We start from the raw sequence: 58327 nt of genomic DNA, 5'->3' as shown, positions 1-58327 counted from the left end.
CCCCCCCCCCCCCCCCCCCCAGCCTCAGGCAGGGCAGGCCTGGCATCACCCTCCCACAGCCAGGAGAAAGCTAATTATGAAGGCAAGAGACAGGGACCTTGGTGACGGTGCTTCAGCTTCTAGACCTTCGATTCTGTGATTCTGACTCAGCAGCTGCCTTTCCCTGAATCCTGCCATGAGCTAGCCCTGCTTTTCCTTAGCAGCTGACACAGGAGTTTGGAGATGGAGGTGCCAGGTGACATAATTTGCTGCAGGAGCCAGGCTCCCTGCACTCCAGTGTCCTGAGCGAAAGAAAACTGCTTCCACCTGGTTGGGAGCAGAGGATGTTAAGATGCAGGAAGAAATTAAAAGACTTTGCAGCCTTCCGTCTCTCTGGAGAAACAGAATTAGCGTTCAAGATACCTGTTTCTGGTAAGGGACAGTCCATTTATAGGCAATAAAACTAAAAAGTATCCCTCATCTTTAAAAGCTCTGAGAGGAACTGAGCAGGATGTTTTGAGTTTCTCAGAAAGAATCTCAGATTTACAGGCAAAGCTTTTTGTTAGTGTCATATAAATAGACTGCCCATAAATGAGTCTGAGGCAGTCAGCAAGGTGTAAGAGTTTATGTGGGTGCTGGCATGTGTCTTGAAGACAGCACAGGCTTCTGACTTCAGATAAGCCCAGTGAGGTCACAGCTGGCTAACAGCAGCTCATGGATCTTTCTTGGAGGCTGAGAAAAATACAACCAGTAATTAAAGTCATGTTTTCCATTAATAACAACAACAACAAAAAAACCCCACCAACAATGCAATTCCACATGCCTCATTTCATACAAAACTTTCCACATGAGAGGCAAATTTCATCACACAAAAAAAGATGCCTTTTCATATCTAACTCACGCTAAGGGAACGTCTGGGGTTTACGGATCATGTAAATATTGCCATAAGCTTGGCTCCTCTTTTCGAATTTCTACATCGGCCACCTGGAGCATTTGACAAACCACAGGCTGAGCTCAGAGTATGGAACATCTTAGCAAAATCAGCCTAAGAGCTGGTGAACTTCAAGATGACTATCAGCTGCGAAGGGGCTGGAGAAATAAACCGACCAACCGACCGACCGACCGACCAACCAACCAACCAGAATATTGGACTCTGTGGTGCCTCAGGGTTAAGCACAGTTAGTTAGCTACTTGTTTTTTAAGTCTGAACTTTATCCAGCTGGACATTTGGGGCACTAGGGCAATTGTGGCCCATCAGAAGGAGCACTGGATTCAGAGTCAAAAGAGGGGGGCTCCTGGTTCTGGCTCTGCAACCAGCCAGGCTGAATGAGGCTTAAGAGTGTGTCACTTAACTTTTCTTCCCCTCAGCCTCCCAGTGTGAGACAGTAGGGGAGTGAGGGTGATACTGGGTGTTCTTAGGCTATTGTGAGCAGAAAATGAGATAAAGTGGGTCAAAGTGCTTTGGGGCTTTTAAAACATTGCACACATGTAAGGGATTTGTGTCATGGGAGGGTTAGGGAATCCCCTTCCTTTTCTAGGATGGGAAGGGAAGATATGGAAAATCCATCCCTGTTTTATGTGTAAGAAAGGATTAGAATCCTATTTTATATTACTGAGGAGGCAAAATGGAGTCTTATGACAAGAATGTTGGATGTGTTGTCATCCTTATTAGAAAATTAGCACAAGGCTTAACCATCGAGTAATGTGACTGCTTTTTAAATAAACATACCTAAATGGGTGGTGTCCTACCCTGAGTGGTGAATAGTCACCTGGACAGGGGAATCACTTACTTAAATTGCATTTTCCGTCATTCAAAAAAAAAATTTTTTTAACTCCTCTTTTGGAATTGTTCCTAGAGCCTCTGGCATATTCTTTTGAATATGTCTGAGGGTGACAAATTCTTGTCCTTTTTGGATAATAGCATTTTATAAATAGCCTAAAGTTATTTGGCATGAAGTTTGGTAAATGAGCTAAATAATGCCATTTTTTTTTAATTGTAAAAAAGCTGCAACTATAAGATAGGAAGCCTATCTCTCAGCTTCAACAGAAGAGTGGCAAGTGGTTAGTTTCAAGAATTGACAGTATTGCTGGAAAGGGCTTGTATCCTTCCCGAAGTGACCACGTCAGAGAAGGAAAGCCACTGGGAAATGTGTTGTACATTTTTAGTCACACCTTCACTATTTATCTTGCAAGACTGTTTGCCACCAGACGTTGGGTTTCCAGAAAGAATAGAGCATAACACCTAATCAACCATTCAATCATTTTATCACAGCTCCTCAGGGCATTTGAATCCCTCATTTGCATGTGGATCAACTGGCTAGCAACAAGACAGATGTTTCCAAAAAATTAACATCTGGCTCTACTGGAAATAGAGCCTCCAGCAGATTCAGTTCTAACCAGCAGACTCTGTACTCCCTTAAAAAGTTTGGATTTTCTTTTTCAGTTATGAACAATCTATCTGGAAATTAAAATATCATTAATTTCATTACACTGTAACCTGAAGCAGCTGCTAGAGTAGATTTGCTTTTGGTGCAGATAACTTATGTTGTCATTTTAAAATAAACACAATCAGGGCGCCTGGGTGGCTCAGTCTAAGCGGCTGCCTTTGGCTCAGGTCATGATCCCAGGGTCCTGGGATCGAGTCCCGCTTCCTGCTGAGCAGGAAGCCTGCTTCTCCCTCTCCCTCTGCCTACCTCTCTGCCTACTTGTGCTATCTCTCTGCAAATAAATAAAGAAAATCTAAAAAAATAAACACAATCACATGTTCATTCATTGGTTATTGGACACTGTGGGTGCTTCACTGTTAAATGATTTATAGAAAATACTATTTTCCCCACCTCACTTTTTTTTTTTATTGTGGTAAAATTCACATAACATCAAATTCATCATTTGACCACTTTAAAGTGTACAATTCAGGGCATTTAGTACATTCACAATGTTCTGCAACCATCACAATGTCTAGTTCCTAAACATTTTCATCACCCCACAAGGAAACCTTGTGCCCATAAGCAGTCACTCCCTGTTCTTCCCTCCTTCTAGCTCCTGGCAGCTACTAATTTGCTGTTACTATGGGTTTGTCTGTTTTGGACATTTCCTATAAATGGAATCTTACAATATGTGGCCTTTTGTGACTGGCTTCTTCCACTTAGCATAACGTCTTCAGGTTTCGTCCATATTATAGCATCCGTCCATCAGTATTTCATTTCTTTTTGTGGCTGAATAATTCCATTGTATGGATATACTACATTTTGTTTATCCATTCATCCATTGATGGATATATGGGGTGTTTTCGTCTTCTTGCTATTCTGAATGGTACTGCCATGAACATGGGTATACAATTTTTGGTCTGAATACCTGTTTTCAACTATTTTTGATATATACCTAGGAGTAGAATTGCTGGCTCATATGGCAGTTCTATGTTTAACTTTCTGAGGAACCCCCAAACCTCTAACTCACTTTTATGCTTATAACTTCAAGGTGGCTTGATTAACAGACAGACGCAGTTGGACTGCTCTAGCCAAACCTCAGGCTGGGTCCAAAGGTGTCTATTTTTCAGAAACACCGACTAGAGCAGCTAGGCTTGATCTGAGCCAACCTTGTTCCAACACAGGGTTACAGGCAGGGCTCTGAAGAGTTTTCTCTGCTGCTCTGCGTGTCACAACATGAACCGGCTGGGCAGGAATACCTTCCTGCTTCCTAGGCACCCTTGGTTCTCCATTATGCTGCACTTTTGGAAAAAGGAAAAAAAAAATATGTTCACTACCTAACTTAAAGGCTTCCCTCCGGATCGTGCAGAAGAGTTCAGATCAGCATCTGGAGTCCATGTAGAAATGGCGCATGGCTGGGCCAAACCCGCTCCCCTGTTGAGGGCACAGGTTGGAGTACAGGGCCTCCTGAACACATCTGAGACTCTAAAGAGCCAGGGTCAGACTTTTACCATCCATTTTGTGTGAAGGCACCACCCCGTGATTCTGACCCTATCAATCCATAGATACTGGAGTTTTACCTACCCTACTTTGTGTATTGTAGATTGTCCACCCTCTGGGCTTGGCCAGGATAACAGGACATAATCCTACTCTAGCCATTGTTTATTGCAGCCTAGTTACTGAGTCATGAGGCTTCTCAGCCATTAAGCCAACCTGACAGTAGACTGGCACTGATTTTATTTTTTTTTTAAGATTTTATTTATTTGAGAGAGAGAATGAGAGAGAGAGAGAGAGCACATGTGAGGGGTTAGGGTCAGAGGGAGAAGCAGACTCCCTGCTGAGCAGGGAGCCGGATCCGGGACTTGATCCTGCGACTCCAGGATCATGACCTCAGCGGAAGGCAGTTGCTTAACCAACTGAGCTACCCAGGCGCCCGGCACTGATTTTTTTTAATTTAAACCTGCCATGGGCAACTCAGAGTGCTGACCTCTTACCTCAACTCCCCAACACATAGGTAGCTTCCAGCCACAGAGGCCCAGATCAAGCAGCGCTACCACTGCACTGCCCAGAAGAGAGACAAACCAAACCAGCTGTTTCCACTTACAACTAAATACTGAGAATAAAAAAGTTGGCTTCTGGGGCCCTTGCTACGTAGTTTACCAACGCAGCTGTCACTTGTCGCTTGTCCCCTAGCAGCCCTTTCAGGTATCCCGGCCTGAATCTGCTCTTAGGACAGAAAAAAGTCCCTTGGCTGTTCATATCCTCTGTAATCTGGCAGGAAACCGAAAATTTGCCTGCTCCGGTCCTCGGTCTGTTTGCTTATCTGCTTCCTTGTAGGGAAGAGTCAGCTTCACAGTGTCCGGTTGAGGGGGATTTTCACCATGACCTCACCCTCCACAGCCACCATCTATCCACTGACCTCAGTGCGACAACTCGGGTGGGAATCCACATTAATGAAACATTAACAACCCCTCCTAGCACGTCTCAGATTAACATCAACTCCAGTTTCCTCCCCTGAAAGGAGAGTCTTTTGCAGGGTCTGGGAATGCCAAAAAGAGTTGGGGGCGGAGGACTGATGATGTCTGTGTATCACTCCGGGCTTGGGAGAGCAGGATGTCAAAGAAACCACCTAAGAAAATGCACTAAAACTTTCCAGACTCGCGCCCGCGGTCTGAATAACGCTTGAGCCAAGGGCCTCGAAATTAGGCGCGCGAACGGTGACAGCAGGCGGCGGGCACGTCACCCACGAGTAAGAGCGTTGAGAGCGGCAGGAGAGCCCAAAGGGCAGTGTCTTGGATCTGTGGTCTCGGGCCTCCAGGGTTCCGGGAAGCAGTCTTCTGCCCGTCAGTGGTAGCAGCTAATTAAAGGGAAACAGAAAGTCCGGCTCCGCCGGCGCGCGCCCGGACCGGCCGGAGACCACGTGACCATTCCCAGCTGCGCTCCCCACCCCGCCCCCCCTCCGCCCCCCGCGCGCGCGCGCGCCGGGCGGCGGCCGCCGGCGCCCGGACTAGAGAGTGACTCGTGGAGGCGGGGGAGGCTGGAGAGCGGCCGCGGCGTGCGTGCGCGTTCCCGGGAAGCGGCGGGCGCGCGCACGCCCGGGGGCCACCGCCCCTCCTGGGCCCGCCCTCTCTCCCTCCCTCCGCGGCTCGCCCGGCCCGCCCTGCCCGGCCCGCCCTGCGAGTCACCTCTCTGGTTCCCTCCCTCCGCGGGCGCGCTCAGGCCGCCGCAGCGCTCCCCGCCCTCGAGCCTCGTTGCAGGAGCCGCCCGCCGCCCGAGGAGGAGGTGGAGGGAGCCGGAGGGGCCCGCCGAGGCGGCGGCGGCGGCGGCAAGATGGCGGACTTCCTGCCGTCGCGGTCCGTGCTGTCCGTGTGCTTCCCCGGCTGCGTGCTGACCAGCGGCGAGGCCGAACAGCAGCGCAAGTCCAAGGAGATCGACAAATGCCTGTCCCGGGAGAAGACCTACGTGAAGCGGCTCGTGAAGATCCTGCTGCTGGGCGCGGGCGAGAGCGGCAAGTCCACCTTCCTGAAGCAGATGCGGATCATCCACGGGCAGGACTTCGACCAGCGCGCGCGCGAGGAGTTCCGCCCCACCATCTACAGCAACGTGATTAAAGGTGCCGGGCGGGGGTCGCAGTGGAGATCGCGGGCCCGAGCCGGGGCGGGGGGGAGGGCGGAGGCGGCCGGCGCGGGGCCGGGCACCGCCCTCGTTCGCTCCTGTCCCTGGCAGAGGACCGGGCCCTGCGGGCGGGCGGACGCGAAGGGGGCGCGCCCCGGGCGGCGGTCCTGCTTGCGCGGGGTGCCCTCTCCCCCTAGGGGAAAGGATGCCCGGGGGCGCCCCACTTTTGCCCTTGCCGTTTGAGTGGGGGTCAGGGCTGGCCCCTCATAGCCCCCGTCGCCACTGGCCTCGTCCCCTCCGAGAGGGAAGTGAGGCGAGCCGGGCTTCTCGGGGTGCTAGGTGACCGCGCCTGCCTTCCTCCAGACGAGGCCAGAAGACCTGAGAGCCAATCCCGGACCCACACCCCCATCCGCCGCCCCGGCGCTGCCTTCCCAACCTCGCCGCCCCGGGTGGGTGACCCGAGTCACATGGGGTCGGGGCTGCTCCCAGCTCCCTGCTTCTTTGGCCGCCTCCTAAAGCCAGGGAGTTCTGGAACCGTCTCAGTAAGGAAACTTTTGCCTGAGACTTGTCAAGGGCGAAGGGTGACAGTTCCTGGGCCCTTTTGGGCAAAGATAGGCAACTTCAGGGAGTTCCGTGTACTGTGCTGGCATCAGGAAAGAGTAGACCCATACAGTTGGTCTGAAAAAATTAGCATCGGTGGTTTTTCGCCCCATTGTCACAGTTGGGCAGGATGTTTTGCCTATAGTCACTATGCAACACGTTCCTCTCTCCTTTTGGCTTAATAACTGGGGTTGGGGGGGGTACCACCACTTGCTCTACTATTGAAATCGTGTGTTGGTATGAAGAATCTTTGGCCTAAAAAGTGATGCGGAGCCTGTACAGGTTGAGTCAGTGAATCACTGTTGGCTTGGATCGTAGGCTCTGCTGCTACTTGACGGTGTTTTTAAAAATTAAACTGTTTGTAAGTAAAAAATACAAAAATAATTTTATTTCTGGGCTTTCAGAGAATTGGAGGAGATGGGACTTATTTCAGTGACAATTACGTTCATTTTTCTTAGTATCAAACATTTTCTAGTTTATAAAAGGCATTTTGGCAAATTTGAGATACAGAGCCTGGTACTTCAGGTGCATCAGGAAACCACCATCTGGGTAGCAGTTGTCCAGGGGTTTGCTACAGATTTCAGCAGATTTGCAAGCAGGGTTTCTTTAACGGGAATTTTTTGTCCAGGAAGTTCTTAAAGCAATTCCTTCTCATCACTTTTTTTTTGCTCCCAGGATTGAGTTGAGGAAAAGTACCCCGCCCCAGGGGTGGGGGTCCTGGGGTAATGAGGGGAGAAGAGCATTAAGCCAGGAGCTCACAGATCACAGCCAGCCAACTCTGAGCCCTGGCACTGCTGCAGTTAAGCTGTATAAAACAGTTGTATTTATCCCCTCTTACTGTTTAGCACAAAACTAATTAAGGTCTCTTTCAAGGCTTAGGGCTCCGCCTTGCCAGTCCTTAATTGAAGGTACCTTTGTATCCTGATGCAGCTGACCTTAACGAATTATGTCAATGAATAGAGTCAGCATGTTAACTGATTATGAGCCAGGTAAACACCTGGTCCTTATTGTGCACTGTGTCCTAAGTGTGACCTACTTTGAACACTGGTTATAAGATGAAATAAGTCACTAGACATCTATCTTTTTGCGTTGGCATGATCAGAAGATTGACAGCAAAACATCCAGACAATCACCTGAATAGCCATGTAACTGTTAATTAAGATGGACCAAAGGTAACAGTTTAGTGATTAGAGATCCTGGGTTTGAATTAATCTCTGTGAGGTGAATTCTCTGTTTCTATATACATTTTGCAGTTGCTCTTCCTCCCTGTTAGGGAAATCTAAGGCTTTCCTGTGACTTAAACTGATTTGAAGCTTGGTTTGGGAGTTTTTGAGTTTTGAATGTGTTCTTAGAAGACTTGGTGTTGGGGCGCCTGGGTGGCTTAGTCGGTTAAGTCTCTGACTCGTGATTTTCTCGGCTCAGGTCATGATCTCGGGGTTGTGAGATCCAGCCCTGAGTCAGGCTCCACATTCAGCTTGGCGTCTGCTTGGGATTCTCCCCCCGTCCTTGCCCCTCTACTGCCTTGTGTGATCTCTCTCAAATAAATAAAATCTTAAAAAAAAAAAAAGACCACTCGGTGTTGGGGTAAGGCCGGGTGCTCAGGGAACAAACAAACTCAGAGTGATAATGTTTGACTCTTGGCATTTCTTAAATGTCTCTTTGAGGGACTCAGAAAATCTTAGCTACAACTGTTTTTCCAGAGCCTGGACATTGGCCTGTGCAGCGTGATTTCTTTTTCCTTCACTGGTTTTGGTTCTCTTGTGACTACCTCTATTAAAAGTTTACAGAAAGTTATTTTATAAATTAGAACACGTTAAAATTCTTCAGAAAGAGCAATTGTGTTAATATTTGCTTTTCAAGGCTCTAATTTTATGACTGTGAACAAGTGTTAGTTTTTTTAAGCTCTGAGAAGTTATGGGTGTTTGTTTCTATGTTGGTCTCCAGTTTTGGTGGAGGTGGGCCTGGAGTAGTTCAGAAGCTTCAGAAAATAATTCGGGAATAGAATCAATGAGAATATCTAATGACTCCTAGCACACCTTTCTCTTTCTTTTTAAACAAAGGTATGAGGGTGCTGGTAGATGCTCGAGAGAAGCTTCATATTCCGTGGGGAGATAACTCAAACCAAGTCAACGGAGACAAGATGATGGCGTTCGACACCCGGTCCCCCATGGCGTCCCAAGGAATGGTGGAAACTCGAGTTTTTTTGCAGTATCTCCCTGTTATAAGAGCATTATGGGCAGACAGTGGTATACAGAATGCCTATGACCGGCGTCGAGAATTTCAACTGGTAAGAGATTTGTTCTTTTACATTGTTGTCATTTTATTTTAAGGACATTTTCCGGTAGCTGATTCTAACATACCTTTTTTCATTGACTTCCGCATTAAAATGTATCTATCCAACATTTTAGCCTCAGAAATTTGGATTATTATATAGATGAGCTTCTTACTGAAACAAGATAAAAAATAAGGGAAACCCCTTAGACTTGGTGAAAGAGTTTCGTTTAATTGGTCATTTTTCCTTTTTGTAAGTAAGATGATAGTGATTTTCTTAGGTACTTTCTCCTAATTTTATTCTACTTTTGAAAATAGTTTCCTCTCAGTTGCAGCAACGATATTCATCCTTCTAAAAAATTGCTCTTTTACTTTCAGGCCGAGAGCTCAGTAACTGCACCTAGTTCAGATGTGTCATTTATATAGTCTTTTGAGGTACTCATTTTATGATACAGATTAATTTATAAAGAGATTAAAGTCCTTGATAACATTTAAGTCATTCTTGCATTCTGTGTGTGTGTTTTTCTAAGGTTTCTAAGCCTATTTTAGAAAACGTTTCTTTAAAAACAAAATAATCTTAGACTAACAAAATTTGTAGCCATTACACAGCACTGTCGAGAAGGTGGGAAAAAAAGGCTCTGATCCAGGTTAAAGATACACAAAGAATGACTGAAATCGGTTTTTTTAAATCAAGTGTTTTGCGTGAATGCTTTGATTGTATTCTGGGTTTCTTTTTGCTGAAGACCGGAAAGATCCCAGGAATGATAACAATCTAGACTGTATGCAGTTTGGAGGTAGTTCAGTTTTGAAGTGTTTTACTGTAATATGATCCCAAAAAAGTGACAGTTGAAAGTAAAACTGCTTAGAAAGTTGTTTGATGTCACTGGCATTAAAGTGATCCACATTTATGGGTGTGGCTACAAAAAGGTACACAGCCAGCAGTCTTTGCTATTACAGTTTGTACTCAGAAACAGTCTTGGCTATTCAGAGTTGTAGAAACGTGTTCGTGACAGCTTTTTATAAAACTGATTTTGAATCTTTACTTTGAATTATGGCTCTGACGGGCACCATACAAACGTAGCACTTGATTACGTACTGTCTTGTATAGTTCTCCTCTTTGGTGTGTGTATCTTGTCAAGTAATTTGTCCATTAATGAAAGGCAAAGACTATCTCATGTTACTATTAAAATCAAGTTGCTGGGGCGCCTGGGTGGCTCAGTTGGTTAAGCGACTGCCTTCGGCTCAGGTCATGATCCTGGAGTCCCAGGATCAAGTCCCGCATCGGGCTCCCTGCTCAGCGAAGGGTCTGCTTCTCCCTCTGACCCTCCCCTGCCATGCTCTTTTCTCTCTCATTCTCTCTCTCTCAAATAAATACATAAAATCTTAAAAAAAAAAAAAAAGACTTTAAAATCGAGGTGTTGGCAGCATTATATATTGACAATCAGGAATTTAACTTGACAAGTGACCTCCATCCAATTCTCAGACTTCTGGTTGATTTTTGTCCTTTGGTCAGTATTTCTTATTTTATAGCTGATAGTTCTCCACACACCGCTTCTTGTCTCTCGTCACCCTCCCTCTTGTTTTTAAGTGCTGCTTATTCTCCTTTCTTAATTCATTTTCTTGACAAACCACACTTTCCACTCTAAGGTTTCTCAGGACGTTATTCATCCTTCCAGGTCAGGGGAGGAACATCCATCTGCAAAAGCATATGGTTCATATTGATTGGATGAATAAATAAACAGCTGAACTCTAAAGGTTTCTGTAGGAAAGTTCTATAAGTCCATTTAATTGAATTTGGGCCTCACCGACACTTGAATTTGGACATTTACATCCTAACAGTTTTGTATCAAGACTGTCATGTCATCGGAGTGAAGAAAGCATTCCTAAGTATTTGCCATTAAGAACAAATAGCCAAAACCAGAGTGAGGATTGGCATGTTGTTGACTTGACCCAGCTGATGCTTTAGGAGCAGAGGTTTTGAGCACAAGGAGTTCCAGAAATACTTTTCCTCATAAAAAGTAGGGGCAGAAAGAAAAAAAAAAAAGTAGGGGCAGAAAAAAAGAGGAACAGGGAGAGATGTAATTTTAAACTCCTGGAGGACAGGAATTTTTTTCCTGTGTGTATCCTTGGCATTGTTAATGGTGCCTGTCACGTATAGAAGGAGTTCAGGTGTTACAATGAATTAATGACTCCGTGCTTTTGGATGCTGTGTGGGCTTGGCACAGTGTTAGACACTGAGAAGGCACCCGGCTCATTTCAAATTTCCCTCGCGGTCCTCTTCAGTTCCTTTTCTTCTCTACACGCAGTGAATTCCCAAGTCCTGTCTTTCCCACCCTTGACAAATCTCTAGCATCCACTGCCTCCTTCCCCCCTTTCCATTAATGTCTTAGTAGCTCTTGCTTGGACTCCCAGGTAATCTTGTTCAAACACCACATGGATTTGTTCAGAAAGCTGTGCTTATTCTCCATTACCTCCAGAACAGAGTTCAACCTCTTTATTTGAGTCAAGACTACCTAGCTTACCTACAATTCCAATAATGTATTCATTAGACTACTTCACACACCCGATAGCCTCTCAGTTTCCACATACCCTGATTCTCTGCTTCTGTGGCTGTCTTTAGAGGGTCTTTCTGTCAGGGTTTTTCATTCCTGTATTAAGTAGGTCCTATCCTTACCTTAGAAGAACGGTAATCACATTTCAGTGTGACTAAATGTGGTCCATGGACCCCTTGCATCAGATTCACTGGAATGCTTGTTTAATACAAAACAAAACAAGCAGAGTTCCAGACTCTCATCACAAGAGGATCTGAATCAGGAATCTGGGACGGGGACCAGTGCTGTGTATTTGTACCAGATAGTCATCGCTGATTTGGATGAATTTGCTCCTCGGCCCCCAGAGGGACAGTGCCTTAGGGTCGAGCTTTCTCCAGCTCTCCTGGCTGGAATGTGGCTCCCTGCCTGTGCCCTCCTTGCTGGGCTTGCTTCTGGCCCTCCTTTGGTTGCCTGTACTCCACTTGTTTGCACTTGTGTTTGGTTCTCCCACTAAAGTAGAAGCTCGTTGGTATGCCTTGTTTGTCTTTTTCTTGCTCACTAGCATAAGCCTGACATTTTATTTCCTCATTTTTTAGACACTCTGAACTGTAAGGTTCTTCTAGAAAAAAAGAAACATCCCACATTAAGTGTCTTCTGGGAAATAGGAATCATTTCTGTATGCCAGTTTGTTAATTTTCTAGGAGATGGGAAGTCCTTGTATTACAGTCATAATTTTTCTTCTTATGTTTAATAGCATATATTCTTGAGTCTTGGATAGAAAAAGTAAAACCATCAGGGGGAAAGGGAAGAGTTAGCAGGGAAATAAAATTCGTCGTTTTTTGTTTCAACTAACGATTATTTATTAATGCAAGTTGAAATGCAAAAAAAAAAAACCCAAATGGGAACAGTTTTTAAGCCTTTTTATGGCTTTTTTTTTGCTTAAGATGAACAACCGTCTTATAATCAGTCCTTGGGGCAAAAGGGATAGGGTAGGTATCAATCATAGCTTAGGTTTTTAGCCAGCCATTCATTTGTTAGTAATAACTTCGCATACAAACATGAATGTTTTCTTTTCCAAGTTCCCAAAGGCAAACATTTCCTTTTCTGGTTAGTTTCATTATGGGTAAGCTAAATAGTTTATTGTGGAAAAAGAAAAATCTAAGATTTACATTGCTCTTCTAGCTTTTAAGGTGCCTTTCTAATTCTTATAAACGAGCTCACAGGATAATACATACTCAGAAGCGGTCTCTTTTAGTACTGGATTAAGTATTTGTGATGCTGAGCTTTAGCTGTACGTACGTTCACTATGGCCTGCCACTGCACAAATGAGACACCCTCTCTGGAAAAACTTGTGTGACTATGGTTGGGGAATTTGGTAACTTCGATGACTAGAGATGGGAGTCAGGGCTTGGCTGGAAAGTGATATAACTGCAGATACAGAGCAAAACGAACAAAATGGCCAGGAATCATTGTCAGTTAATTTTTTGGGATGTTTAATATACAGTTACTTATTCAGAAATAGAAGCAACGTTAACAGGACTGGTTAAATAGGATAGGAAAGTTTGTGACTGGGAGGGACACTCCAGAGCTTCCTAGTTTCTATAAACACTTTAACTTGTCAGCATTAATACAACTTCCTGTAATGACCAGTCTTTCTTTGCAATGCCTGAAACCAAAGTAATTTTCATTGTTACCGTGGTACCTTCAGTTAGATTTAATTTTTCTTATTCAAGTAGTACAGTTTGTGCTGGATAATCGCTACACTTCTCCAAGCTGATGAGATAGTTTATCCATTAAGACAGAGATGCTCTCAGTCTGGGCAACAGAGTAACTATTTAGCCTCATGCATTGACCTATAAAGAGCTGAGCACTAAGTAAAATAGGAACTTCGGTGTGGACTGAAATATTTATTTCTTTATTTGTCCTGCAAAATAGATTTGAAATGCTATAGAATTAAAGGCATTGGTTTATTCTTTAACTCTAATTTGGATTGGCTTTAAAAAACGAATCAGTTACTACTTTCAGTGGCAAAATATGATGTTTCTGTTGAAGAAGGAATTGGTCTATTTTCTCTGTGAATAAAACCAGCATAGGACTTTGACTTCATGTTGCAAAAAACCTATTGTCTCCTGATTCTAGGGTCATGGTAAAACATTTGAGCATATATAACAAAAAGATTCTAACAGCAGAGATTTTAAAATTTAGGTCTCTACAGATCGAATTGCCTTTTGGTGAATTTGATCAGATGAAAGTGGTTCCATTTTATCCAAATCTTAGAAACCCACAGCTATAGCAGTGTACATTAAACACAGAGAGGATGCTTTGGCATGTGCTTATGGTTTTAATACAACTTTGTGATATTGTGTGTGTGTGCATTTACATGGGTATGTATTTCTTGATGTATTACGTCGGTGTGTTTGTGTTTATATCTTCTTTATTTTATTTTTTTGGTGAAAGCTTAACTAGCTATGGGATGTCTGGGCTCTAGGTACTGAAGGGGTGTTGTAAACTACTGTGCTGCTTTATTTTTACTGCTAAATAAAGCTACTGGTATAGTAATTCATGCTGCTCTGAAAATGTTCATTAAACAACTAAGGGATGAAGCAAGGAAATGGTTTTGTTATGAAAACTAGATTTTTAGTTTCAGAATTCCTTACTAGAGTGGACCTAGCCTGGGAGAAGTGCTTGTGACCTCTAGTTTAAGAAAAGCATAATTGCCGAAGGCCTCCCTGGATTGAATATTTCCTGTTCATTGTTCACAGATGGCAGCAGCCCGACCAAACTGGGGCACCTAGTCATATTAGCCCAGAACAGGTGCCTTTTTCTTTCTCCAGAAAACTGATTCAGGGGCTCATAATTATATCACTTTTAAATACCTTATGTTTTATAAAAATCACTTTGTACTTTTCAGAGCCCTATCCACATGTTACCATATAATCCTTTAAAAACACTGCGAGAGGAATGAAATACATGCTATTGTCTCCATTTCACAGATTAAAAAATTCAGAGGCAGAGAGGTGTCTTGATGCTTCAGATCACAGCTAGTGAAGGGATAGACTAGACACTGGAACCCTGATCTGCTGACTCCTGGTCCGCAGTGCTGGTCAGTGAACCATTGTGGAGCACTCGAGCATTATAGCCGTGGAGCATTCTTTCCTTCCATGCCCAGCCTCTTCTGGCCAACACCCATGCACACAAATAATTAACACTCCCCTAGAAAGTTCTAGCACATTATTTTAAATATGTGTAATGTTTTATTAAGAGTACATGGCATTGCACTGGTGATTACATAGTTCTTCTGTTCTGAACTTTCATAATGTCCTTGTGCTGTTCCTTCTTTATTAATTTAGATTATAGTTATGATATAAATCTTAAATGACATTTGATGGTAGATTTACTTGCTTAGTGGCACAGTTCATCCTAACCGCCATTCATCATGATAAAGGTGGTTTGACCCTTGACCTCCTTGAAAACTATAGCAGTGCTCCTCACCTGATGTCCCATCAGTGAGCATGGTTTGTAGCGCGCGCCCTGAAAAATAAAATTGTAATGACAGCTGCCTATTGTCTGACAGGCAGCTATATATTTTTCTAGGCATGTGTCATTTGGAAATTGGCCTGTCTGGCATATAGTTGCCCAGCTTTGCACTTGGTGTGAAGAAGGGGCTATCAGAACCTTTGTATTCTGTTATTTTATGAGCTCTTTGCAGTGTTTCTCATGTAGCTGTCCCAGTTTTTATACTGCTTGTGAGCATTCCAGATTGCAGTTTGTCGTAAGTTTTTGTTCCAGTTAGAAACTGCCTATTTTTTTTTAAGTGCATATTTCTGGAAGTTGACAATTATTTTTATTTCCTTGTTTGAAAGTACTTTGTTTTTTTTCCAGCTGTATGATAGAGTTCACTTTTGTCATTGTGAACATATTTTTTTATAAGATGCTTTTTTTCAAGAGAATTTGTTATATCCACATTAGCAGAGCATTATTAGAATGGACTGATGGGGATCAAGGACTTTAGTGGCCTTTACCAATCTGTTGCAGTGATAGTAGTTGTTTATCTTAATCTTTCCAATTTAATCTCTTTCTTCTCTTGGCAAAATGAATAAAAAAGATTTTTAAATCAGTGCAGTGGGTGAACTGTTTCATCCCCAACTATTATACGAGAGATGCAGAAAACTAGTAGTAGAATCACTCTTCATTGATTTATTTAGGCTTTAGGTCTAAGTCATAAGACCTAGGTACTTGGTTTTGCTACATGAAATGTTGTACCTTCCAAGCAAATTAGAAAATAACCATATTCAAAGTCATTGATTTATTTTACCTGTTGTAAAACATTTTTACAAATGGTTTTAATTTGATGACGTTCCGCTTCGATGTGGTTATCTGCTGTGCAGTGGGATAACGTGGGACTAGATAACCAGCTAGAGCTTGTGTCCTTGCTCTGCCCTTCACTGTGTGAGCTTGAGTGAGTCCGTCAGCCTTTCTGTTCTGAAATTGTAAAAGGGGAACTATCTGAAGATCTATTATTATTAGGTTGTTGTAGAAATTGCATGAGATGATCCATAATAAAATAAGCCTGTGGCACAGTGCCTGACCCATATTAACCGTATTATTAACATTAGCCGTTAATATCCCTAATAAGCCATATGCGCATCAGCCATAAGTAGCTTTTTAACAGAATAAAGCCCTGTAAGCATTGATTTGATTCACTCTCTGAACTTGACTACCGATATAAAAATCTTGAATTCTAAAAAATGCAGAATATGACTCATATTCTCATTACACCATATGTTATCTCTATTGAAGGTAGAACATCCGGGAGAGAATTGAGCTCCTCTGCGTTGCGGTATTAGTTCTTGTTGCCTTCTCATACCACTTTGCTTGGTCTTTAATCTGATGTGTAGGCTGAATTAACCAAATCCTTATCTTTCTGCGGGCCGTACGGTAGGATGGCCTTCGGCAGAGGTGCAGGTGCTCTGCCCCTCCCACGGCATGGGCCTCCCTGCTCCATCTCTGTGGTGACCCTCCACCGCCACACGCATGTTCGCTCCCTCTCGAGGCTTTGCAGGTACGCAGGTCGAAGAGGGTATTTGGGCTGCTTTTCCAAGGTAAAAAAAAATTCCTTACAAAATACAGAGATTTTTTTTTTTTTTTTAAGATTTCATGTTACTTTTTGTGAGATTTTCTAACTTCTGATCATTTTGCATAAAAACCAAGTAAAAGCACTAGTCTAACAGAGAAATGCCTCCGTTTTTTTATGGAGCAAAATAAACACATTTCAAATTTGCTCCCCTAAAGGAAAAAAACATTTTACTGGTTTTGGCATTTAAAAACAATGTTAGCTAACAAAACTCTTCTATGGCTAAAATATAATAGTGTCTTTGGGTTTCTTGAGCTTGGAGCAGCCATATTTATTAAATTTTTTTTTTTAAGATTTTATTTATTTATTTGAGAGAGACAATGAGACAGAGAGAGAGAGAGCATGAGAGGGGGTTGGGTCAGAGGGAGAAGCAGACTCCCTGCTGAGCAGGGAGCGCGATGCGGGACTCGATCCCGGGACTCCAGGATCATGACCTGAGCCGAAGGCAGTCGCTTAACCAACTGAGCCACCCAGGCGCCCCTGGAGCAGCCACATTTAGCCTGTTAGTAGGACATTTTCTCTTCTCATCCTTCTAGAAAGGTTAAAAGAGCTGGACTAATGAATAATTGGTATGAGAGACTTTCACTTTCCTTTTCAGTATCCTGATTACTCTTATTCCCTGGATAATCTTTTTAAGAATTATTTTCTGTTAAACAAGACAAGCTGCTTAATAGGAGTGTCTGTCATCATACATCGTGCGATTTTCATTTAGGCCTCATGATGTGCAGTGCGGTTATATCCACTTATTGATACTAAGTAAAAGAAAAATGTAAGCTACTAGGTTTTCCTAGTTGCTAGAGAGTCACAAGTTATTGCCAGGCCAACTTCGAGTTACAGGAGGCCTCACAAATAGAAGATCATGCTTTAGATAAATGGCTGTTCCCGTGTAAGATGGTCCCTAAATTCCTATTTATTGATTTTTAAAAGCCTAAATAAGTGAATGCTGTATATTCACAAAGCTGCAAATACTATTTATCCTAGTTTAAATACTTAAAAAGAGAGTAACGTGATTTAGCCTATTGAGTTAAAATGCTGCCGTACTAACGATTTGCTCTTTTTAGCTGTTACTTGCTACATTTGCAGTAAAAGTATTCTTGTTTGTTAACTACAGCTTCAAAAATTATAGGGACTTTATACCATATAGATGTCACACTTTCAGTTCTTTAATAGGGCAAGGAGAATTATACGTACTTAATTTTTTCCTTGACCTTTTAAAATTATCTTATGATCAAATGTTGCAACCAGTTTTAAGGTTGGTGTTGCAACTTAGTAAGAAACCAAGATTTTTACCTATTAAACAGCATTTTGCACATTGGGCCATAATGTAAAATATCTTTGTTTTGAAAAAGAAGGCTCTTTGTTTTGTTTTGTTCTAAACTTTCATTCTGTAGAAATGCATTCTTTTGAAGGGAATATATATGTTCATCTTTTTTTTTTTTTTTTTACATTTTTATTTATTTAAGTGATCTCTACAGCCAGCATGGGGCTCGAACTCACGTCCCCGACGTCAAGAGGCATGTGCTCTTCTGATGAGCCAGCCAGGCGCCCTTCATCTTATATTTTTATATGTAATTATATTTTGTGCTAAATGCAAGTATTAAGGTTTAGAGCATTACTCTGAGTATCCATTTTCATTATGATAATTGAATTCTTTTCTCAAATAGGAAAAGTAAAGAGCAAACATGAAAGACAATGTGGGCAAGGAGGCCTTGAGTAGCAGATTTCAAGAGATCTGTTCTTTAACAAGTCTGATAACAGTTAACTGGCAGCTCTCAGCAGCCCTTCAGTAACATGTTATTCAACACCTCCTCATGAGCAGGCTGGATATTTGCTAGTGAATCAAATGAGAACAATCTCTGCTCTCATTGATCTTGCTAGTTGGAGGAAGCTACATTAATAGGTGAACAGATAACGAATTACACGTGGTAAATGTTCTGAAGGACAAGAAAAGAAAGCCGTGAGGGAACAGGAGGATGGTCTGAGGAGGTGACCTGTAGGTTGGGGCCCTGCGGGTGAGAAAGGGTCAGCCAGGTGAAGAGAAGTCAGGTTCGGCAGAAGGAGCACCGTGTGTGCAGGACGTAGGTGGGGAAAAGCTTGCTGGAGTGTGGAAATTGGGGCAAATGAGGAGAGCGGTGGTCAGCCAGCCAGTAGTTGTCGAGAACCCCTGGATGCTAAGCAGTTCCAGGGCTGGGAGACTATCGCAGAAGGAACAGCTTGTCGGGTGGTAGCTGGGAAGTCGGAGAGGAGACTGGTGGCTTCAGGGTGCCCTTTGTAGGGAGGGTCATGGGGATCTGAGAGAATGGAGATGAGAGTGAGGGGGAAGCGGACGTTAAGAGAGGCTTGGCTTCGGGTTTTAATGCCTAGGTGGGTGGTGGTGCTTTTTGCTGAAATGAAAAGACTGTGTGAGAGAGATTTGAGGGGGAAGATGAAGACTTTAGTTTGGGTGTACGAGGTTGAGATCTCTGTGAGACATGTAGATGGAGTCAGGTCGACAGTTAGATACGTGAGTCTGGACTCCAGAACGCTGGGCTGTAGGAAGAGCGTTGGGCTGTAGGTAGAAATTCAGGAGTTACTTGTATTCAGGTGACGTTTAAAGTCTGTAGAATGTGTACATTTACTCAGGGGGAGGTTGTAAAAGAGAATAGGGCTCAGGGTGGAGTCTTTAGGGACCTTCAGACCGAATAGGGCTCAGGGTGGAGTCTTTAGGGACCTTCAGACCGAATAGGGCTCAGGGTGGAGTCTTTAGGGACCTTCAGAGCACTTGAGAACATCCAGAGAAGGGGGTGCTGGCAGACGTGGCCACAGGGTAAGAGCATTTCAGGAACGTGTAGTACCATGGGGGCCGGAGAAGGGTTTTGGGGAAGAAACAAGTGGATGGTGGTGCCGCACGCCACTGAAGGTGTAGTAAGGCGAAGACCGACGTGTTCCTTGATTTTGGCAACAGGAAGGCTGCCGCTGCCTGCGCCAGGCGGCCTGCTAAGGGACAGGCCTGGCTGGCAGGGCTCAGAGAGGGAAGAGAGGTGAGGAAGCAGAGGAGACTCAGCTGAGACTAAGCTGACTGTTCTCGTTTCCCTTTTGCAGTACTTTCAACCACCTGGCTTGGTAGGTTGGGTTTTTTTTTCAAGCCTTTTCAGAGTTCAAGAGGACATTGTGTTTATATTAACCAATTTCTTTGAATCTCACTGTCTCAGAAGCAGAGTTCATACCAGGTAATGATGCTGTTAACGTTAGGCCAGGCAAACACAGAAGAGTTTTTCATTTTGTACTTGATTGTTTTACTTACGACCATTTCCTGTTTAGTGAGGGCAATAACTTGATCAGTTAAACACGTTCATTCCTTTGTTCCTTCAGCAGACGTATTCAGTACCTGCCCACACTATGTTCTGGACTGACTAGGCCCTGGGCACTCAGGAACTGCATGTCTGGCTGCCTTAACGGGGGCTCCTAACCTGGTGGGAGCCGGAGGAGTCAGCCCCCGGTGGTTGTCAGTGAGACGGTAAATGCTACAGTGTACTGTATTTGCTGCTTTCCTGCCAAGCATAGGCAGAATCACTAAGTGTTTACTAACCTGGAAAAGACCTTAGTGAGTCCAGTCCACTTTATTTTGTACATAAAACATAGGTCCATAGAGCTTAAGGTCACAGCTAGTTTTGATTAGAGCCGCTCTTCAAAGTCAGGGCTGTATGACTCCATTGCCCATGTCTGATACTCACTACCATGCTTTCCTGCATCCCTTAATAGCATAATTAACTGAATAGTGATTTGGAAACAGGAACTGATATGCCAGTATGAATTTTGAACTATTTCTCACATTCATCGGCATTTAGAAACATTCACAGGTTGCATTGCTTTGCTGTCTGACATGATTGATTGGATCTGGGGAAGGGAAAGGTAGTTAGTTAATGCTCTTGTAGGCTGTGTGGAGCTTCTCTGTTGACAAGAGAATTTGGGATGATGGATTGAACACTAAAATGGAATAAAGTGATTGGGATTTTCCTCTCATCAGCTGTGTGATTTTAGGCATAGAATTTCTTTATTAATGTTGATTGTTAATTACTGTTGCAGTTACTGCATAATTTTTGAGTTGTGGGGATTTCAAGATGCATTGTAGCACATCATCATAGAACAGAACTTTCCATCTGGTGTGCATTCACAAGGACTCTTATAGGCACCTCTGTTTAGATAGCAGGGGAATTGAAACTGTATTTGGGAAGTATGTCCTGTGTTGGAAGGCTATTCTTTTTTCCTTTTTTTTTAACAATTGAGGTCATTTCTTTTTGATAAAAAAAAAAAAAAGTTCTACTGAAGATTCTAGTTCTGGCAAAACTTGATGTTTCTTTATGTGTTATCGGGATTGTATATGATTGACCCTTTTCAAAAAAGTATTTTAACTTCGAAGAATTTTTTCAGAGCTCACAACTCTAAGCTCTTTACTGTAATCATTAGGTGGAATCTGAGAAATAGGAAAGTCATTTTGTTTTTGTTTTTTGAGGAAATTATTTACAGGCTCCAGAATCCAAACTAGCTTTTTTTGAAGTTTAAATTTTAAAACATATATGTCCACTGTAGAAAATCATCCAGCTAGCCCTAACCACTATTTTAAGACATCTTTATTGACATTTTGGTATATTTCCTTCTGATATTTGAATACAGTATTGGAGGTGTAGAGATAAACTTTTCTGTACTTTCTGTACAGTTTTATATCCTGTTCATTTAATGTTGCAGTGTTAACATTTCCTGGAGGAGGTGATTTTCTCAGAGAACTGGTAAGGCATTCTTCTGGAAATGGATGTGAATTTTTAACTTAAATGTAAAATTTTTTCCTGTATATATTTTTTTATGAACAGAAGGTGGTGGTGCTAAATGGTAACATGGAATAATGGGCCAAATTTTACCATGTTGCTACCCAGTTGAACAGCATTATATGCAATGTCGGATCTAGCCCTCCGTCTCTGCCATGTTCAACTGCTTCTTCACATTTAAAGTCTGTATTTAGGGGCACCTAAATACAGTTAAGCGTCTGCCTTTGGCTCTGGTCATGATCCCAGGGTCCTGGGATCGAGTCCCTGGTCCGGCTCCTGCTTCTGCCTCTCCTTCTGCCTCTCCCCCTGCTTGTGCTCGCGCGCTCTCAAATACATAAATAAAAATCTTTAAAAAATAAAAATAAAATCTGTGTTTAATTTTTGAGGGAAGACTTTAAAAAGGAATGCTGACCTCCACTCTGAAACCTGTATTATTTTAAAGAAGGGGCTGTAGTTCTTACGTAGGGTTTAGAGAATAATTGATCCTTAAGATAACAAAATTGAACAGCTTGTATGTGTTAGGTACATGCACGTAAGTGGAAGATACATATGTATCTATAAATACTTAGTAAATGTACGGCTAAACTTTTGTCTTTCTTCAGGATGAAATGTTCTAATAAAAGTAAGGTTCCTTTTTGTGATTTCTGTAGTAGGAGAATTACTAAACTGCATTGTATATGTTGTGTTACGTGTGAATTGGAATTTGGTAGAACTACAGGAATACTCTTAAGAAAACTATGATCATTAGCCTTAAATTTATTTTGGTGATAAGTCTCCTTGAAAAACTGGATGTAAAAAGGAACTTACTAATTTGTGAGCAATGGCAAGGAAAGGGCAGTTTACAAAATAAAGTGATAGCTTAGTTTGGTCCAAAAATTTATTTTTAATCTTGTGCACTAGTTTGTTTTTACAGCTTATATGCAGGCAACATGGAAATTAATTGCCTAAATTAGACAAAACTTTTTTGGAGAAATTCTGTTTAGGCTACTATAAACCATCTTAGATTAGTCTGGAAAAGTATTTACTTTGGAAAAATGTTTTCAAGTACTGGGGTGGTTTTTAATGTAACTGACTAATTTTTGGCTCTTTTGGAAGTTTTAAGTGGTACACATGGAAAACGCTAGCCAGAATTTGAAAATGCATTCAGTTAAGAGTCCATTGAATATTGACCTGTTTTCCTTTGACAAAGAACAAGAGTTTATATATTTCTAATATAAGTAAATACTGTCTTGTTCCTCATGAACCAAACATGCACGAATGATAGTACTTTAAGTATGCTTTCATAATAAAGATGTCAATATGACCCTCATTCGAAACGTGCTGTGTATCTCATCAATACTTTATAATGCTTTTTTCCAGAGAAAAATGAATAGGGAAAGCCATTTTTTTTTTAAAAAAGAGTAGGTCATTTCAAAGATAGGAATAATAGTTCTTTGTGAAGAGCAGGCGAAAGGAGAATGTTGGAAGGACACTAAAGGAGAGAAGAGGTGAGCCCGCCCATGGCCAACTCTGAGAACCAGGGGGAGGGCTTTGTGCATGTGCCTACACCGTGTGTAAAGCTAGCTAGCCTCCTTATCATATTTTAGTTTGAGGAAAAAAATTAATGGAGGGAAAGACGTGGAAGCCTTTAGAGAGGGAGTATATTTCAGATATTTGAAATACGATGGTTTCAAGCTCTTCTTTATTGTCATCTTCAAAGCTATGAATAAACTCTTAAAATAGAATTAGGCCAGGTTTTATGTTTACTGCCTTTAGGAAATGAAGTATAATGTTAGAATCATAGATTTCAGATAAATAGCATGAGCAGAGCAGTATCATGGTAACTCATATTTTCATGTGACTGTGTGAAGAGAATAGAGAAAGGACAAATGGGATGGGAAATTGAGTCTTTAAATAATAAAAAAAAATATTGTCGTCTGCCTTTGTTATTAGCCACATCCTTAGACTGAAATGAAGAGTCTTGATTCATTAACCAGCTTTAACCCCAAACTTTTTCCGTTTTGTACCTTATTTATATTCGGCATTTGATTCTTACTGTAAACTTCCATAAGTAAATGCTAGGTGGAAAGGCTCACATTGCTCAAAGTCTGTTCATAGAATATTGCCCTAAAGTCTCCTTACTTAGATATGGCTTCACCATGATATTTGCAGGGTTTAAATTACTAGTAGGCACAAATATAAATTACTGACTTAAAAAAACATATATGTCGGGGCGCCTGGGTGGCTCAGTTGGTTAAGTGTCTGCCTTTGGTTCAGGTCTTGATCTCAGGGTCCTGGGATGAAGCTCCCCCACCCCACCCCATGCGCATGCACATGTACTCTCTCTCAAATAAAATCTTTTTTAAAAAAGTAAAAAATAGGGCGCCTGGGTGGCTCAGTCGTTAAGCGTCTGCCTTCGGCTCGGGTCATGATCTCAGGGTCCTGGGATCGAGCCCTGCATCGGGCTCCCTGCTCAGCGGGAGGCCTGCTTCTCCCTCTCCCACTCCCCCTGCTTGTGTTCCCTCTCTCGCTGTGTCTCTCTCTGTCAAATAAATAAAATCTTTTAAAAAAAATTTTTTACTAAAATAAAAAAACATAAAGGTCACTTTTAAAGGCGAGTGGATGTTTCCTTTCGAATAGATTTTTCCAAACATATGCTTAATGAAGCCTACCTAATGAATATTCAGGAAACTTTGATCTGGCTTAGTTTGGGGGATTATCAGACTGATGAAAATTAATTGCACATTACAGGGACACCAAAACCTTATTGTGGCAATCGAGGCAGTACGATGGGGCAAGTACAACTCACAGGTGTAATCAGTTTGAGGAGTAAACAGATTTCTAGTTTTTTCTCTTATCTCTTGATCCTTTTTCCTCTTTGAAGTATTCCAAACTTGCAAATGAAAGACTTAACATGCATGGAAAGTGTGTAAAAAGCTTTAAATCATTGGACTTAGCCATTTTAGAACACAGACATCTATTTTGTAGTTTACTAGTACTTCAGGAAATGTTTTGCTGTTTATAGCATTTGAGTAGTGGTTGGTTCTCTGTATAAAGAGAAACTGGATATTAACTTTGAGTTCTCATTTTCAGAATCACATGTATACTTAGATTTCAGAAGAAAATTTCTCACTGCTTAATTACCTTGGTAATATAGATTTTCTCTACTGTTTCTTGTGCTATCATGTTTATTTTTAAACAGAAAACTACCAGGGGTGCCTGGATGGCTCAGTCGGTTGAGCCTCTGACTCTTGATTTTGGCTCAGGTCATGATCTTGGGGGTCCTGGGATCGACCCTGCGTCGGGCTCCCCACTCAGCCGGGAGTCTTGCTTGCCCCTCTCCTCTGCCTTCCCCCTTTTCTCGCACTGTGTCTCTCTCTCTCTCAAATAAATAAATCTTTAAAAAAAAACTATTTTAGGTAATGCTGGTCTCATAACTAAAAGGGCCTCCACACGTAAAAATGGGATACTTCTTAATTCACTTATTTTTTTCTAATTGACTTCTTTTTTCAGGGAGTTTTCTGCCACTTATAGGCACACTTAATTAGCCTGTAGTTAAATTCTAGACATTTTACAGGATTAAACAGTGGCAGTTTATTTAGTAGTAAACTAAAATCTGATACATTACTTACACTTTGCATGTGATTAAATTTTTTTTGCATTTGATTGAATTTTATTTTATTTTTTCTAAAGATTTTAGTTATTCATTTGAGACACAGAGATAGAGCATGAGCAGGGGGAGAGGCAGAAGCAGACTCCCTGCTGAGCCAGGAGCCCCATGTGGGGCTCGATCCCAGGACCCTGGGAACATGACTGGAGCCGAAGGCAGACGCTTAACCATCTGAGCCACCCAGGTGCGCCGTGTAATTGAACTTTATTTGACCTTCTCATCCCACAATGTACCTGTTTACCAGGTAAAAAGAGAGTGCTTCTTCCTTATTAAGCACTTTGAGTTGCTTTATCTTACCATGCAAAGTTTAAATGTCTGTTGTAGGAGCAAATTAATTTTGTAGGTTTAATTGAGGTTCCAAGTTCTTTAGGATCCTATGCTAAAATATAAATAGTGGTTCTACTCATTTTTGTCATTTGTGCTTTTGTAGCATTTTAACAGTGTAATACTTGGATTACCAGGTTCATCAATTTTTGACCATAAAAATCTCAGGGAGTTAGCTCTGAAGGCTGCAGACCCTGGCGGACGTATGAAAATAGGATCTAGGAATGTGGGAAGGAAGGCAGTTAGAAGGATAGTAAGGTACAACTGAGTGCCAAATCAGATGTAAAAAGAGAAAGGGAAAGCTCTACTTGTAGGCTTAAGTCCACTGTTTATGTCACAATTTAGATCTGTCAAAGGAAGGTCTAATGTTCTACTTTTAAGACGTAGTTGAACGAAAGTGATACTTGAAGCCTACTTTTACAATAAGATAAAATAAGTTTCTAATCTAGTTTCTTGAGAGCCTGTTTTTGGAGGTTCTAGCCAAGAAGTGCAGCTACTCGTATACCCTTGACCAAAGAATGGTCCTCCTCTATCGGGGAAGGTCGTCCTCCTCGAGCTTACAGCTTCGGGAGGGACACACATGGAGTGGTGAGGGAGGAAGGGGACATCTGCCTAGCTGGCCAGATCAGCTGAACCAACCCTGGCCATCAGTGGGGTGACAGATGTCACAGCCAGATCGCCCTCACGTCCTCTAATCTAGTTTCTTAATATTCTTGGCATTTTTGCAAGGCTTAAAAAACACAACCAATTTGGTGTAATCAATACCAAAAGTCATGAAAATGTTGATGTAAAATCCAATTTTGAGTAAAATGGGTGTCCAGATCTGAACTGAGGCTGGACTGACTACCTTAGAGTCCCTTCTTTTAGAGCTTACATTTTTGTTTTGGTAGATTTGTGGTGGACCTGGGGATCTGCAGTTTTTAAAAAAGATTTATTTAGAGAAAGAGACACGGGGCTCGGGGCTCGATCCCCCGACCCCGAGATCAAGACCTGAGCTGAAATCAAGAGTCAGACGCTTAACCACCTAAGCCACCCACCCCACAACCCTCCTCCGGCCCCCAGGGATTCAGTATCTTTAACAAGCCCGTTAGAAGTGCTAACGCAGTGCCAGGTGTAGGACCTTCGTGGGTCTAGGACTGGAGTCAAAAAACACTGTTTCTGAAAAGGGCCAGTAGTGGGAGTATATTTTAGACTTTGCATGCCAGCAGACAAAATCAAGGGCATTATGTAGGTGTATATATATATATATATATATACACACACACACACAAAGAGGAAACAAATTTCCACACGTTTTTTATGGATGAAATTCAAAATAGAATAATAAAAATTGTATACAGTATTTTGTATATAGGCTTACTAATGAGAAGAGTGGGATTCTTTTGGAGATGAATAACACTTTGCTTAATTGAGGTTCGAATTTTACTGTTCCCTATCATCAAAATAAGTTGCAAATGTTCATTTATGCTGATCTGTAGTGAGATTTTATACATTTCATCCTTGAAAAAAATGTCTTTTCATACAGATAGGAGCTGCCAAGTGAGATTTTATACATTTCATCCTTGAAGAAAATGTCTTTTCATACAGACAGGTACTGCCAAAGGAGCATATGATGTTTTTTAAAAATTTTTTAAAAGATTTCATTTATTTGAGAGAGAGCAAGTTGAGAACACCAGCTGTGGGGGAGGGGCAGAGGGAGAAGCAGGGAGCCCCACTCCCGGCTGGATCCCAGGACCCTGGGATCACGACCTGAGCTGAAGGCAGACACTTAACTGACTGAGCCACCCAGGCGCCCCTGAGCATATGATTTTAATTGAGCATAGTTATTGCTTGGAAGGCATTTATAGAATTCTGTTAGATTCTTCTCGATGTTTGCCTCTTGGCATATCATTTACATTGCAAATTATCCATTTCCAGTTGGCAGTTAGGTGGAAGCTCCTCATTGTAATTAAGTGGATTTTTAAAATATGAAAATATTCTTTCTATTTACATTGGGGTCTGAAAGATGCTGCAGGAACTATAGTTTGATTTTGGAAAAATACATGCTGCAAATTTGTGTGAGGATGGGAGGTCTCACTTCTTGTTTTAACTTTTGACAGCAAAGAAATTATATAAAAGTTTGACATTGCTTATGATTAAAATAATGCCAGTTGTTGAAATGAATTACCACAGTATAAGTTTTGCAAAAACTGTTTTGCCTTTTAATGTGGGGTTGAATTCCTTAAGATATATAATCAGGTCTTCCTTAAAGTTAATTTCCAAAGCCATTCATGGTCTGCATTAGTGATTGAGCGTCGTTCTTATTTGGAAAAATTCAGTTGCATCCATTAGTTCCGAAAATCTCAGTAAAAATTTATCTCTGCTAAGCTCTTGAACTGTGTAATAGGACAAATCAGCATATTCAGCTTCTATTTTTTACAAAAATTCATGGAACTGATGACATATAAGTCCATGGGAAGTGAATTAAATTTATTATTGACACTTCACTGGTTCAAAAACACATGATAGACCCATCTGCTTCCCACAAAGTACCGAATCACGCAATGTGCGGTCATTTTTAGTCTTTCTAAATTTATCTTTTTTCTGCTGTGCACATACTTTTACTACCGTCAGTTGTAACACACCCTGGCGTATTACAGTTTAGGTTATACTGCTTTAGAGTTTCCTCAGCTTCTTTGAAAGTATTCTCATCTGTAGTTCTCCCACACAGACTGTTCGGACAGGCTAATTCTTCAGTCCCTTCAGACTTGGCGCTGATTCCTGGAGTAAACAACCACTCAGCAGTAAATGGTAGTCCTTGCTTGGCCAGCAAACGTGAACCACTTGGAAACTGACTTTAGTTTCAGTCTATTTCCATCTTTTACTTTTGCAAAGAAATCCTGCTGTGATGAGCTAGTCCCCTTTTAAATTTTGTGATTTTTTTTTTTCTCCTGTCGCTTTCCTGTGAGTTGGGATTATTTTTAAGAGTGTTCAGTCTGGTAATATGGACGTACATTGTATTCTCTTAGCATAGCCACGGTGTCACTGCATAATAAACACAGTGCTTTTCCATCAAATTTGGTGTATCAGAATTACCCACATTCCATTATGCCTCAAAAGTGGGACATTTAAAGTGCTCTTCTGCTTTTTGTCCTGATGGATATGCACTAGTAAAAAAAAAGGAGTCATACTGTGGCGCCCCCGGCGACATGTGAGACAGTTTCGGACTGTGATTATGTCAGGGCGTCATGTCGTGCCACGTGAGCAGAGCTGCACACACAGCCCGTGTCGTGACCGCTCGTGGCCACTGCGGTGTGGAGCACGCTGGCCAGTGCGTCAGCAAACGAGCCAGGTCGTGAGCCGATCCAGGCTTACTTATGGACACTGAAATTTGAATTCCGTGTCATTTTCAGATGTCATGAAGTATTCTTTTGATTTTTTTATCCCCCCAGCCATTTAGAAATGGGCCACGCAGAAATAAGCAGTGGGCTGGATTTGGCCTGCCGGTCACAGTTGGAGGATCCCTGCTCTAGAACATAGTTCCGTAAGAGGAATACTCGCGTAGCTCTCAAGCAGCCTTTCCTTCTGCCACAGCAGCACTACCACTGCCGTACTCGCACAGATTTTTCCTCGAGTCCTGCAATGAGGGTCATTTTTAACGTTCCTGTTAAACATTGCCAAGCTGCCTTATCTAAAATATGCATGCCTTGCTTTTTAAAAATTGTATTTAAGTCCAGCTTAAATTCCACATCCTTTTAAAGTTGTAGATTCTAAGTGCTGTCTTATACGGTTTAGCTCTGCAGAAGAGAATATTGAATACATTTGTCACTTGTTCAGTGACTAGGCAAATAAACTGCCAAGCTTTCCATACTATGACTACACATCTGTTTCATAAAAATTACATTCTCATTTGTGTTCTCAGCTTCTCTGTTACCTTTAAACTCAGGGCCTCTGACTTCTTTTATGCCAAGCAAAGACAGAGTCTTTGTAACACATCATTCTTGTGGATGGGGGGTAACGTTGAGCCCGTTCGGGCTTTAGACACGACTTACAAAATGCAGTTTGTAGAACTAATAGGATTTTTTAATTCACCGGGACACTGGAGCTTAATTACCTCTCTTATCATTTTGTTCTTGAGGTGACTTAAGCTGAGGGGTACTCTCTGGTGTCTAGAACCGAGGCCCACTGGCTGCTAATGCCATGCCGAGACAGTCATGTCAGTGTTCTGAACAGAGGAAAAAGGGACTGAGGGATGACATGAAACATCTCACATTTTAAAAGTCGTAAGTGTGACTTAACCGCTTTTCTTTGCAGCTGATGAAAATTTCTCTTTAGTAACATAAGACAGCCTGAGGAAGGTTCTAATAGAGTCTCAAGTCATAACCAGCAAGAAGTGAGTGTTAGACCCATGATATTTCTTGCCTGATATATGGAATTATTTATTTCTGTATTAGCCAGGAGACTAAGCAACAACGTAACTTGAATAATGAGTCACAACAAAAGTGGACTTAAGAGTAATAGACGCAGAGAGATGGGGAAAGGAGAACTTTAAATCAGTTGTACAAACTGAAATTGTCAGCGTAGAGCAGAACTTCAGTAATTATCCATGAAACCACGAAACTTCCTCATTTTATTGACGGTTTAACTGAGGCCTGGAGAAGTTTAGAAACTTGCCAGATTAGTGTTAGAAAAGGACTAAAATTCACATATTTTCCTTAACGTTAATAGTAGACAACTAGAAGAGTTTTTGATCATTTCTGAAACTGTTAGGAAAAAATATTTGAGGGAAATTTGCCCCTGGTAATTCATACTCCATTCACCACTCTTGGGGAGGAGAGAGAGGAGGCCCCCAGGTGCTGGGCACTGAACTAGGTATAAAATTTGCTTAGGAGCAGTAAAGCACGAAGAGAAGGTGACCTTCAGAAGCTCTTGGGCTTACTGAGAAGAGACTCCGGTATTCATTTTCCATGTCCTTCGTGATTAGATTGCAAACAACACACATTTTATATTTTTTAATTTGGGATTTTTTTGAGACTGTAAAAAGGTTTTCTCTCTCTCTCTCTCTCTCTATTTTTTATTTCCCCAGTAACACCCTCTAATGCTACTGTGGGAAATTTCTCCTATGATAGTATTCATCTTTTTATAGCACACATGTGTTTGCACGTGCTCGTGTGTGTGTGCACGCACACACACGTGCTCATGTCTGTGTGTGCATGGGTTTAAAGTTGCTTGTTTCACAGTAGCTTAATCTGGGGGGGGGGGGCCTGACCTCTTAACAGAAGGAGGCTTTAGTTTACAGCCATGCACATTAAAAGGTACTAAAGTCAAATGATGTAATATATGGTGATTAACATAACAATAAAAAATAATTTTAAAAAAAAGGTACTAAAGTCATTCTTGTGTCCCACTCTCGGTTTTCTACCTAACGGAAGGATCAGTAGTATCACCTATGGTCTAAAATGGTGAATTAACATTAACTGAGCCTGGGTGGCTCAGTTGGTTAAGCGACTGCCTTCGGCTCGGGTCATGATCCTGGAGTCCCGGGATCGAGTCCCACATCGGGCTCCCTGCTCAGCAGGGAGTCTGCTTCTCCCTCTGACCCTCCCCCCTCTCATGCTCTCTCTATTTCATTCTCTCTCTCAAATAAATAAATAAAATCTTAAAAAAAATAAAATAAAATGGTGAATTAACATCCTTTTTTTATGTTTGGGGAGTTATTTTAACCATAATGTATTTTTCATAGTAATAATATGTTGAAGTATTTACACTCCTTGAATAGATAATGACTGAGTAGTAGTGGAGAAGGCAGAGCGTAGTCACAGTATAGTCAGTTGGTGGTAGGGACTTTAAATACTAGAGATAACCCACATGTTCAAATGTGTGAAAGTGAATTATAAATATTTTGTACAGTCTCAAGTGCACAACAGGACTGTGTAAGTTACACTGATGAAACTTCCTTCAGTAAAAGTTGAAATTTAACAACGGAGCACATGCATATTTTTCTAATTATTATTATTTGATTTGGGTGAAATTATGACTTCCCAGTAAACAGAGAGGCCTGTAGTAATTTGAACCCAAAAGTTCTCAGATCCACTCTTAGGGAATGCACTTAAATCAGGACACATCTGGGGAAAGAACTTCCACTTTTTTAATATTTATAATACCAACGGAAGAACAAATAGGAACAATTTTCTTTTCCTTCTTTCTTTTTTTGAAAAGAGGATTTAATCAGTCCTTGGGCTACAGAGTTGCCTTTCCTATATTTAGGTAGCACAGGTAAAGCACACGTAGCGCAGATCCATTCTTATAAATCCTTGAGTCCGGATTTGTTAATGGAATTACGAACTTTTTGGATTTCAGAAAGATAATACAGTGTGTGTACTGTTTATTACGTAAAATCCATTGTTTTGCAGCACAATGTTTGAATAGTTTTACTACGTGGGAGAAATAAAGACTGTAAAGAACCTAAGGTCAATTCAGGTCAAGTTTCGCTCCCAGTTAAGTGTTGGGAGCCAAGCTTACCAAAACACTTGTAGATAAGGGGTTGTAATTTCTTTGTAACCTTCACTTTGTGATCTACTACTTTAATTTAGCATCTAATGGTGTAAATATTTCATATGTGGCAGTTATATCAAAATAATTATTGTTCGATGACATATAATGTTGTTATATTAGTATGCCAAAATTTATTAAATCATTCCCCTAATGATTAATGGAAAAATGGACTTCCAAATCTTGCTATCATAGGTAGTACTGAGTAAAATATCTTTTTGTTTGTAACATTTTGTTTATGTTCAGTAAATTCCTTAGAATGGGTAAAAGTTCATGAAAAGTTTTCACCCATACTACTCATAACTTTCTAAAAAGTTTGAATTTGCAAGGTCACTAGAATGAGTATACCAGCCTCTCTCTATACCCTCAGAAACAATGGGTTGGTTATAAGCATGTACTTTTTGAAAGAGGAAAGGGGGAGCTTGCTGCTTTAGACAGTGTGCTCATGTTAAGGTGACTTTAACTTTCATTTATTTCGCCATTAACTAAGATAAACAGCAGTACTAATTGAAATAGGTTTTTGTGTAGTTGAACTTTTATTGTCAATTTGGATATGGAACCTGTCATTTTCTGTGCTACACAGAGCCCCCTTGCTCTGGGCTGTCTGAAATGAGAAGCATCGGGGATCACAGTGTGGAGCCGATCAGAGTTTGCACTTTAGTTTATTACAGACACATCTACAAAACACATCTTCTCTGCTCTCGGCTTCGTTTATTTTCATCGTAATTTCACACTGTCGGGTAGGAGAGAGTCACTAGAACCTTTGTGGCAGTGAGTAGTAAGCATCTTAGAAATGTTCAACTTCTTTGCCTTACTACTTCTTCTGAGATCACGCAGGGCACACACAGCTATGCTCAAGGCTGTTTATCACAACATGATTTATTTTTTAAAATGTTAAAAATGTTTACTAAAAAAGTCAAATGTTCAACATTACATCAGCGGTTTTATTTAACTTTTTACATAATAAATACTAAGAATTATTTGACCATTAAATTTACTTAACAGTTATTTAAGTGGAAAAATCAGGACACAGACTTGTCTGTATTATTTCAACAGTGTTAAATGTACAAAAAGTGATCGGAGGAAGATGTCTTCAGATGTTAACTGTGACCCTCCCTGAGTGGTGGAGGTGATGGCTATTGCCTCTTTCCTCCTTTGTTCCTTTTAGTAGTTACCAGTTTCCACAGTGAATTTATATTAAATCTAAAAATCAAGGAAAAAGCCAGTAAATGCAATATACAACACTACCAGTCAAAAAGCACCTTTTTTTTTTTTTTTAAGAAATTTGCTAAATTTCATTTAAGGTATCTGACATTACGTTAAGTATTTAATATACACGTTACGGAAAGGAAAACAGTTTTGTTAGACTCATACATAAACAGAGTGACTATCTCTTATCATATTTGTCCAAGAGACTCTACTTCAGTATAACAGAATCATTATTTGTTTGAATTTTACTTTTTAAATACTTTTGGGTTGTACAAACAGTTCTATGAGTAAATAATTGGGATTTATAGATTAAGCCCAGATTCCCTTTGGCCCGTAGATCTCGGTCAAAACACAAAAATATTAATTTTTTCAGCAAAATTCATGCCAAAATGCAAAAAATATCCATACAAGTTTGCCCAGATAATCTCTTCATTAATCCAAAATGAATTCCTTGAAGATTTTTTTCCCATCTTGTAAAAATTATCTTTAGATGCTGTAAATACTCTATAAGGTCCAGAAAAAAGCAAAACCATCTATCACTGCTTCCAATCGTGAGGAAATCAGCCAGGCACTCCCCTCAGGCACCTCAGTACACCTGTGTACTTCTCCATGCTCAAAGTATGTCCCACAGATCCCTGGGGGGTCCCAGACACCCTATAAAGGGAGTCTTCCAAGTCAGCACTCTTCATAATGGTACTAAGCTGTTCTTCACTTCTTCCCTGTGTTCACACTGGCCCCGAGGGTACAGAGAGAACAGCAGTGGCTGTGAACAGCCAGCACGTTAGCACAGGTCCAGGCATTGCCCCCCACCCCCCAAAGTTGTAGCCTCACCGCCATGCACTTGTGGTTGTCATTTCTCACACATACACCCCCCACTGTCACTTAAGATTATCCCTAATCAAGCATTAAAAATTGTTTTAAATCCCGACCTTTGAGTCCACATGTCTTTCCTGTACTGTGTGATGGGCTGGGAGGCACATGGAAATGCCCCTGCGGCGTACTGACTCAGGATGAAAAGCGCTTTTGCAACTGGTCGGATTGTGAGCTGAATCATGGAACACCGTTTTTACTCGAGAAACCAACCAACTTATTCAGACTTGGGCATTGGACAGACAAGTGAAGTTAGCCTATCACTTCAAGGAAAACATGGGAGAGTATTTGTTGCCATTGGTAAAGCTTGAGCTTTGAAGTGGAAATCAAAATTTTAGGAGAACTTGTTTTGGCCCACCACTGTGAGCTTGTCAGACTTCCGTGAGAGGTGAAAGAGACACTCATGACTATGATTTTCTTACTATGGTGTAGTGAAACATGCTAGCATTTGGAAGCTCTGCATTACTCAGTCACCCACCATTGTTCCTATGACCGGTGCCTGGTGTTACAAAATAGTGGTCAGGTAAAAGATCCATTCTACGTACAGGGTAAACCAGTGAGCTAACTTGTTTAAAACTGCCACTTGTCAAGTTTTGGTATAGTAGCAAAAATATCTAAAGTTGTCTGAAAATATTTTATTAAAATGCTCCCTTTCCAACTATATTTTTGTGAAAGGCCAGATTTTCTGTATATACTCAGCCAGGACAACGTATAGTAGCAGTTCAAATGCAGAAGCAAATGAGTATCTCACTGTCTTTTATCGAGCTATACTAAAATGTGTTAACATGTAATGGGTTTATTACTGATATTTTTAAATGAATTTTTAAATAAAATATTTTTTAAATTTCTTAATTTTACTTTCTAATATGGTAAATACTAATAGCTGTAACCCACATAAACAAGGTCTGTTTGGGATCCTCAAGAATCTTAAGATGTGTGAAGGGATTCTGAGACCAAAATAAATTGAGAAACTTCTGTAAGGTCTGTGACCCAGTGTGGTCCCAGAAGTCACCTGAACTGCAGAAAGTACTGTTCGGTTGCGCCCCCGCCCCCCAGCCTCAGATCAGAACCTGTAGTCAACCAAGATCTTCAGGTGATTTCTCCTACACATTAAAGAAGCACTGCCTTCAGGAAATTATGGAAGCAGCCACGGGCGGGGCTGGGTCGGGGCGGGGGGGCGGGGTACTGTGCTATGGTAATAGAAATCCAGCAGGAACAGAAAACACAGGGACAGCATCCTGAGAGAAAGACAGAGCCCTTCTTGCCCCAAATGGCTCCCCTCTTCTCTGTCCGTCCTCTGTTTAAGTATTTCCTCTTAGGAGTATATTCTAGATATTCGAAACTGACTGGAGGTTTAATAGAAATCTGGGCTCAAGAGAGAGTAGGCTGGTCACTCAGGAAAAGACCTAAGGGAGACATGAAGCTTGTGTTATCCAGAATCTTCTGGAGCAAGGTGTGTCTGTCCAGGCAGGTGCCTGTTACTGATTTTACAGTGTCCTCACCTCATCTCTGGTTTGCTCTTGTCACTAATGATAACCACCACTGGTATACACTTAAGGTAGGGAAATGTAGACAAAAAGAAGCCCCCTTAAACTGTATGTTTATCTCATAAGCAGTTTTCACCTTTTAATTACATCTTCCCTTTGGATGCCTAGATTGTTCTATCACTAAGCGTCCATGTCATCCTGTCCACGGAGATGGTCACTGGGGCACCGCTCTGGAAAGCACTTGTGAGATTACCCAGCCTGTAGCATGGGGCAGAAGCAGACACCGTAAACGTTCTTAGTGGGGTCAGTGGTCTGGTCTGAAATTTGTGACTAAACGAACTGTGTTTAGATTAAGTGTACAACCAGACAGTTTAATGTAAACTGTTGTAACAGAATCTTCCATTTCTAAGCCCTAATGACTATTTGTTTTCTTCTTCTTTTAGGGTGAATCTGTAAAATATTTCCTGGATAACTTGGATAAACTTGGAGAAGCAGTAAGTTGTTATGTTTATCGCCATTTGAAAGCAGTAGTCAGGATATTAGTGGGGAGGTTTAGAAAAATTATGTATTAAAATAGCTGTTTGCTTCTTCCTTTTTCCGAGTGGCAGTATTCCGACTCTTGCTGCTTCATTTTTTCTCCCTCTGTCATCCAGATCTCTGCCATTTCCCTGAGGAGTGCCCTGCCCACTAGTTCATGAACGTGAAACTGTTCAGAGAAAGAAGTTTATGTTTGAAAATGAGATTGCACATTATCTGTTCTAGTTCAGGGTCTTTCGAGGGGGGGTGTTTTGTTTTGGGTTTTTTTTTTTGGTCAGCAGGAACAGAACACAGTGGGTTGATTGATTTCAAAACCTTTTAGCAAATGGTATTTTTCAGTTCAGAAAAGGCCTGCTGAAGAGACTCCACGAAGTAGGAGAAGGAGTCACCCTTGGAGGGAGAGTGGACAGTTTTCCTCTCGGCCGGCACTGTGGCTGGCTCTGGCTGCCTGGGCCTCCTGCAGGCACGGCAGCTGCTCTGTGTTCCGCGGGGTGGACGCAGGCCAAAGACTGGAAGAACGCTTGCTGTGCTCAGAAAATGTTTGATTATCACTGCCCTAGAGTCATGTGTTACCTTCTGGACTTTCTGAAACATTATATGCCTCCTCTTAAAGCAGATTTCTGTAATACATGTTAATATAATCGTATGGGTTCTTTGAGAGTCACTTTAAAAATAAAACCGAAAGAAAGCACAAAGTGAAAAACCCATTGCAAGTAGGAAAGTGGCATACTGGTATGTCCAGGACATGTGAAAATGTACCTTCTTTTTGCAAGATAAATCTTACATTCTCTTATTTTGGATTTTGCTAAATTGTGCTTATCTATAAGTCCTTAAGCCAGTGTGTTTTTTCGCTTGCCTCTTTCCTAGACACGTGTGTTCCAGAAGTTGGGATCTCCATATTAATGGATTTTTACTCACTCAGTCCACACCAGTGGAACTTTGTATTAAGACTTTATTTCATTGTCTCTTTTCCATCTGGTTAGACTGTGAGCCTTAAAAAAAAAGTTACTTATAGGCCAAATGGAGAGAGCCCTAGTAAGAGTTATTTTATGTTTCCCATCCAAACAGGGCTGCCTTGACCTGCTCTTCTCAATTTGCCTTTTCAGATAAGCTTTCCTGGAGCACACCCTGCAAAGTAGGACCCTCCTCTTGTGTTCAGCATCAGCCCTTGCTTTTTTTCAAAGATCATTGCTCTTTCTGCAGTTGGCTTATCTATTTATACGTTTACTCGTCTTTTACCTCCCTCTTGACATCAGAGCAAGGACCTCATCTCTTGATTGTGAAGAATTGAGTTCTTGAGGCCTAGTGACAATGCCTGGCATACAGTAGGCACTCAACAAATAGGGAATGAATGACTCTTGAATGAATGACTCTAGGCCAACTCTAGTCAATCTGTACTAGCTGCTTAGAGTCTTACATTGAGAACAGTTCTGAGGCCACATCTGGAATAAAATGAAGAGTGCTGTGATCAGTAGGTGGGTGTAAAGGAGGGAAGAATAAATCTGGCTGTGCCACAGGTGGGCCGTTCTTTCTGTGCATGTCGGACAAGTCCCGGGATTGCATTTGCTTCTCTGTCTCTGACTGAAGTCCCAGGGCCACTGAAGCCCTGCTGTGTGCCCAGCCCCATGTGGAACAGCACAGGGGTCAACGACATGCGCTCTGCAGCCAGACCACCTGGGTCCTGAGCCCTGTTCCCTCACAGTCCGGCTCTGTGTGACCACAGGCATCTCTGCACCTTAATTTCTTCACATCATGGGCATAGTAAGAGAGCTCATAGGGTTATGGGATGATTACATGAAATAAACCCCATGTCTTAGTCTGCTCAGGCTGCCGTGACAAAACACCACAGACTGGGTGGCTTCAACAAGTAGACATTTACTTCTCATGGTTCCGGTGGCTAGAAGTCTAAGATGAAGGTGCTAGTGTGGTCATTTTCTGGGGAGCACTTTCCTCCTGGCTTGCAGACAGTGGCCTTCTCTCTGGGGCTTCTTCACGCGGCTCTTGCTCAGCGCATACACATGGAAAGACAGACCTCTCGTACTCTTGTTAGAAGATCACCAAGGTTGTCTGATTAGGACCCTACCCTGTGCCCTCATTTCCCCTTAGTTATTATGTCCTGTAAAAAAGCCCTGACCCAAAATACAGGCACTTCGGGGTTAGGGCTCCAGCATATGAGTTTTGGGGGGACAGAGTTCAGTCCATAGCACTCAGTAAGGTATTCAGAATAGTGCCTTGCATGTAGTAGTAAAGGCTCATTAGCTGTTTTGTTCCTTGATCCCTGTTTTTAAGGAACTCATTCTAGTCAGAGACAAAATTATAACATACATAAAACAAGCAGAGGACAATTAAATGATACTCATTGTGAAGACAGTATTAGTCCATAGAATGGAGAGTAATGTTCTGGCCAGGGAAGTTGGAGCTAGCCCAGAAGAATAAGGGAATCTGAACTGTCTGAAGGGGGAGATGGAGTTAGATCCATGTAAAGAGGAGATGGGGCCCACCGAGATGGGGGACAGCTGGATGTGTTTTAATGTCAGGAGGCACATCCATCTGGCAAAGGACCTGTGATGTTCTTGGCTCTAACTTATTATTAGAAATCTAACACATTTCTAGAAGGCAGTAGCTTGGGTCTGGATGCATTGTTCATTGTAGTTGCACAGTTGTGCAAGTGAATGGTCATGTAATGGTACCAAGATGTGCAGCTTTGGGCAGGTCTTGAAGCTAGGCTCTGTGGCAAGCTGGACAGCATAGAGCAGAGTCTGCCGGTTCCAGAAAACAAGGAGTAACGCGGGTCATGAAAGCCAGTCAGCAAAGTTCGGATCGGAGGCAGTGAGGAAGCTCCCCGTAAGTTATGAGGTTATGATGTAGGAGTGGGGCAAGGGGGGAGTGGCCGGCGGGAGACACGGCCGCACACCTAGACCGCGTGGCGTGCACACTATGCCCGGCCCAGTTCCTGAGCACTTCCCCTGTTGAACTCATTTGGCCCTCACATCCCCCTTGTGAATATTATTGTCTGTATTTCACAGATGAGGAAGTGGAGACACAGCAGGATTAAGTGACTTGGCCAGGGTCACACAGCTAGTCTGTGAAGCGCTGGCTCTGGACTTTAACAGTTCTCGAATCACTGTTGTTCCGCCAGACCAGTTAGCACTTGATTACATTGTCCTGGTTTGGGGGCTTCATAGGAATTAGCCTTCAGCTTCCTAACCAGACTGTGAGCCTCTAAGTGAGGCAGTTGGAACTTGAAATTTTTATGGAATTAGAGAATTAAAAAACAACTCAGGGCTGGCTTGTTTCTGCGGCAGCTCGTACATGTGTGTGTGGCGTTTCTGGAAAGCACTTGGGCTCTAAGTGTCCAGGGTCGTCAAAATGTTCATAATCTTTGACCTCACGATCTTATTCCTGGTTATTTAGTCTCAGGAAGTAGTCCAAAAAGGGGGGCAGGGGGAGAGTATGTGTGTGAGAATTTTAATTGCAGAATTTTTATTAAAGTAAAAAATTGGAAACAACCTTAGTGAACACTAGTCGGGGAATGTTTATGTAAATTGTAGTACGTTCATTCATTTGGCATATTTATTTATACTTCTGTGAAGTGAAATACAACTATATCAGCACGTGTAACAGTTCATGATGAAATTATAAGCAAAAAAGTAGGGGCAGGCTAAAAATTATGTGGATGTGCTGATGATAGGTCAAGTAGTTAAGTATGTGAACAGACGCTAAAAGGAAGCCTAGAAACACATGTTTTGTGAAGCCCTAGCGTTATTTACTAAGTGGTTGTGGATTTCAGGTAACTGAGAACTGCCTACTTTTTTCTTTTTTATTCTTAACTCCATTGCACCATTTTGAGGAGATAAATAATCATGTTGTGAAATTTCAAAATTATATCATGCTATTTGGGGAAGTATAAAATACAGCATCATAACCATCAGCGTTGTTTTTAAAATCTTGCCTTGATTTAAAAAAAAAAATTTTTTTTGACCTTGACGATGAGCATTAAAAAGTTCTCATGTTCAGTATTGCCAAAGAGCTAAGTCAAAACGATCTGGAAAAACACTAGCCCGAGAAGAAAGAACCAGTTATACTGCATCCGGAAGTCCGCTGTCGGGGGTAGCCGGTGACTCGTGAGACTAGCACCTTCTGTCTGTCCAGGGTCTCGGAGCTGGCTGGTCCCGTTCCCAGAGAGGGGGTCTTTGCATAAGCTCCCCCACTGAGGCTGGTTGGCCTCAGTTGGCCCTCTGTGGTCACCTTCACTTCACGGGCCAAGGCGCTGACAGAGTGACTACTTGTGTCAGAGGTGAGGAGGCGGGAGCACAGCTGCTCGGGCTGGACGCTGGGAGGAGACCTGGGAGGCGCCCCGAAGTAAAGTCAGTGTGCTGGCTGGAGTCCGAGCAGCGTTGGCCACGCGGGTGGTATGGCCACAGCGATGATGTGGAGGGACCATTGTGCGAGTTCCTAGTTGCAAAGGTGGGGCACAGGAAAGGAGCGTTTAGAATGAGCTAGAGAGAGGTAGGCAGAACCTTGCACTGGGAGCTGACCCTCAGCAATCAGCATTTCAGCCCTCCTGCCCTTTCACAGCAAGGCAGGGAGCAGGTGGTCGAGTGAGGAGTAGGGTCTCTGGCCGGAGCAGAGGGCCTTGAGGAGTGACAGTAAAGGTAGATACATAGCAGTGGGCGGGACGAGGGGACACCTGTTAGGTACGACTTCAATCTGCAGATACTGCAGGAGTGAAAAACATAGCATGTTGAACCAGTCTTCCTACCCTAACATTTTCATCTATCTTGGCGTTTTGTCACGAGAATAATAGTACCGATGCTTTAATGCAGCCAGGAGAAGTCCTTAAAAAGATAAGTTTGTGGGGTGCCTGGGTGGCACTGTCACTTAAGCGTCTGACCGCTGCTCAGATCATGATCTCTGATCTCTGGTTCCTGGGATCAAGCCCTGTTCACGCCTGTGTCTGCTGCTTCTGGGCTCTCTGCTCAGCGGGGAGTCTCCCTGTCCCTCTCCCCTTCCCCCTGCTCATGCTGGCGCACTGTCTCTCAAATAAGTAAAATCTTTTTAAAAAATAAATAAAAAGCTAAGTTTGTTTGCATATCCATTCACTCAACCAGCTAGTTCGTTAGCAATTTTACTTACTTCTGGGTTACCAAGTGTAAAGCAGTTTTTTTTCTTTTCCAGGATTACATTCCATCACAACAAGATATTCTGCTTGCCAGGAGACCCACCAAAGGCATTCATGAGTACGACTTTGAAATTAAAAATGTTCCTTTCAAAATGGTTGATGTGGGTGGTCAAAGATCAGAGAGAAAACGATGGTTTGAATGCTTCGACAGTGTGACATCAATACTTTTCCTTGTTTCGTCAAGTGAGTTTGACCAGGTGCTCATGGAAGACCGACTGACCAATCGCCTTACAGAATCTCTGAACATTTTTGAAACAATCGTCAATAACCGGGTTTTCAGCAATGTCTCCATTATTCTCTTCTTAAACAAGACAGATTTGCTTGAGGAGAAAGTGCAAATTGTGAGCATCAAAGACTATTTCTTAGAATTTGAAGGGGATCCCCACTGCTTAAGAGACGTCCAAAAATTCCTGGTGGAATGTTTCCGGAACAAACGCCGGGACCAGCAGCAGAAGCCTTTGTACCACCACTTCACCACTGCTATCAACACGGAGAACATCCGCCTCGTTTTCCGTGACGTGAAGGATACCATTCTTCACGACAACCTCAAGCAGCTCATGCTACAGTGATGTACAAAAGACTGGCCGTTTTAATACCTTTTGTCCTTTTGATTGTTTTCTGTTTGTTTTGTTTTTTAAAATAGCAGTTTACAACAGGAATTAGAAAAATCTTGATTCTAAGTTTAACTTCTTGGAAATCTTAGTCTTCCTCCTGCCGACTTTGGTTTGTGGCCGAAAGCTGCTGAATAACACATTGCCGATACGTGTTCATGTTCAGCCTTTGATCTGTTTCGCTGTGGCTTCCCTTTGAGGGGGTTGTAGTTTCCTGCCAAGCCTCTGACTAGGTAGAGTTCAGGCTTCAGCTTCTCCCACTTCTCAAACTGAATTCTGTAGTGCCAAGTATGGAAGGTGTCCTCGAGTCTTTATTGGTATGAGGTTAAGGATATTCAGTTCTAAAACAAGCAAGATCCCTTTTATCTGCCTTGTGCACGGCCGTGACACTTGTCCTAGCTTTATGGTGACCTTGTTTGAAAGGGCTGTTGGAAAAAAGTTTGATCTAAGGACTGGCATTCTGTAGCTTTACACAGATTTAGCCTTCGTGTTTTTTTAATTGCTTACATAGTGCCAGTTGTTTAGTTTTAAAATTTCTGTGGTTTCTGAAGGTAATGTTCTTAGTGTTTTACAGTTTACATAAGGATTCCTGGTCTGACGCTAATGGAGGTTCACAAATGGTACGGGGCAGGGAGACGGGGGCAAGAGACAAGCCAAGGCCCTACAAGAGTGTTTGATGCAAAATAATCAGTGGAATATAATGGGCCCTTTCATATTTAAGTCTCATGTAATAAATGTGCCATATGTGAAACATTCTGGCCCTAGCAGCAACTGTAAAAATCGCAGGTCACTTGATAACAGAACTTTCTGAATAAACATACCCTTTCCAGGCTGTGACGTGCTTTACGCTCAGACTTGCGTGCCCTGCCTCGGGGGACTCGGGTCCTGGCTGCGGAGAAGCACTGTTGTACATCACAGACATCTTTCTTTCGTTCCCTTGTCTGTTCCCATCAACTCCAGCTGTGGCATTTCTGGGAGCTTTTGTTTAGTTGGAGCTTGCCAAGGGCAGTGTTTTCCTGTCAAACGACCCAAGAAGGCATTATTTGAGATTCCTGTTTATTTTTGGTGTGTCTCTAAAAGATACATGTACATGTTTATATCATTATTGCTTATGAAGTTCTGGCTTTATTGAGGTACATTTTGAATGTCTTGAGGATACTTCTAAGAATAAGTAGTAATTTTTTTTAGCTCACACCGGAAGATGATTACATTTGACCTCTCCTCACCACTTAGATGAGATGAGAGCGTACCCTTGAGGACAAATATGGTCATAGTGAACTCATCAGAGGGGCTGGTTTGCAGTACTGAGAATACTGCCTTCTGGGTTGAGTGTGGTGTGAGACCGGGACTGGAGAAGCAAATGCCCGAGGCTGGTGACAGTTGGGAAAATGGGACAGCTTTTCTCCTTTTCCTGAAAATTGTGATTAAGACTGTGATATCTGTCACTTTACTGTAGAGCTGTGTTCTCAGGTATTCTGTTGGCTAGAAAGTCCTTGAAAGATTGGTCAACATTACGGATCACGCAGCCTTTCCAAGACCGTGGCTCTTGGTCTGTCTGCTGTCTAGTGTGAGAGTAGGGCTTTCCAAGGAGCTAACCAGGGATTGTTCTTAACCATTCCTGACTTTTCTTGCATTTGAAGTTCCACCATCATTTTATCCATAGTAACTTCCAATGTGTCCATGCCTTGGTCATCCTCGAGCTACAGACACGTAGCCCAGCATCATAATGCAAGTCTTCATAGTATATAGTTCATGCATGTTTGACTAGTTCTACATCCAGTGCTTCTTGCCAAAAAGAATATAGTGTTTAAATTCACAGAATTAGAATAACTTAAGTGCTAGTGGATATCTGAATACGCACACAGTAACATTTGGACTTTTTGCTGGAGAGTCTACGCGTAAATTGTGCAAATAGTTTAATTGAATGGCCCAAACCATTGAACTCCAGTGAAGGCTAAAGTAAGTTCCCTGTACAAAGGGGAAACTTAGTCTTATTTAAGTTATATTTAAGATCTGTGATAGAAACCATAAATACTGCCTGACAAAGCAGCAATCACCAAGTTATCCCGTTTTGACTACCACCAAGAAATGTTAAAACACCAAATAGATACGGTATTATTTTGGGGTATTTGTGATTTTCTTATGTTTGTGATGTCTCCGATATTTCAGCGTTCTTTTAAAATAAAATCTAGACTGTATTTTGAGGCAGCAGAGTACTTCTACTTAATGACTGGCTTGTTTAGACAGTGGAAGTGTGAGTCTCAGTCTGAAGAACTTAACTCGCATTTTTTATATGGACTGTACTTTAAAAGCATTTGAAGGAGTCTTAATACCTGTATGATGAAACCTAGATCCTTTTGAAATACCAGTATATGAAGAAGGAGATGAAATTTAGTGAGCCAAATCAGAAAGCTGCTCATTGCTTTCACTATGCCAATTTCCCCTGATCTCTAAAAAAGTGGTTTAAAGTTCTTTGGTCTGTTTGCTTTTTTAAGTCTTAATGATTATGATTTGGAACAAAATGTGCCTAATTCTCTATTACATTGTGTTCCTAAATCCAAATGTCTTCTCACTGAATTCTTAAGAAATGTCACAAAAGTGCCCTCATTGGCCTTGAAGAAATGTGTAATATACAGAGTTGCCTTATAAAACAAAGAATACCACAAATTTGGGCCTTGATTTTCATAGGGAAAAGGTTTTGCCAAGTGTTTTCTGAGGCTCCACATCATGTAAGGCCTGCCTCTGCCACTTAAATACTGTTTTTTTTTTTAATAACCCGAATCGTTGCTTTCTGCCAAACGCCATACGACGTGGACGTCTTTACTTCAGCATTACTGTCTGGCACAGGCACTTGGTAGCTGGAGAGCGGCCGCAGCTAGAGAAGGTGAGCAGGATGACAAAGCTCACCCGTGCCTGTTTGGTTTTCTTTGAAGTTGCACCGGCGTGTCTTACACGGTGAAGATCCTCTGGTTAATCTCTCAAGTTGAGGTTGTTTAGGGAAATCCTTTCTCGGCTGGTGGCAGTGGTTGGTTTAAAGTAGAAGGAAGTAAGTGTATGTCAATACCAGAAATGATTAGAAGTATTGGTTTAGATGCAACAGAAATCATGCGCCCTGTCATTTTTTTGTAAGAGAGAATGAGTAAATCTGAACTTCCAGTGTGTACCCAAGTACTTAACATTTATGCTTTTGATAAAAATGTATTTTCAGCCTTAGTACACATATCCGGTTATGCCTTATTTATGTGAAGAATGAAGTTACCAAGTCATGATCTATTATGTTCTGAAACTCAAATCACCATTCGAAAAGGCCTCAAATTGGTGCTTTCATTATGTAATGATCCATTTAGACAAAACCCCAAACCAAGCCATTTGAAACAAGTTTCTCTCCATTGCAATTTGTAGCAATGTTACTTCTGTCTGTGTAATAAGAAGGCTAAAAAATCAGTGTTAACTCTTAATTTCTTATTTGAATCCATGAAATCATGCCTGTAAAGCTCAAACATTTGTAACAAACTCCCCAATAAATCTAGAGAAAGTCACTCTGTTACTTTCTTATTACTTTTAGTTTAATTGAAGGAATCAATCACAGAAAGTTTGCACGTGTCTTTTTCAGTCGGAAGTTTGACTTCTCCTTCTCGGTCACTTTATGTCGCTTTCCCATCATTTCCGCACGTTCGGTTCCATCCGTTGCTCATGCACGGGGTGTGCCGCTTGCCTGTAAGGACTGATTTTCTTTTATTAATGGGATGCAGGCTGGCCTTTCAGCCTAGTAAAGCATGAGGAACCGAGGCGGGGGTGGGGAGGTTGTACGAGAGCAGGTGTGTGTGAGTCTCCACATTCCAAGTAAGGCAAATGTTATGATAACATAGCCATTATCTTATGGTACGAGGTTAGGGCTTAATAACTTTATACTAGAGATTGAAGTATAAGTTGACACCTGAACATTTTAAACAGGTTGGACTTTATGGGTTTTTCAAGTCCCATCAAGGCCATGTTAGCCTTAGGCTGGTGAGTGATTATTAACAGCATTTGAAGTACAATGTTTGTACCACTAGCATTCTTGTTTCTGTACGTGAATGTATAGTTAGCATGTAAGTGAATATGTTCATTCTTGTGGCATCCAGGTCTAACCGTCTGATTTCAAATGCCAGAGCTCATACGGAACAAAAAGAGTGAACGATGGGGCGGTATTTTTTGGGTTGTTGGGAGGTTTGGGGACCTATCCAGATCTGCTGTTGATAAAAAAAAAAAATGTCCAGGTCAAAGTATGGTAGGACCCACTATGCATACATTTTCAATCTGTGGATGTCGTGGTAGAAATATGCTACTTACTGGGTATCTGATTTGGGTTTGTATTTAGAAAGCTTGTTCATGGTATTTCTTGCCATAATAAGTGATACATCTGTCCTCAGTTATTCCCATATGATGGTACCAAGGGGGGACAAAGAGGGGGCGGGTAAAGATTAACTCTTGGAAAGTATATGTAACAATGCAACAAACTATACCATTTACTCTCTCTTTACCTCTTACTTGAAAGCAGAATGGCAACATGTATTAAATGGCTTTTCTGTACCACTCTACCTGAGAGCTCATTTACCACAAGAAGCCTTATCAAAAAGTGTATTTTGTAACAACCTCACAGATACTGTACCCAACAAAACATGATTTGTATTAGCTTTGTATAAAAGTATTTGTGGCTTAGGATTTTTTATACGTATTATATCTTTTTATAACTTTCCAGGAACTAAGAAGCACGTTATCTGATGTTGTACATTTTTTTTTTCTGTCAGTGCTTTAGTTCAGGATTGGCAATAAATTATTTCTAAAGGAGGTCTGAAAGTGGAAAGAATGGTTTGAGATTACACCATGAGTTGCTAGTCATGAAGGCTTTTTACTTTTGTACATATTTTGCAAAAATTTTGCCTCTTGCTATTAATATTTGCTTTGTAAGAATTACTGACATTTAATAAACATTTATAAACTATTCTATACCACGATGTTATTTAAACGAACAGTTTGATAAATGTAAAGTGTAAAGCAGATAGTTAAGTTTGAAAAGCAAAGGCATGGTGATTTAAAGCACTGAAATCTCTCAACAGATCTCCAACAATATTTTGCCTTCTTATTAATCTATAAACTTGTCCTTACTAAAGATGGGGATGTGGACTTCATCCAAGGAAGCTCCCAGACATTTAATGTGTTTGGCCATGGGAATGGGGGAAGGGCAGCCACTCCTTTTTCTCTCCCCTCCTAAGATTGCTTAACCCACACTAGTGTTTGGAGTCGTGGTTTATCCACCTGCGGGAGTAATGCTGTTAGGTCCATTGTGATCGAAATGGTGTTTTAAAAACAAACCCACATATTAACACTCATTTTTCTTGTTTGAATAAACTTTATTTTAGATCGTGATTTACAGAAAAAATTGCAAAGGTCATGCGTTCCCCAATACACCACACGCTTTAAATAGTTGCCCCAGTGATTACGTCTTGCCTTAGTCCGGTACATTTGTCATAATGAACGAATACTGAGACTTTATTATTAACTAAAGCCCACTCTTCATTCCCATTTCCTTAGTTTTTCCCTCGTGCCCCTTTCTGTTCCAGAATGCATCCGGGATACTAGGTTACATAGAATTGTCTTCTTTGTCTCCTCTTGGCTATTACAGGTTCTCAGACGTTGCTTGTTTTTGATGACTGTGGCAGGTTTGAGAAGGAATGCTGGCTGGGTATTTTGTAGATGGCCCCTCTGTTGGGATCTGCCTGCTGTGTTTCTCATGGTTAGACTCGGATTATGTGTTTGAGGGATGGCAGAGGCGAAGCACCATCCTCATCAGATCCTATCCGGCATACCACTCATCTTTACCCTTCACAACTTAAGCTAAATTAGAAGTTGTTAAATGACTTTGGGCATGTTCCTACCTTTGCTTAAGTGGCATATCTCGAAAACAGCGTGTTCTTGCCCGAAGCAGAATGAAAGACCTTTCCCCACAATCGGGATCGTGCAGCAGGTGTGAATAAAAGTTGGGTGGCCAGCCATGGCTGTGCCCCAAACCGGTTGGCTCCGGGCCTTAGTGGCAAAGAAACGTTCTGTTCCAAGGCCTCACCTTGAACATGAATTTCACTGTTGGTCCCAAGAAAAATGGAGATAGAAAAATTTGGACTGAGAAATATCTACAAATCTACAAATTATCTACAAATCTGTACCTTGAAAACAGGTTGTTGAAGGCTTTCTTTGAGAGATTTAAGATCTTCTGAAATCGAAATTAAACTCACAAGCATTTGAATCCCCAAAAGAAGTCAAGAAGTCTTAAAAAAAAATTGTTTTTTCTCCTGCTGTTGTTGGGGAAAAAAAGAACATTCCTTTGTCAAAGAAGTAGCTAAGACTCCAGTATTGTCCAGTAAAATGTTTTGGTACCATCATGGTTAATTGGCATGAGATGCTCTCAAAATGACCTGTTCCCTTGCCCACAGAGACTGGTTTCAAGAAGGCCGGAAACTCAGAGTTTATAGGTTAAACCAGAGGTTTGTTTTGGTGACGGGAAGTTTGGCAAATTCTCAAAAAACAAATGACCGAGGACAGTGTTTTAAAATATATGCTGTAATTTTTCTTCAGAAATTAGTGGGGCAACCGAAATACAGTACTGTGTTTGCAGTAAGGAGCATCTACGAAAACACTGTGCAGCTAGATTTCACAAGGGTCCCTTTTCAAGGGCCGGGAGACAACAAAAGCCTCAAACAAGGATGCGATACAAACTAACCATTCAAGGCAGCTGTGTGAAGCTTCTCTGTTGGCCAAAAGCATAGGGAGGGAGGTTGTGTCCAGAATTAACATTTATACTGAGTGGAGGAGGGTGTTGGTTTTTCTTTACCCGTGGAGGTACATGATAGGAAAATGTAAGCAACGAAGTCTTTTTAAAAGTTGATCATTCTTCTGTAATTAACTACACTGCAGCTTTAGGCTTTGGTTTGAATTTCAGTCTGGGTCAAACATCACAGAAGAGGGAGAACATACATACAAGATGAAACTGAAGGTCAAACTGCTGACCTCGGGAGTGAAAAAGTGTACTTGGTTTGTTTCATGTTTCTATGGAAAATCCCAATTCTTGTAAGCCTCGTGGGATTTGACTAGCTTTTTGTTTATTTTATTTTAACGCCAGAATGAGTTCGTCAAAACTTCATCCTGAATAAAAAAAAGCATCACAGGGCCTATGGCTCAGCGATATTGGTGACGTCACATATTAAAGTTAATTCTGTACGTGCAATCCTTGCATGTATGTAGCAGGTTTATCATTTGGGGAAATATGCTATGAATCCGTGTAAAGAGGATTACATGCCAGGCTAAGAGCTGGATCGAAATCAAGAGCACTAATTCCACCCAGGCATACTGTACAGCATAACCCTCTCCAAAGTACACCGGACAAATTACACTCAACCCCCTGCCCAACGTTCAAGGCATCTAGCATCAACCTCCCTTGCCAACCAACCTTCCTTCCCTTCCAGCTCCCTTCACCCACCTAAACTAGCTCGGCTTCTTCCCCCATCCCCCTTCTCTCTGGTTCGCTCCCTTCCCCCCCCCCAGGGGGGGTGCCAGATCCTGCTCATCTTCAAGCCCAGCCTTGAAGAAGACCGCTGGCTTCCCCCATCCACCCCAAGACCAGGAGCAGTCTCCTTCCTTTGTGTACCTGTCCCGTCTTCTTCCTCTCTCAGCTCACCTCAAGCCTTCCACCTTATTTTCGAGCTACCTCTGTCCCCATCTCAGCTCCTCTCCTGAAGGTGATAAGAACTCATCATTGTTCAGATGCTCTCGCTAAGCTCCCTGAGTGCCCGTTGGACATACCTGACTGTTCCTAAGAGTAACCAACACAGCGTCCACTTCTCAGGGGACTCACAGTCAAGTCTTGACAGGAGCATGAGTGAAGCCAGACTGTGAAGAAGTGGCTTCCGAGTTGACTGTCACCAGCTTCAGGGGGGCACCCGATTCGACTGCTGATCTGAGACACCAGGAGTTTGAGCTAATGGCTTCCGTGTTCTTTCCTACATTCAGATTCTTGAAAGCCTAGAATATTCCAACATGTAACAGAAATTGTTAATAGAAGACTATAATAATATTATAGTCTGTAGCACAAAGTGCCTATCATAAGGTCTTTATTTTTTCCAAATAAATAAAGAGGGACTGCAAGGGGAAAATTCTTTGAAGATGTTAAAGGAACTCAACAGGTTTTGACAAAACGGACCCCCAGTGTTTTGCTACTTTTTTTCCTGCGCTCTGCCCTCAAAGGGAATTTCCCCGTACCAAGAACATGTTAGTCTTCCTGAGGTAGTGAAAGTTAGGATCTGGCAGCCTCCGAAAGTCATGGGCACTTTCAGATTCATTTGTGTTGTGGCCGCCATCTTAGTGCAGCCTGCTCTAAAAAGTACCACAGACTGGGTGGCTCAGGAACGACAAAAATGTGCTTCTCACAGTCTGCAGACTGGAAGCTCGAGATCAGGATGCCAGCGCGATGGGGTTCTGGGGAGGCCCCCCCTGGGCTTTGCAGACTGCTGACTTATCACTGGCACAAAGAGCTAGTTGGCCCCTTTTTCTAAAGGTACTAATCCATCCATCAGGGCTCCACCGTCATGACCAAAGTCCCCATCTCCAAATACCGTCACACCGGGATTAGGGTCCCAACGTGTGATTGGGGGGGAGGGGAGGAACAAACATTGAGCTCATAGCAGTCACCAAAATGTCATCAGGATTGGCTTGAACCCAGCTTGATCTTCTGCTTTTTTTTTTTTTTCCTCCAAGAAGAACCAGTTTTTTCAGTGATCAGTGCAGAGATAAGGACCCAGCAGCTTCTGAGCATCTTCTGTTTCGACAGCTTTTTTGGTATAAGTGTTTTTTTCATATACTACGAAAAATGTTTGGTGAAAAACCACCCTTAATCTTACCACTCAATCACAACCGCTATAAATAATTGTGATGTTTCTGTCTAGTCAGTTTTCTGGGTATATGATTCAGTAACATGTCATTAGCATGAGTCCCAAGGATAATTGTTTTAAATAGTTGCATATTTCACTTAGTGCCTGCCTAGATCTTTCTCCTTGAGCTTCTCCTGCAAACCGGAGACATGATCGGTTCTGACAACGGCAGCAATGATGATGCCCACTTCGTTTTCAAATGCTTGCCACTCGGATTATTTTAGAACCTGACTTTTTCTCCCAGACACCAGTGCTTGGTTCTGCAGTCCTCCTATGTCCTCCTAAATCCCACATCTCGGAGACCTTCCAGATTGTCGTGAGAATTGAACCACACTGTATTTGAGGCACCATGGGACAGAACAGAAAGGTCTAAAACTGATCCCATATTGTGCAGATCACTGATATTGCATGAATAATTCTCCATTTGGGGAAGATATCTCAAAACGTGATGGTAGATAATTTTATCCAATTAGTAATAAAAAAACAACAAAAGTGATTTTATGTCTGCATTATAAAATTAGGCTTTTAGTTTTACTTCTGTTCCTAGACTTAAGGGGCTTTTTTAAAATGAGTTTTGTGTGTCCTGGGACATTCTCTAGCAGTACAGGGCTTCTGTCCAAGGATGTCCTCATGATTGTTTATAAAAGCCAGCTCAAGACTCTCCATGAGTGGCGCCCAAAGGGCATTTGGCCACCACGCCTCAGGTTTTTTATCTGCCAGTGACTTGATACTTGTCTTTATCCCAGTCCTCAGGTAACCAAGGTTTTTGTAACAACGTCCAAATAATGTTCAATAAGGACCTGGAAAGATGCTCAACATGATTAGCCATCAGGGAAATACAAATCGAAACCACAATGAGGTACCACTTCATACCTATTAGGATGACTAGAGTTTTTTAAAAATGGGCATAAGTGTTGGTGAAGATGTAGAGAAACTGGAAACCTCAGACATCGCTGGTGGGATTGTAAAACGGTATATAACCCCTTTGGAAAACAGTCTGTCAGTTCCTCAAAACGTTAAATACGGAATTACCATATGATCCAGCAATTTTAGTCCTTGGTATAAGCCGCAGAGAAATGAAAACATACATCTGTACAAAACTCTGTACCTGGGGCGCCTGGGTGGCTCAGTCGTTAAGCGTCTGCCTTCAGCTCAGGTCATGATCCCAGGGTCCTGGGATCAAGCCCCGCATCGGGCTCCCTGCTCAGCGGGAAGCCTGCTTCTCCCTCTCCCGCTCCCGCTGCTTGTGCTCTCTCTCGCTGTGTCTCTCTCTGTCAAATAAATAAATAAAATCTTAAAAAAAATTAAAAAAAAACTTTGTACCTGAGTGTTTATACCAACATCATTTATAATAGACAAAAAGTGGGAACAGCCCAAATGCCCAGCAAATGATGAATCCATAAAACGTGGCATATCCATACAATGAAATATTATTTAATATAATGAATAAAGTACCAATCCATGCTACAAGATAGATGAACCTTGAAAACATTGTGTTACCTTAAAGAAGCCAGACACAAAGGGCTGCATCTTGACAATCATGTTATCTAATTCCATTTATAGGAAATGTCCAGAATAGGCAAATCTATAGGTACAGAACATGTGTTGATGGTTGTCTGGGGGAAACAGGCAGTGCTGCTAACGGCTACAGGCTTCTTTGGGGGATGATGATATTGTTCTCAAGTAAGAGTGCAGTAATGCTCTCATAACACCGTGAATATGTTGAGAGCCACGTATGGAATTGAATTTAAGATGCTTAGAGTCTAGGGGCTTCTGGGTGGCTCAGTCCATTAAGCTTGATTTCAGCTCAGATCATGATCTCGTGGGTCGTGGGATCCAGCCCCACGTCAGGCGCTGCACTCGGCGGGAGTCAGCTTGAGATTCTCTCCCTCTGCCCCTCCCCCTGCTCGTGCTCACACTCTCTCTGTTTCTCAAATAAATAAATAAATCTTAAAAAAAGGATGCCTACACAGTCTAGTGGGACAGAAAATAAATGCGTATAAATAATTAAAGCAAGATCTACAGTAATAAATACCACTCAAGGGGACTAGATAAAGTGCCGAGTGCCTTCAGAGAAAGGCAGTTACTTCCATCAGGATGGAATTGGGGACACTTTCGCAGAAGAGAAGGCCTTCCAAGATGACTTACACATACCTGGACATGAGGAGTGGGAGAGGCTGCATGCTGGCTAGATGGAATGGCAGAGGAATGAGAAAGCACTTTCCACTGAGCAGCCTTCTGTAAGGCACTAGAAATAAGAGGAGAGAGCATCCCCCCTCTCCCGACCCCAAGAAGTTCAGTGTCCAGTAAGGCACACAAAAATAAGAAAGGCTGTGATGAAAGATGAGCAAGTCATAGGGAATTCTAGGCAGAGGACACAGCATGTGCAAAGGCCAGGGGGCCTCCCGGTAGAGCTTACAAGTGGGGGGAGCACAAGAACTTTCCCTGAGAGACAGGTGGAGAGGGCCAGACAGGCAAAGCCCGTGGCAAAATACTCATTGCTCATTATGCTATTCCTGCAAATTTTGTGTAAGTTGAAATCTTTCAGAATAAAAAGCTAAAGGGGCGCCTGGGTGGCTCAGTCGGTTAAGCATCTGCCTTCAGCTCAGGTCGTGATCCCAGGGTCCCGGGATTGAGTCCCGCATCAGGCTCCTGGCTCAGCGAGGAGCCTGCTTCTCCCTCTGCCACTCTCCCTGCTTCTGCTCTCTCTCTCTCTCAAATAAGTAAATAAAATCTTAAAAAAAAATAAAAATAGAAATCTAGAAAAAAGAAAGACATCATGGCCTTGTTGGGGGTGGTGTGGTAAATATTAAAAACAGCTTCAAAGCCTAGACTTGAGTGGGGTCCCTACCAGTAGGCACGAAGGGCTGAGTTATGCCAAATCCATGACGTCAAGATGCTTTCTTCTCTCAGCCACAATCCTTGAGTGGCCTGGTTACCACGAAGCCCCACGGGTCTGCCCGCTCTCGCCAGCCTGCATGTGATCCATCTCTGTAATGGCCTCTGTGCTCAGTAATAACAAGGGGTCCAAACCGCCCATTCCAGCTCAGGACACACCTTGTTACATTCTTTTCACTCAAGCTTTCTAATCTAAATTATGACTTTTCTAGAGAATTGCTGGGCTGCTTTTTCCTTTTATTCCGGAAGCTTATTTAAGGAATGACCGTGGGATGCTTCTGTGATTGATAAACAAGAGGGTGATCTTGGAGGCAAGACGGGCTTGGATTCAAATCCAGGCTTTTCTTACTAAGCTGTGTGACTTCAGGCCAATGACTTGGCCTTTCTGGGCATCGACTACCTCCTCTGTCACACCCACTGACGTACGTTGGGTATTAAACATGAAATGCAGAAACGCTACAGAGGCAGGCAGGGAATAGGACTTGGGGTGTCTCTTGCTTTTGTCTTTAAGAATGCTTGATTTTTATCTTCATTTCTCTCTTCTATTCACTTTGATTTCTGTCTTCCTTCTGCCCTCCCATCACCCTCTTTTTCTCCTTTTTCACCTTAACAATTTCCCCCTCGAAGAAACCGGAAACCAATGCGTGAAATTCTCAGCTGTCATACTACCTTTGCCACCCAGAGGTGATACTTGAGCTGGAAGTTCCTGAGAAAGGAGTTGTGTTGTTATTTGGTGGGAGGGGGAGGGTATGGATGGAAAAGTCCATCTTCTATTAATTAAACCTTGTATTAAAAGGATCTGTAAGCAGAATACATGTGCACCTCCATCTTTTGATTGGCTGAGTGCTACAGGTAGAAGATGTTATTAAATCAATGGCCAATGATGGGACGCCTGGGTGGCTCAGTCATTAAGCATCTGCCTTCGGCTCAGGTCATGATCCCAGGGTCCTGGGATCGAGTCCCACATCTAGCTCCTTGCTCAGTGGGAAGCCTGCTTCTCCCTTTTCCTCTCCCTCTCCCTCTGCCTGCCACTCCCCCTGCTTGTGCTCTCTTTCTCTGACAAATCAATCAATCAATCAATCAATCAATCAAATCTAAACAAAACAAAAACTTCAATCAATGACCAATGACAAGAGAGTTCAGCTCTACTCAATTTTTACTATGGGAAAACAAAAATAGGTATTTTTTTAAGTTAGCATTATGTTCAGGCAGATACTAAACATTCCTCAGTGGGTGAAGGGTTTAATACTCATTTTTCATACATTTATAATTCAGGCAAGATTGATACAGAGCAAATGGGGTCCCGGTTTGCCCCATCTCATTTTGGCCCTTAGAGAGTGAAAAGGGGGAACATGATGTGGGCTCTGCCTGAAGCTGGTTCAGTTAGGGTCCCTCCTGGGACCCGTCTCAGTAGATAGGACTCCCTTGCAAACCCCCCTTGGGCAAATGGAGACATCACTGGATCAGGGGAGGTCACCTGACCAAAATGGGCCCATCCATCAGCTGACTGGGTGGCCCAGAACAGAACCCTCTCATGGAGCAAGCTATTACTTAATCAGACTAGGTCCCTGTAGTGAATTGGAGAATGGATAGAGACAGACAGACAGACAGACAGAGACGAGACAGAGAGCAACCTGTCCCCAGAGCTACATTGCATCCTGGTAGCTGTCCCAGAAGGGGCTGGAATACCCTCACTCCCCGTTCTGACGGAAGCCTTGATGGTTCCCCATTCTTCACGGTGGCCCTGGGCTTCCTACATAGCTCCCGGGGCACAAGGCAGAGGCAAATGGACACAGCAGGTTTTCTCCCCAACCCTTTCGCTTTGCATCTTTGCATTCAGATGTCTACATTTTTTTATTCCTGTTTGAGGTAATATATTTATAAGTGCCTTCCTGAATGTATTTTGCTGTCACAGTAGCAAATCCACTTGAATATCCAGAATGTTTTCCCCATCTCAAGATCGCAAATAATGATTAAGTAATGACACCTGCAAAGACCTTTTGTCACCATATGGGGTGACATTTACAGGTCCCAGGGATTAGGACTTGGGCATCTTCTGGGGGGTGGCAGGTATGGGGAGAGTGCTCCAATGGGCTGTGATTTCACGCCTCCACCTCCCATTTGCACTGGAGATGTGCCCTCCTATTCTCCAACCTTCGGTAACAGCAAACACGTCTGCTTTCCCACCCAGCCCGGCTCCCTTCTGACTCCCTATCTCTGTGGCAACTGCATCATTTTCTCCATGATACCTCCTTGGAGCTATCTTTGACCCTCCCAGAGCCTTCCCTACCCTGACCACCCCACCCACACTTTATATGAGTCACAGATCTCAGAATCACGAAGTCTCTGAGCAGAAGGGAAACTTCCCATCGAATGCTTTTGACTCAGAGCCAGGGCAGAGCCCAACAGAGGTGGTGACTTGCCCATGTCACGTGCTGATCTAATGGCAAGGCTGGATGAGAGCCCCAGGCCCCCAGGCCCCACCGAGCTCAGCTGCCCATCCTGGTAAGAGTCCTCCTGAGGACAGGGCTCCCCGATCCTTCACCTCCAGCCCTGCTCTCGCCTCCTCTCCACCGGGGACTGCGGAAGCCGCCTGGGACCCCCTCCTCCAGTCTCCCCCTGGGCCAGTCTCCCCAGCGTCTGTTCACTGCTTTTACCTGACTTGGGTCACCCCCGTGGAAATAGTTCCAGTGTCTCCCTGTGACGCAGAGGCCGAGTCCAACGAGTCAGCACACATATATTGAGCATCTATGGTGTGCTAGCTGCTGGGGGTGCGGGGGGTCCATGATGAACCGGACCCAGGCCTGGCCTTCCATCGCAGTCTGGGCAGTGGGCTGTCATGGCCCAGCATTCATGTGTCTCACCTGCCTCTCTGGCTCCCCACCTCCCCAGGCCCCCAGTGCCGCAAGCAGCCCACCTCCACAGCTGCAGTGGGTCAGGGGCTCATCCCCTGTGTGCAGAATGCCCTGTCCCTTCCTGACCCCACAATCCTGTGCCTGGCCCTGCCCACGAAGCCTGCCCCGCACTCCAATCCAGAGCCCTGAATTTAGCTCCCCTTGCTCGTATGGACCCTTCTGGAACCCTTGGTCCTGCTTCATAGGGTAGTTTCCTGGCAGCTGCCTCATAGGGTAGTTTCCTGCCTCCATGCCCGCTCCGCTCCACCTGTCTCTTGCGGGTTTTGCCTGGCAGGTGGCAGGGAGGACGGGGGCACCACAGTGGTCTGTCCCCAGAGGCACCGCTGACTTGGAGGCCCCAAAGCTCCCCATTCTGAATGCCCCGCTTGGTGCCACTGCCTGTCGGCTGGTGGGGGTGGGGTGGGGTGGGCACAGCTGTGGCTGAACAAAGTCAGGCTGGGTCCCTTGGCCGGGGGTGCTCTGTGCCAGAGCTGAGAAACCCCTGTGGGTGCCTGTCACCCATTCCCACCCCAGAGACTACAAAACTGGGGTCCTCGGGGAATTCCTATTAGGTCCTCAGTCGGAAGCGCTTCTGCCTGTGGTTCAACTGAGCCCGTCCTTTCTTTTGACCCTGAGAAACCTGACCAGCCTGATGGCGCAGATTCCTGACATTTTTCTGGGCATTTTACCTCTTCCTGGGAGTGTGGGGTTTCATGACCTATTGCTGTGTAACAGACTACCCCCAAAACTCAGTGGCTTGACACAACAGCCACGCTATTTGCATCTGTGGGTTGAGAATGTAAACAAGGCTCAGGGGGGTGGCTGGTCTCCATCTGGGGAAACATCCGAGTCTCCACCATGAGGTTTCAGCTAGTTCCCCTGAGTCTGGGGCTGGCGGGGTCGGCGGGAACAGGGGTGCCCATCAGGCTGAGTCCCTCAGTTCTCGGGGCCTTTCCCTCTCCACCGGGGCCTCCCCAGCCCGAGAGTCAGACTTGTTAGCTGGTAACTCAGGGCTCCAAGAACTCTGCTCTCCAAGAGCAGAGTCCACCAAGCTTTCCTGAGGCGTAAGCCTAGAGCTTGTGCGGTATCACCTCTGTCACACTGCACCGTTTGAAGCAGCCCACACTCAAGGATGAATACCGTCCACGTCAGGGGGTGTGACTACCAGGGGCGTGGATCATGGCGGCCACCATGGGAACAACCTACTCTCCATGTCTTATCTTTCCAAGTGGAGTCTAACTCTTGGAGGTATGGAGGGGCTGCTTGACCCCTCAGCGCCCTTCCTAAGGGCTGGCTCCCAGGAGTTGCTTCACCTACGTTCATTCTCGAGAGAGAGAGAGAGAGAGAGGAGGGCACCACATGTGCCATGGCGCCGTCTGAGTGGGTCTGTCATACCGCACCACATTGTCCCCAAGAGCTTTCCTTTGGGTCAGTTGGAGGGAAGTGTAGCATTTGGGCCACCTTCTCCTTTTACAGATGAGAAAGTTGAGTCTCATTTGAGGTTTTAGCTTATACACTTCTAAAGGCCATATTAAAAAAAAAAAAAAAAGTAGCGGATGAGGTTTGAGAGCCCAGGACTCACTTTTTTATTGAAATACTGGAAGGCCGTGATCATATAGTGGTTAGTACTCTGCGTTGTGAAATACAGGGAAATAGGGGTGCGTGGCTGGCTTAGTTGATGAAGCGTGTGACTCTTGATCTTGGAGTGGTGAGTTCAAGCCCCCATTGGGTGAAGAGCTTACTTCAAAAAAGGGAAGGAAGGAAGGAAGAAAAGAAAGAAAGAAAGAAAGAAAGAAAGAAAGAAAGAAAGAAAGAAA

At 42.8% G+C, this 58327-nt stretch overlaps 1 protein-coding gene across 1 annotated transcript; it reads left to right on the top strand.

Annotated features, from left to right (window-relative positions):
* Window positions 1-5590: 5590 nt before the first annotated feature.
* GNA13 (G protein subunit alpha 13) lies at window positions 5591-45993 on the top strand. The gene is made up of 4 exons (XM_025889877.2): window positions 5591-6018; window positions 8681-8907; window positions 35872-35922; window positions 41144-45993. The coding sequence occupies exons 1-4, from the start codon at window positions 5736-5738 to the stop codon at window positions 41714-41716; spliced, it is 1134 nt and encodes a 377-aa protein (XP_025745662.1). The 5' UTR covers window positions 5591-5735; the 3' UTR covers window positions 41717-45993.
* Window positions 45994-58327: the final 12334 nt, after the last annotated feature.

This window comes from Callorhinus ursinus, unplaced genomic scaffold (genome assembly GCF_003265705.2).
Source record: "Callorhinus ursinus isolate GAN/ISIS: 27379988/994484 unplaced genomic scaffold, GSC_fseal_2.0 scaffold50, whole genome shotgun sequence".
NCBI lineage: Eukaryota > Metazoa > Chordata > Mammalia > Carnivora > Otariidae > Callorhinus > Callorhinus ursinus.
Note: the sequence above shows the minus strand (reverse complement) of the source record. Positions and strands in the feature narration are given on the sequence as shown.

Coding starts and splice junctions, on each gene's coding strand:
- GNA13 (XM_025889877.2), top strand. CDS start 5,736: ATGGCGGACTTCCTGCCGTCGCGGTCCGTGCTGTCCGTGTGCTTCCCC. Junction 6,019..8,680: donor CTACAGCAACGTGATTAAAG/GTGCCGGGCGGG, acceptor TTTTAAACAAAG/GTATGAGGGTGCTGGTAGAT. Junction 8,908..35,871: donor GGCGTCGAGAATTTCAACTG/GTAAGAGATTTG, acceptor TTCTTCTTTTAG/GGTGAATCTGTAAAATATTT.